The following is a 70000-nucleotide window of genomic DNA, read 5'->3' as shown; positions in this document are numbered from 1 at the left end:
ACAGTCCATAACAATAACAACAACGACGACGACTACGACGACGACAACAACAACAACGACGACGACGACCTCAGTATGCTAATTCTGACAACCAATATCCCGATGTCTTCCTCCCCACTTGATTTCTGCAAGATCTTCAAGACCCAAGGAACTCTTCGAGTGCAATGGGTGTTGACAGAAGGTCCTTACCTACTCAAAACAGAATATAAACGGGTCTCGACCCAAAAATACCCCGTTCCAACAATGGGACCAACGCTTGACTATAAAACGCAATTATTTGGCTATTACTGTAGTAATACCTACACACTACGCGAATATAATGAAAAGTGTAACAAGCTGATTTATTTTCTTCTGTAGAACATATTCCGTAGCTCCATTTATGAAGCCTTATCTCTTATCTCGTGCAACAAAATCTCCAATCGCAGGTTTTAGTGATTAGGGATTTCTGGCTTTACGTAATCCACTTAACCTTGGCTATGTCACTCAACCGTGACCCCCTACGGACCAGAGTTTCGCAGCATTCTTTTATGACAGTAGACTAACTCCCACTCAAAAGAGGTTGGATAGAGTGAGAAACGAGGAGGTGAGGAGGAGTGCAGGGGTTGGGAAGGAGATGGTAGATAAGATTGATGAAAGAGTTTTGGGATGGTTTGGACACATGAAAAAAAATGAGTGAAGAAAAATTAATGATAAAAAAAAGGTGTGGAAGGCAGAGGTGGAAGGAGTGAACATGAGGGGACGACGGAGGATGAGATGGATGAATGGAGTGACAGGAGCGTTGAGCAAGAGGGGAATGTCTGTTGATCAAGGAAGGGAGAAGGCAGGAGATAGGGGTGAGTGGAGAATGGCTGTGTAAAGATGATACTATCATGCAAGGAAGAGAGGGGATAGAGGATGGGGGAAGTTAGGGAGTGGTTATGTGTGACGCAGCCCGAAGGAGACGGAAAGGGGAATCGGAGGGTCGCCGATTAAGTGAAATGACCTTCTTATGAATGTGTTGTGTCTTGCTGCATTGCTTCTGACCCAAAGCAGTGGGCGGGATACAGGGATGACCCGTCATCCATGAGGAGCTAAGATGGGGTAGGGGGAGAGAGTGGTGGATGGGAGTAGAATGGGTAGGAGTGGAAGTATGCCTTTTGACTTTGGCTACCTCCCTGGTAAAGGGGAAAAAAGCCTTTGAAGTATATAGATAGACTTTCAGTTTACATTATCCTCTTTGTTGCTTTCCTTAAATCTCTCATTCGCCATTTTTTTCAGTCCACCTCGTCGGTGCGCTGGTTAATGTCCTTAAAATTGTGGTTCTCTTCAGAGTTTGCCTTGGTTATCGCTAGACAATTTTACTCGTCACAAGGGGAGGCTTTTAGCAGGATAGTGTCTCGGTCTGCCCCATCTTTGGTCCCGAGTCCGTTCCTTGGCTGAATGAAACCGTTTGGCATCTTATTAAAAAATAGTAGTAATAAATGGTGATGATAATAATAACAATAATAGTAATAATGATCATGAATAATAGTAATTATAGTAATAATGATAAAAATGATAATAATGATAACAATAACAATAATAATAGTATAATAATGCTAATAATAGCAATAATAATAATAATAATGATGATGATGATGATAATAATGATAATGATGATGATGATGATAATAATGATGATAATGATGATAATGATGATAATGATAATAATGATAATAATTAATAATGATAATGATAATTAATAATGATAATAGTATGATAATGATAGTATAATAATAATAATGATATAGTAATAATAATGATATAATGATAATGATATAATAATAATAATAATGATAATGATAATAACAGTAATAATAGTAATAATGCTAATAGTATAATAATAGTAATAATAATAATGATATCATAATGATAATAGTATCATAATAATGATAATAATGATAATAATGATAACAGTAATAATGATAATGCTAATAGTATAATGATAATGATGATAATGATAATAGTAGTAATAATAATAATAATTGTAATAATAAAAATGTGTGAACATTGTAACGAGTGTAGATAGGAGGTAAAGGGAACACGGGCTGAGGGAAATACTTTTATTCCTGACTAGTTTCGCCTGAGTGGTTTCTTCTTCAGAGGAATAGTGTTTGAAGTCAAGCTGGTCAATATATATATTGACCAGCTTGACTTCAAACACTATTTCTCTGAAGAAGCCACTCAGGCGAAACTAGTCAGGAATAAAAGTATTTCCCTCAGCCCGTGTTCTCTTTACCTCCTATCCACAATAATAATAATAATAATAATGAAGATGATGATGATAATGATAATAACAATATACCCTTCGACCCGATGATGTTAAGATTTTTTTTTTTTTTTTTTTTTTTGCAAGAGACATATGATTTTATTCAACCGACATTTTAAGACCCGGAACCCAAAAGAGCACTGGGTGAGGTTGAGTCCTTTCTGATATGGCGACGCCTCTTTTCTCTCTCTCTCTCTCTCTCTCCCTTTTCTTCTCTTTTTTTCCCCTCCCTGTTTTCTGTCTTTCTATTTTTTCTATCTTGGAGTATTTTTTTTCTGATTTTTCTTTTTTTTTTCTTTTTTCTTTTCTTTTTTCTTTTCCCCTTTGTTCTTTCATTTTTTATTTTCATTTTTTCTGTTCTTTTTTTTCTCGTCTTTCTGTCTTTTTTCATCATTTTCATTCATACCCTAGAACTTCGCTTTTGCGAGCGGGACATCAGTCTTGCCTCATAGATACAAAGTCTCCAGATGGGTCCTCATTGCCTCATAGTAACTGCCACATACCCTGGCATATACCACAGCGCATAACACAAGGGACCGGCCTTGCCTACACATAAACGCCTCCTGTCGTAGTTTTCTCATGCACGATTCTTATACCAAGCAAACCATCGTAGCATCCGACCTGTTTATGGACCAAAAGGTCTCCTATCGGTATGCTCTTCTTTTGTAAACCTTTGTATCATTGTGGCCCCATCTTGTTCGTCATGAAATGACTTGCTACAGTGACGTCATCGGGTGATGCGCACATCAGCACATTATTTTGTCTTCTGCGCAGGCAGGGCTGATAGTGTTTATTGCCCATTCGAACGCTGTGTTACCTAACCTTGATGTGATAAGATTTTACAGTGTTTCTCATATAGTTGAAGAACCGTCTTTATGATAAATGTCGACTATCATTGGCGATACAGACTCACTAAACCGACCGCTTATTCAAAAAAATATTGATTTTGTTAGGCCGAAATCATATTACATTAAGACGGAATTCCCCAAACCGATGCTGACATTTTTTTTCCAGTGGAATATGATTACATAAATTACATAAAAAGAAATATATATATATATATCCAAATGCGAGCCTCTTAAGTGGAAGGGAGTAGATGGAGAGGAAGAAATTGAAAATGAAGAAAAGTTGTTGGTCTCAGCGACGCGAGTGAAAAAGGTACAGATGAACGAAGAGTAGGTAATATCTTATCTATTTCTTTATCTATTTTGATTACAGTTGTTATCATTATAATTTTCATCATTATAATTACTTTTTTCTTCCTTTTATTTTTACATTATCACACCCAAAATCGACATTGAAAGTATTCCCTTTCCGTTGCCAGCGGGGGACACTTTCAACAGACATCAAAACTATCTCGATTGGTTAATTATTTTCTTCAGTTTCCAGTCTCCTCTTACTTTTCCCAACATTCCCCAAAGCTCATCATAGAACAAAGGTGACGGCTTCAGCTACTGAGCGCCTCCTGGCGTAGGCTCCTCACCTTCTTCAGCTCAAACGTTGTAGCTCAGTCGATTTCGTCCACCTTTTGTCGAACAAAATTTTTTTCTCTCTTAGAACGAAGCCGTCGTGGGGCATTCGGAAATGGCTCTTCTGCCTTCTCGTCCGAGAATCGAAAGTTGGTTGTCCATGGATTTTATTATTATCATTTATTTGTTCATTTATTTATATTGACCTCGTGTCCTTCCTCTGTCTCAAACTATGAGTTCACTTTTGTCACTTATACCCACTTCTTGTGCGTGTGTGTTTGTGTGTGTGTGTGTGTGTGTGTGTGTGTGTGTGTGTGTGTGTGTGTGTGTTTTATACGTTTGAGATTAAGTGTTTAAGAAGTACGTTGATGGTTATGAGAATGGATAGAGTTAGAAATGTCAGGGTGTGTGTGTGTGTGTGTGTGTGTGTGTGTGTGTGTGTGTGTGTGTGTGTGTGTGTGTGTGTGTGTGTGTGCGTGTGTGTGTATGTCTTTATATGTACGTACATACAGTACATGCATAATGAACAAGAGAGAGTGTAGAGTACTCACCCAAGAAACGCCGCGCTAGAGATGTACATGTAAAGTTCCTCGTGTCAAACTTCGGTGACAACTGCCTCAGGGACAATGGAGGACTGGTGGAGGTAACGACCACAACGCTAGAAGAAGAAGATACAAAGGTACTTGAGGAAGGTTGTCATGATGATAAGGCGCTTGGCCAAGGTAAGGGAGGGAGGGAGGGAGGAGGATGGGAGGTGGTGGTGGTGGTGGTGGGGGGGAATATGCTTCTGTTGAAAACAGCTCGTAATCATGTTATGCAAACCTGAGGAAATGCTTGTAGCCGGTGACTGGGACTCTCCTCCTCTTCCTCCTCCTCCTCCTCCTCCACCTCCTCCTTCTCCTCCTCCTCCTCTTCTCCTCCACCGACTCTCCTCCTCCTTCCTCTCTCTTCCTCCTTCCCCTCTCCTCCTCCTCTTCCTCCTCCCCACCTCCCTCCTCCTCCTCACCTCCTCGTCTTCCTCCTCCTCATCCCCTTCCTCCTCCCCACCTCCCCTTCCTCCTCCTCCTCCTCCTCCCCTTCCTCCTCCTCCTCCCCTTCCTCCTCATCCTCCTCCCCTTCCTCCTCCTCCTCCTCTCCTGCTCCTCCTCCTCCTCTCCTGCTCCTTCTCCTCCTCCCCCTCTCCCCCTCTTCCTCTCCTCCTCTTCCTCCTCCACCTCCCTCCTCCTCCTCCTCTCCTCGTCTCCTCCTCCTCCTCCTCCACCTCCCTCCTCCTCTCTTCCTCGTCTCCTCCTCCTCCTCCTCCACCTCCCTCCTCTCTTCGTCCTCCTCCTCCTCTTCCTCTTCCTTCTCCTCCTCCCCTTCCACCTCCCCTCCTCCTCTCCTCCTCCTCCTCCTCTCCTCCTCCTCTTCTTTCCCTTCTCCTCCTCCTCCTCTTCCTCCTCCCAGTCCTGCTTTCCCTCCACTCCTTCTCCTCCTCCCCCTCCCCTCTCTTCCTCCTCCCTCCCCCTCCTCCTCTCCTCCTCGTCCTCCCTCCTTCTCCTCCTCCTCTTCTCCTCGCCCTCCTCCTCCCCCTTTCCTCCTCCTCCCCTTCCTCCTCCTCCTCCTCTCCTGCTTCTGTTCCTCCTATTGGTTGTCCAAAGGTGGAAGAAGATATAATAGTTACAGGAGATCCAGTATCAATGAAGAGAGATATAGGAATGGTATGTACAGTAGCAGGAATGGAAATAGCATGGTGGGACCATTTGTTAGAGATAGAAAGAGTATAAATGGGAAGGTATATGGGGGTGGGCTGTGGGGATGGGAAATGCATGTTAGAGGGGTGGGTTGTGAGAGAAGCAGGAGGAGATAGTCACTGAGGAGAAGAAGAAGAAGGGGAACTCTGACGGGAAGAGAAGGTCTTTTGAGAAGGGGTGGAGTTCAAAACACGACACTCTGCAGCTGTATGGTAACAGGTGCCATGTACGGGGCAATCTTTATCGGGAGGGGTGGCTAGACGAATAGCACAACGGTTTGCATAGTGTCCTGGTTTCTTGCAATAGTAGCAAATGACCGTGTGACGGGAGAAGGATCTGTGTCTAGGACGAGAGATGGATCTGGTGCGAAAAGTTGATTTATGTTGAGAGGAAGATCTGGAAACATGTGCAACAGATAATGCAGGTTTGGGAATAGGGGCTGGCTGGGCAACAATGTCAGTTAGTGTCTTTGGTGACTCCTGAATCTGATGAGACAAAGTTGAGATGGTCATAGTTGGAGTGAATTGAACGGATTTAGTTTTGTTTAAGGTTTCTGGATGCAGAAGAGAAAGAAATCGAAAGTATGCAAAGAGGGAAGCAACATCGTTAAGGGAGATTTTTTCCATCTGCATCAACCCAGCTGGAAGATGCGAGAGTTGATTTTAATCGGGCCTTTAGATCTGATGCCAATTTTTCAGCTTTTTCTTTTCTGACATAAGGGGGGGGAGTTGAGGTGTAAAGCAAGGTCATATAGGGGAGTGAGAACACAAAGGGTGGTGTGTTGGTCAAAGTGAGATTTGATTAAGTCTACATACGCGGAATAACTAGTACATTCTTGAAAAGCACCAGTCTGTAAAATATCGCCAGCGGTCGAGTCCAAATCAACAAAGCTGTGGAGAACAGCATGTTTTTCGTCATCAGACGAGCATTTTCTCCGATTGATTGCTTGTTCCACTTTATTAAGGAATGTATGGGTGGGAATGTTTACGCCCGTGAATTTCGGAACGTCTATCGTGTCGTGTACGATAGTCATGAATTGTGGAACGGTGTTTTGTTGGGTGGAGGAAGAAGCCATCGTGGTAGGTCTCAAAAGCGGTGACAGGGACGGAGAAGAAGAAGGTAGGGGTGGGAGGTCGTTTAATGACACACTGAGTAGATATTGTCTGGGGAGGAAGGAGGTGAAGATGTTGATTCAGTGGATGAAAATAGAGGATTGAGGGAGGGGGTACGAAAAGGGTCGTGAGGAAAGTCTGTCATACGTAAAATTTATACACTGCCAAAAAGTTTTCCACTTACGTTAGAAATAGTAGAAGACGTCTTGAGATGGAGAGGGAACACTGGTGGAATGGAAACACACAGATGTATGGAGGGGAAGTGGTGGAGGGGGAGACGTAGATGATGGATGCGGCGAAGGAGGAAGAGCGTTGATGTCAACGCTCGTTGCTGGAAATCCACTCGAGAACTGGAGTGGATGAGTTGGCGACGCTGCTTGGCCGGAATCCACTTTGAGATGTAGTGGACGAGTGGAAGAAGTGACTCGAAGGAATCGTTTGACAGCTTCCTGTTTGTGAGCTCAACTGCAGTGCTTGACAGTTGGCTTTCGGGGAGTGAGGGGGCGAGCTTGGAGGGTGAGGGGTGAGAGACAGGAAATGCGAGGATGCATTGGTACTGCTGGACTTGACGAACGTGATTGTGGTGCGGTGGTGACCTTAAAGAAGATCTCGTATGCCGTCTTTGCAGGGCTGAGAATTGTAATTGTAATTGAATAGTGGTCACATAGGTCTGCACACTGTTGGAAGACACAGCAGGGACGTCGGCAGAGGCTTGGAATTAATCCACATAGGATACTTGAAACACACTTGTGTCCTCCGTGGGAGGGGTGGTGGGAAAGTTTTCACTTGTCCTTTCGTAATTTTTCGTATTCCACCGCTGATCCACCATTTATTGGTTGTCCAATAAGGTGGAAAGGAAAACGCTGAAGGTATTTTCAAAGTGTTTTCAAAGTGTAATTTCACAGGGAATTTAAAATATAAGTTCTCACTGGCTCTCTCTCACACGTGTACTGAATTCAATGCCCGCTCGTTCGCGCAGTCACGAACGAGCGGGCATTGAATTCGAGGAACGTATTATCAAGGACATAATTAAAAGAAATGTCAAACCTATTAACGAGAGCGATAGGTTAAATCTGGTCATTTTCTAAAACAAAAAAAAAACAAAAAAAAAAGAGAATTAATAACCTGATAATGAAAAATAACACCACTCCTGAACGCCCTCTCCTTCAACGTAGTCATGCCGTATACAAATTTGTATGCCAACATGAGGACTGAGGACCTCATGCGTCGTAAATTGGTATGACTACTACTAAAGTATCAAGAAGGCTTACTCTTCATTTATCTGCAAGCGCCATCAAAAATAATTACAGTAACCACCAACAACTACAACTCACAAGAGAAGACCTCGTAAAGGGTACTTCCATTATTGCCACGGGAAAAGACCATAAAAGACTCGCGATTATCGAAGCGTTGCATATCAAACGCAGCAACCCCTACATGAATAAGCAGCTTCAAGATCTCCAAATTCTCCCTTCTTCTAAAGCCATGATCGCACATTTCCATGTTGATGATGTCTACTCTTCCACCTCACAGCGCGGTGAACAATTGACCACCCCATGGCGTGGGTGATCATTTGTCATTGCTGGGGTTTTTTGTCCTTTTGTCGACCTCTCCTATGTTCGTACTTATTTCATATTATTTGTTTGTTTGTGACCTTTCCTTTGTTCATTTATATAACACTATTTCTGTATATTTACGCATTGGCTATTGTATGTATTATTCTGCCTTGAGAATGAAGTTGTGTAACTTCGAAACGTTGGCACCGAAGTATCTACTACTCAGTGTTGAAATGTCTTTTGCTGATCTTCTACATAGATTGCCTCTTGAAATATGTCGCCTTGTTCGTAGTATTAAACAAGTTCACAAGAAGATTGTGAGTTGGCTTCATACTAATGTATAATATATATAGATATATATATATATATATATACATATATAATATATATATACATGTATATACATATATATGTGTGTGTGTGTGTGTGTGTGTGTGTGTGTGTGTGTGTATGTGTGTGTCTGTGTGTTTGACATAGACGTTTACTGCTTATCAAACGCACTGTTTATCAGTTTGGCTTATCCTGTCCTCTCTCAGTGTCAGTACACATTTTTCCTGTCCACTTTATTTTATTTCTATGAGGATATTTTCTGTGACCAAACTCATGGACGTGTGTGTTCCCTTATTTATGTTATGCTCATGCATACAATCGAACACTGATGTGTTCAGATATAATAGCGTCAACGCTGTATGAATCTCATCCACACCGTGAGCTATTTTCTATATTTTTCTTCTTCTAGATAATACCAGACCGTTTTATTCAGCTGAGGGATGTACACAGGATGTTATGAATAAGTTCAATTGATAAATATCCGTTTTCTTCCTCGTACCCAGCCTACAATTGAATCAAAGAATACGAAAGTTGTATAAGGGGTAGCTATAAGAAACTACATATAAACCCATACGTCCCCCGATGTTTCCATTCAGCTGAATAAAATCGGCTTTTGTCAAAAGAGAATATGATATAAAAAATACAACTCAGATACATAAGAATTAACAACTTTGTGAGCGAATAGTTTGACTTTCTTAAAGAGAGAGCATTGCAATGTTTACATGGCAGCTGTGAGAGTCTCAGATGTGGAGCACTGTTGTTGATATACTATGCCTTGCTGCATTGTTTTTAACCCAGGCAGAGGTCGGAGGGAGACAGGGATGACCCATGACCCACAAGGGGTCAAGATAAAATAGAAAACAAAGGCATGGAATGTATGTAAGATAAATGAAAGATGAGTAAATGATGAATGTATTCATTGATCAGGCCACTACCCCCTTTATAAAGTGAAAACGGCCTTTTGGTAGTTGTACAGTAAGACTCAAATTGCATACGCTAACGATGGCGGTAGGTTGAACATCATCTATGAATCACCTGGTTATCTGTTGTTATCAAATAACGATAAAACATTGTTGATATGATAACACTACGAGGATTCCAACCCATCCTAACTTATTTCTCAAAATCACTCATACATTTAAATTAAATAAATAGTTCATAACTATTCATTTTGTTTTATTATATATACATATGTATATATATGTATATATGTATATATATATTATATATACATATATATATATATATATATATATATATATATATATATATATATGTATATATTACAAAGGATTACAAAGGCGGAGCATACCGACAGGAGACCTTTTGATCCATATCTAGGTCGGATGAAAAAAAAAAAAAAAAAAAAAAAAAAAAAAATACATACATAAAAATACACAAACATATACATAAATATATATATATATATATATATATATATATATATATATATACATACATATATATACATATATATATCATAATAATAAATTAAAACTATAATAATGTAAAAATAACAAATAAAATACATAAATAAATGCATAGGTATAGTTGAATAACAAACAAACAGGTAAATAGTAAATGATTATAAATTGACATATAACTAATAATAAATGAAAATCAGACAGACAAATTATAACAAAACAAAAACAAATAATATAACATAAATTATAATCATTACAGCATCTTACTTAGGTATTTATTATAATCTGTTATTCTTTGTTAGCGTTTATTAGTATCTCTTATTTCATCAAATGGATTGTATTGCCTTAGCATAACGCCCTCCTTCTAGTGAATGACGTGTTGTTGTTTTTTTTTTTTTTTTTTTTTTTTTTTTTAATTCTCCGACGGATATCCGGTTTAGACACAGAACCTCTTGGCTAACCGGAGGATCCCAGAAACCTAAAAAGATAGATAATGAATAAATGAATAAATAGAATAAGATAAAGTAAAGTAGAATGAAAAAAATCTCCTATATGATCCAGAAATAACCATAAACACTTTTCCCCAAAGGTCCATTTTTTACCGGGTGTTTCCAGAATAGTTTGCTCAGCTGGGATACCCAAATGGGGAATAAACCGAGTGATGATTTCGGTTCAGTGAACGTTGCTTGCTGTCGGTCGCCATCAAGTAACTGTTTCCGTTCTGGATTCAAAATTCTAACGGTTTAGAGAAGCAAGGTTTCCTCCACAGCAAAAATGTCCTTCTGTAATGTTCAGAAAGTTATATGTGTGTGTGTGTGTGTGTGTGTGTGTGTGTGTGTGTGTGTGTGTGTGTGTGAGTGTGATTCACTTTGGTCTTTTGGATCACGTGTTGGACTCGTGATCGACAGCTATTTCCCTCCCGGAAGAGAGCTCAGAGCTCGTATGTCCGATCTATGGGTAATGCTATAACCTTACACGCACACACACACCCAACTCCCCGCCCACGAGAGTTGGAGTAACGACTCGAAACACAGCGATACTGAAATGATTTCAGCCCTGGGCAGAATTCAAACCAGGTACCGCCGATACCTCCGTACTGAGATTCTGAGTCTCTACCAACCGCGCCACCGAGTCGTGTGTGTGTGTGTGTGTGTGTGTGTGTGTGTGTGTGTGTGTGTGTGTGTGTGTGTGTGTGTGTGTGTGTGTGTCACAACTTTTACGCAGTTCTACGCCGTCTTTCTTGGTTTTTACCTCCAACCTCCCTCTTCCCATTTTCCAAAAGCTCTCCCGAAGTATTCTGAGAACTGCAGATCAGCATGAGAAGTTTGCCTCGGATAGGATCACCTCCCTCATCGACGCACGCGTCCGTTTCGATAAACAATGACTTGGACTTTTCCCAACATCCATAACCCGTGGTATCTCGGCTTCGACTTCGTTTCACAACTATGGAAGCCCGAGTTCGATACCCAGCCTTCCGGTGACTGCCACAGAGGGAAAAACGATGGTTTTGGCTGCAGCTAGACGTCTCCTGGTGTGTGTTATTCACTTCGCAGGGGGTGAGAGGAAACGACTGACTCAGTTGTTGCGGGGAAAGCGACACGCCAACGGCCCGATCCGATAAGCTGGCTGTCCGGAGAACCCTTCAGTACTGAAACTAAATTTCAAATTTTCCTTTTTTCAGCCAAGACCTGACGATTTTATTCCCATCAAAAGACGAATTAAGGACGCACAAGGGCCGAGGCACCTATTGGCTTCAAAACCAGCTCCCCTTAAACTGAATAAATCCGCTTTGTCTTTGTCAAAAAATGGAAATCGGTAGAACGTGTTTACTGTATTGAGAGGGTAGAGTACTGATAGCCAGCCACGAGTTAAGCCATCGAGACTTTAAATGTCTTATTTTAGAGCCTTTCGTCAGCCTTGGCGAAGGACTTTCGATCAACTGAGTCGAGAAATGTTCCTGTGGTATCTAGAAACATTCATCTGACTTGATTATCTATCAGTTACACTGGTAATGTTCATAAGTATAGTAAATATAGTTAGTGTGTGTGTGTGTGTGTGTGTGTGTGTGTGTGTGTGTGTGCGCGCGTTTGTGTGTACTGATACCCCAGCACAGGGTATTAGCATACCACACTAGGGTATTGGCTGCGTAGTCAGTACTTTTGGACAGTGGTACCTGTATTCCCAAGGGGTACAAAGCCTTAAACCTGGGGGTACGAGGCATGATAGCCAGTGCAATGGTACTGTGTATTTACAACGAGAAAGCATAATGTGCATTCATTGCATCCTACTAATTGACATTTCTAAACTGAAATAAAAAAGTACCTTTGTTCAGTATCTAATCATTTCTCAGCATGGTTTGTATCACTAATATTTTTCATGTGTTTCCATTGTATTTATATTGGATGAGGGTACGAGAGTTTTTTTTTTTTTTTTTTTTTTTTTTTTTTTTTTTTTTTTTTTTTTTTTTTTTTTTTTTTTTTTTTTTTTTTTTTTTTTTTTTTTTTAGATAATCATGAAAAAGGTTAAGAACTACTGCTTTAGGGACTTCAGAGGCACCCCTACAGACCTGAGTAACGTAGCATGTCTTACGTTCGGAGACTGTTCAAGAAATGATGATGGTGGCAAGTCGTATGTATGAAGGGTGAAAGGTTTAAGAAAATTAATATTTTATTTATTTGTTTGTTTATTTGTTTATCTATTTGTTTTCTTGCATATCAATTTATTCATTTTTTTATTTATATGTTTATCTATTTATTATATTTATTTTTAATTTTTGGTCGTATGTGGCAGTGAATGGAGGAGTGGATGTAGAGGTAGATTATACATAAGAATTAATTATCAAATAATTATTGAGTAAAGGAAATGAGTCAATGCCTGGGTAGGATGAAAAGTGTTATGAGAAATAGGTATAACAGAGTAAACGTAAGGAGGAATTTATAAATTTTTCGTGCTTTACGCAGTCGTTATTTTTTATCTATTTACTTTTTTTTTCTTTCTTTTTTTTTTGCGGGGCTTGTACCCACTCAGACCTCAACCAAGTCACTTCAGGTCTGAAGTGAGAAGCGGTCTGGGGTTCGAACAGACGCCAAATTCACCACACAGTTACCAGACGCACGGTCTACCAACCGAGCCACGGCGAGCCCCTACTTGGAATGTAAGGAAATCGGGGAGGAGTTGATAACTTTTTTTAAATTACTTTTTTGTTTTTATTCTTATCTTTATATGTCATTCACTGTATTATTTTGTTTTGTTTTGTTTGTTTATTCATTTTGAGATAATTGAAAGTTGTTATAAGAATGGACAGAGTAAGAATGGAAGAGGTGCAAAGAATGAAAGAAAAAAAGACTTGTAAAGCGAGTTTGGAAAGCAGAGTTGGATGGAGTGAGCTTAAGAGGAAGACCGAGAATGAGATTAAGTAGTGTGAAGGAGGATGGCGGGGTTAGATGGAAGCGAAATATCTGTCGAGCAGGTAAGAGAGAGGGAGAGATATACACGAACACAGAATGATTGTGGATAGATGAAATGACTGACGCTTTTCGATAGGATGAGAATGGAGGGTCACCATACGGTTGAGCTGTGCCTCGCTGCATTGCGGGGGAAAGGTGATGAAATGGGAGGGGCATCACCATAGGCGTTCTTTATGATGTGGGTGTATCTCTTCAGTCGGTCACCCAAATTATAAGGGGAAAATTGTCTTTTGTAAACACTGTGTATATGCATATTTATGTATATATTCGCACACACACACATACACACACACACACACACACACACACACACACACACACACACACACACACACACACACCAGACACACACACACATATATATGTATATATATATATAATTATATATATATATATATATATATATATATATATATATATATAATATATGTGTGTGTGTGTGTATGTATGTATGTATGTATGTATGGTGGTGAGATAAACATCGAGAATCGTTGGAGTTTTTATTCACTGACGTTTCGCTCTTAACAGAATTCAGATTGTGCATACATGGACAGAAAATGAACATATAACCCGCATATTCGATGCCGCGTTCCTTTCCTAACCTACCCCATTCCTCCCTCTCGCCCCTTTCAACTCCCGGAGTGACAACCAACCGAAGATTTTGGACAATTTAATAAAACCATCCCGATGGTCACTGCAGGGCTGGGATGTTATGAATGCTGCCTCGACAATTTTCCTCTTCTTCTTGTCTACCCCTTTTTGCAATACTTCTACCCCGTTCCAATTGGGTAAGTGTCCATATTGTTCCACCGAGCATCCAACGCATTGGTGGTTCACGGTTGGCGAAGTTGTTTCTACCCACTTCCAAATTAATATACTTCCTGACAGTTTAAGACCATTATATTTTTGTCTGATTCGCATTCAGTATGAAAATTTCGTCACTTTTGATGTTGTCAATTCCTTTTATAATCTAAAAGACCAGGATCAAATCACCCCTGAGTCCACGCTTTTTAGGGCATGCTGCTTGTTCTTGCTCCATCGTTTGTGTAAAAACTACCATGGTTACGATCTTTTTTTCAGATTTCCAAATGTCAAATAACCCTTGCATCATAGAGTTAGAAGCTGAATGACGAACTAAGAGAAGTTAAACCTAGAATACGAATGTTAAGCCGGCCACACACGTGCAGTTTAAACTGACAGTTATAACTAAACAGTTGTAACTGTCACTTTAAACTACACGTGTGTGGCCGACCTACTAGTGCCAGGCCGCCCATACACGTGCAGTTTCAACTGACAGTTACAACTGTTCAGTTGTAACTGTCAGTTTAAACTGCACGTGTGTGGCCGGCCTTAGACACATTATTGAGATGTTCTTATGAAAGTCTAGAATATTGTAACCCAAGTCGTTTCTACTCATACGAAGTAGTATAAGCATGTAGCATGCTAGCTTCCAGTGATGTATTGAAAAACAATGTAGTTAACTTTGCATTTGTATTTTGTGATATAAGTTGATTACGGGTTATATTTGATGTTGTATACTTTCATGTTTTGTGCGATATAACATCAACCTCAAAAAATTGTATGACCTATGAAATACAAATAGAGCATGTGAACAACACGATTGTGATAAGGGTTTGCACAACTGTATTCCAAAATGTCGACATGATTGTGTTCACTTTACCTGTTCATTGACACCAAAAAATGACTTTTGATCATTGCAATATTTCTGTATAATACTAATTATAACTAGTATCATACAGCAATACTGCAAAAATTATAGTTATCATAAATATTTGCGATGTAGCCAAGAATGTAGTGATTGAGGCGCCATCGATTTGAAACGAAGATGTGAGTGTCGTCGATCGATTGTATTTTGGAGTCGATGTTGCATCCCAGTCTTTAGTTCGTGTATTATAAGTAAATAATCCATCCATTAATCCAATGATTGGTCCATAGAATAGAATTTGCCTCTAGTAAAACAAGACGTGCTTTTTATTATTATGTATTATTTCAGTGAATGTATTTTTCATATGAATTTTGGTTATGTAAACGTTCTATTTCACAAACAGGTTTGTCGACGTTTCAACGTTTCTAAAGTGATTCGAAATTCTGTAATTGCATCCAAACGTTTAGTGAACCCAATTTTGTATAAAAAAAAATATCATACAGATATTTACTAGTTTGTCATTCAGTCTTGAGGGGGGCTCCACAAGATGTAGTATAAAAATACATAGATATTGATATATTCACTTTATACACAGATTAGGAAAATGGAGATATAATAATTCACAAACATTGACATCTTTCGTAAGTTGAAAATTGTAACCTCTCTACAAGACATTGTGATCCCACAAAAAGCCCTCACCAACAACCGATAATAACCGGGACCCCTTTTTATGTATTTATGGCTTAGCAAATCTTTGCGATTCTTATGTAACAGAAAGCGGGACTTTTGTCAACAGCGCGCCACAACGTACCCCGCCATCTACTTTTCAGCAAGTTTCGATAACGTAATTATATAAGATTACACTAAATTTTATTGAAACGTTCCCAATATAACAATGATAACAATGATAATAATAATAATAATAATAATAATAATAATAATAATAATAATAATAATAATAATAATAATAATAATAATAATAATAATAATAATATTGATGATAATCATAGCAATAATAATAATCGTAATTACAATTATAACAATAATAACAACCCATACACTGCGCCTTACGACCTTAGTCGTTTTATTGTAGCAGCTTCCAGGTGATTTATCCAGCTGAGAGGACAGATTGGTACCCTCCCTCCCTCCCTCCCTCCTTCCCCCTCCCCTTTGTGCTGACGTCACTAGTTCTCGTAACGGCCGGTGTCGTCACTGATCGACGAGAATGAAAACCAGTTTGGAGATAAAAAGTCAAAAGTCAAATAGGAGTCGGGTGGTTAAATCATACTTTGAATATTCCATTTAAAAATTTATATATGAATACTACAGATTTTCACTATAACTTTTAATGGGAATGATTTTTTTTTCCTCCAAATTGAGGCGTAGATGATAGCGTAGTCTCTGCGTCGCTATGGATCGTTGGCCTTGGATCCAGACGCGGAACTACGTTACATGAATATATTTATGTATACATATATATATATATATATATATATAAATATACACATATATATATATATATGTATATATATATATTTATTTATTTATATATATGTATATATATATATAATATTATATATATATATATATACAAATATATGTATATATATACAACTATATGTGTATATGTATATGTATATTTATATATATATATAAATAATTGTGTGTGTGTGTGTGTGTGTGTGTGTGTGTGTGTGTGTGTGTGTGTGTGTGTGTGTGTGTTATTCCCACATGATTAGGTAAGGTTGAATTAGTGTTGTCAGTGAGAGAGACTGGTGATGGTGAGGATGACGATGATATTGATGACGATGATGATGATGATGATGATGATGACGATGATGATGTTTATGTCGACGATGATGAACAGAAGTAGCCAAGGCAGCATCGTCGTCAGTTCCTCCTGTTCCTTCGCCACCCGTCTCCCGGAGATCGACCAAACACTCTTCCAGGTTCCTCGCCACCTGTCTCCCGGAACTCGACCAAACCCTCCTCCAGGTTCCTTCGCCACCTGTCTCCCGGAGATCGACCAAATCCTCCTCTAGGTTCCTTCGCCACCTGTCTCCCGGAGATCGACCAAAACCTCCTCCTCCGCCAGGCTCCTCGCTATCGGTCCGAGTCTCCTCAGGTTCCCCGTGACGTCACACTTGGGTCACGTGCAATGGCCATTACGTCACGAGGGACCTCGATTAAGTTTGGCTGACATTCCCTGGAGAGGGCCCAGAGGCGATAACCAGCGCTTCTGTCCGGATCATCAAAATCTGATGGTTCCCTGGGCCCATACTCCACAAAAAAAAATCCTTTCATATTTATCCTTTTCATAAGTTTGCTGAAAAAAAAAACAAGATAAAAACATAACTACAATTTTGGAAGCAATAATGATGATGGTGAAAAATATTTCTATGGGATGATTCCATAAGTAGCTGAAAACGAGCGCAATTGTAGTTAACTGTATTCCTATGTGATGGTCAGAACCTTACAAGATTACCCTGAAGAAAAATGTCTAGATACAGCAATTTGTGTTTCACCACCAACGTATCTCGTTGTTGTATTGTTAGTTTGTTTTTTCAAGAGAGAGTGAGAGAGAGAGAGAGAGAGAGAGAGAGAGAGAGAGTGAGAGAGAGAGAGAGAGAGAGAGAGAAACAAACAAAAGAAAAACGCAAGTGGGATCGTCTTTCGCGTCTATTCGAGCTGCCCTCCTCCTCACTTTCTCACCCATCTCCCGTCGGCGACCAGCCTCCTCCAGTTCTCTCGGTCAAGGAACGTCTCCGGTGCACGGACGTCGTCGAGCGATGTTCCCCACTCCCTGAGGGCTTCGTCAACGTTTTGGCCCCATCTCTTCCTCGATCTTCCCTGGGGACGTCCTGAGTTGGGCACCCAGTGGTACCACCTCCTCGGCGTCCTATCTTCCTCCATCCTCCCCACATGTCCATACCACCGCAACTGGGTCCTTGCAACGTAATTGAATATGCTTTCCACATCCAGTTCTCTCCTGATGTTCTCATTTCTTTGTCTGTCCCTTCTTGTGACTTCACGGATCATACGCAGGACTCGCATCTCCGCTGCCTACATTCGGGATGTCGTTTTCGTCGTCAACGTCCATACCTCCCAACCGTAAATCAATAAGGACCTGAGGATGGTCTTACAAATTGTCGTTTTGACTTTTACCGGTATGTACTTGTCTTTCAACAGGGGGTACAAGAATTTGACATTTGCCGCGTACTTCTGAATTCTGTCTAGTATTGCTACTTCGTGGGTTCCTTTGTCATCGCACATAACTCTCAAGTATTTGTATGCCGTCGTCTGCTTCAAGGTGTTCCCGTCAACTTCCACCTGAAGGGGTTCGTTTTGTCGGGAGACTACCATTACTTCCGTCTTCTGTAGGTTGAGTTTAAGTCCATGGTCTTGCAGAACTTTGTTCCATAGTTCAACCGTTACCGCAAGCGACTCCGAAGCAGCCTCTATGATTCCAACATCGTCCGCGTAGGCGAACTTATCCGCCTCCCCCGGTCCCTTGGCGGGTTCCATATTCTCCACACTCTTGATGACATGGTCCATCAGGAGTATGAAGAGAAGGGGAGAGATGACTGATCCTTGTCTCACTCCTGATCCAGCGTTGAACCAGACAGTTTTGTCTCCGATGGGTCGTACAGTTGTCTTGTTCGATTCATATAGGCTGCAAATTGCTCTTCTCAGTGTTCGCGGAATCCCATGATCGACGTGTCGAAGTGCCTTCCACAGCTCTTTCCTTGGCACTCGGTCGAAGGCCTTCTCCAGGTCTAAGAAGGCTAGATATCTTGGATAGTTGAATTCCCACGACTTTTCCAGCAGGATCTTCAAGGCAAAACTGAGGTCTGTCGTTCCTCGATTGGGGCGGAAACCATGTTGTGCTTCGTGAAGTGTCTCCTCTACATATGTTCTCAGTCTCCTCTCAAGGATCCTCTCGTATATCTTGCCGGCATGTGGTAGCAGAGAGATTGCTCGGTAGTTGTTGCAATTTGTACGATCTCCTTTTTTATGAACTGGATATATTACTGCAGATCCCCATTCCATGGGTATCTTCTTTGTTTTCCACGCCATGTTGCAAATCCATGTCAGGTAGTAGATGGTATGTTGTCCTCCATATTTGTATATCTCAGCAGGAATCTCGTCAGTCCCGGCCGCCTTGTTGTTTCTCATGTGCTTGAGTGCTATCATAACTTCCTCCTCTGTAATATCTTCGTCTCCAACCTGATTTTCCTCGTCATCATCGTCATCACTTGTGTCGGAGTCCTCCTCGTCGGGTGTGTTCAACAGGCTCTCAAAATACCTGTTCCATCGTCTATTCGAGTTGCCACCAGGCGATTTTATTCAGCCTCCACTACACAGAATAGTTGTTGTTCTTCCTGTGAAAGTAATGTGTGCCCTCCTCCTCCCTGGGTCGTCGTCCTAGGCTCTTCAAGGAGGACGTCTTTAAGACGATGAATGGTGCATCGAACTGGAGAGAAGACTTCAAAATACCTTCAAAATACCTCCCACGACAGTTGCCAACGTACAACTGCAGGGCAGTCGAGTCCCGCCCGCCAGGGGCGCCACCTAGCACTGAGACCACCACCAGGACTCTCTCGGGCGACGGAGAGGTAGCCCCTGGAGCAGCTCGGCGGCTCCAGCAGCCGTTGTTCCTCCCCGTCTACCCTGCCGCGTGGCGTCGCGGGTTCTGGTGCCGGCGCCGTCATTCGACGTTCGAGCCCCGAAAGCCAATCCCGCGCGAAACGCGACGCGGCGCCTGGAGCACGGAGGGCAGAGGCGCCCCCAAGCCTCGACGACTGCAGGAGGCGCTCCCCGTCCGTGTCGCTTGGTGGTCTATTCCGCCCAAGGTGTGCCCCTGGCGGTACTCGAACTTGCCCAAGGAGAGGATTCGGAGGTGGAAGTCTCAGTGGAAAAGAATCTATTATCACACCCGAATATTAAGCTCAAGATAAGCTTTAAGGCGCTCTATGAGATATTTCACGATTATTTTTGCCATTCTATATACAATATGTCACGTATTTCACAACAAATATCTTCCACACCGGCAGGAGGCTCGGGATCCAGCGAGATCCTGAGCTCTGCACAGAACCCGGGGGCCCAGATGAGTACAATTAGTTGTCCACCCGAAGACCAAATGGATATCACACACCACGCAGGGATACTTAAGCATACACACTTGTATGAACACACACACACACATATATATACATATATGTATATATATATACATATATGTATATATATACATATATGTATATATATATATTATTTATATATATATATATATATATGTGTGTGTGTGTGTGTGTGTGTGTGTGTGTGTGTGTGTGTGTGTGTGTGTGTGTGTGTGTGTGTGTGTGTGTGTATGCAGGTTCACTGCATAAGAGTATAATTTTATCTTTTATTTGTGTAATCTCACATGGCAAGGCAACGTTGAAATGACCAGTGCTAAGTGAAAGAGAGAGAGAGAGAGAGAGAGAGAGAGAGAGAGAGAGAGAGAGAGAGAGAGAAGAGAGAGGAAAAGATAGCAACGTGTGGTGAAAGGAAATCTTTGTGCATCGGGGTACACAGGTAACTGCACACACACAGACACACACGCGCGCGCGCATTTATTTGCCTAACAGGCTTAGACGGAATCGAACTTGAGACCACCTAATTAGTGGTGCATGTCTGTGTGTGAGCGTGTATGTGTGTGCATGTATGTGTGTGCGCGCGTCGTGTGAACATATATAAGTTATATGTTCACATATGCCCTGATCTATGGAATGACCGAAAAGAAGAAATAGTTTACCCTAAATCCATGAACTAATTTGAAATTTGACGACATGATCTATAGAGGAAAAGATCGTGAAACAAGCAGGGGGAACAAGCCTTGGAAATATAAGTACTTTGGAAGGCAATCCATTTAGTATACTGTAATTATATAAGCAGTGCAGCAAGACAACTTCTGTCCTATAAGTTACAACTAGGCACACACACACACACACACACACACACACACACACACACACACACACACACATTGTGTAGAAACTAACTATACTGTAATGAAAAAATATTTCAAAGAAACAGAATAGATGGATCTTGATATAAAAGAAACAAAGAATATATGGGAAATAAAGAAAAAGGAGACAAAAATCTTTTACGCAAGGGTGGAAGATATTGGTTTAATAGAAAATGTGCAACAGTGAAAAAACAAAAACAAAAGAGAGATGAATCATAGGAAAAGGAGGGGAAAGACAAGAACTAAAAAGACAAAAGAAGAATACAAGAGAAGCAGAAACAAGAATTACAAAGACAAGAATTAGTAACGAGGAGGAAAGAGAGGATGAAAGGTGTGAACTTAAACAAAAAGAACTTACGTTGTTCTCTTTTAATGAAGAAGAAAAAAGTGTCTTGAAGAACATAAAAATGGATATGTAGTAAGTAAATTAACTTCTAGAGAACTTAGGAGAGAAACAACGTAGGAATCCCATAAGTATAGTTCTGACAGTATATTACAAATAGGTAAACACAAAAATACAAAAAGTAAATAAATACGCGCTCAAAATGAAAAAAAAATAATAATAAATGGATGAATTAATAAATCTGCTCCATTTATCAATTGTATAACACAATACGGTGAAAAAATTATGTTGATCAATTTTTAGTGATTTTATCAGAAAGACGATTTGCTGTTGCATTTTTAAATCAAGGCGCCACCTGCATCGTGCGAGGAAATCTACACATTCACTCTATTTTTTTTTTTTTTTTTACCAATGTAACATTTCTTCGTGACTTGCAAGAAAACGTCACAAAAGGTTATGTAAGATCACCCGACTTTCACTTTCAGTTCAATGTTCTATGGTCTGTTAACCCCTTTAGACCTTTTTTCCATAAGTAATGCAATCGTATGGCAACAATAGACGACGACGCTCGTGAACGGCTTAGTCAGTCGTTCCAATATATGAATTAATAAAAATCAACCAATCAGCCATTGCTTCGAGATTTGTTAATCAGAAAACCCGTAGCCCCACATTAACTGGCAACTGTCATCGGAACCTCTCGTAGATCAAAGAAGAAAATCTGGACTGTCGTCTGTTGTATCAATGTGCAACTGTTTCTCAGCCACAGAAGTAGCAGTATTGGTGGGGTGAATGCCTTGGCTTCGGTAACCGTAGTCAGTTTTGGCTTTCGCTTCATATTTCGAACTTTGGCAGCTTTGTATTTCCAGAGGTTATTTATTGATTGTCGGTCCGATTCCGGGTTTTCCGCTTTAGCATCGAATAGTAATAGCTTCTTAAGGATCTTGTCTTTGTTTTCCGGGTAGGGGTTGCCGGAGCAGACTGAAAGTTGTAGGGAGAGGCGAGATGTCGACGGTGGTCAGCTCTCCACGTGAAATGTAATACAACTGAATTTGAAAGGGAAAGATCTTGTGGCCTTAATCTTATTTTAAATGCTCTGTGTTTTAAGACTTATTACTGTATTTAGTGTCTGTAATATAGAGTATTGAATTGTCGCTGACTCACGAGAAATATATGTAATATCTATCAAGAAAATATATGTAATATCTATCAAGAAAATTGTTAAGATTATCAGTTTCTGTGATAAGATGTCATCGACAAAAAGTGCCTGTTAATTAGTAAGATTCTTATCTCCTCAATCCATCATCTTTAAAGTAAACGAGTAAAATCTTGTGTGGGAATCGACTGAGCAAAAAAATTGTATGATAATGATTTTTAAATAAATAGTTCTATTGTAAGAGGAATAACTAGGAGTACCAAATATACATGTGAACATGCTAGAAAGCGATATAATTTCATTCAAGTACAATATACGTATCAGAAAGAAAGGCAATACAAATTGCAGTCAACTGAATCGACAGTAAAAACTTTACAAGAATCAATGGAGCTCGTTTTTCAACGTATGAATGAATGGCAGCAAGACCCAAATTATAAACTGGATTATAAGACCCTTCAACAAGTAATGTATTATAAACAAAGGAAATGATTCACTCGTTAACCAGCAGGTTGAAAGGAAGTAGAAATAACATATCGATAATGGAACCGACCAATGAAGAAGAAAAAACATAAGCAGCAAGAAAAACATAGATTGTAAGTTCGTTGATATGAAGTAAAACTCATTGTAAAATTTAGGTAGTTAGAAATAAAACGTTCGAGAATGTAAATCACCCAAGAAAAAACTACTGCAGAGGGACTTGAAATTGTAAATAACGTAAATTGAAATTACAAAAAATACGCTTTCCAGGAAAGGATACCTAGCATGCATTTTATCAAATAATATATGCTAGTGTTGTGTGTTCTACCATTGCTATGCTTACATCCATGCGAGTGGAAATTAAATAGTATTTATACGCAACTTCAACCAGTCATAAACTATAAAGTATGACACAAGTTGATAAAAATGGAAACTCAAATGCTGATTTTTCATTTCATAATGTTTAGGTATTTATTTTTATTATTTAGAAATATTTTATATAAAAAGTATGTTTTTTAAGTGTGAATTTGAAAAATGTATAGGTTGTACTAAAAAAAAAAAGATTGTTTACATCAATTATCAACGAGTTAGAGAGGTGCTGCGGGTGAACAGAAGGGTGGCAGTCGAAGTGGACGTTGTTGAAGTATAACGAGATGGCAAGGTGTAATTCGATTGTATTCAGTTATATCAATATTTGAAGGCTGTAAAGGTCTACGGGTGTGAAGCTGTGATCTTGCTTATCAGCTCTGCCCTTGGCAGTTCATAAGCCCATGTATTGCCTCACTCAGTGTGGCTTTAACCCGTTCCACCTCCGCACGTAGCAGTAGTGACCAAAACTGGGCTGGCATAACACAGTATCCTTATTTTGTGAGACGAAAGTTGATTATTTGTATTGCAGTTAGATAAGGTTATATTTAATATGAATATCATTCGGAAATTGCAAGATCCGCAACTTGTTGCAGACTTCCAATATTTTTTTGGTGTGAGACCGTATTACAAAAATAGAAATGACAAGCCAGTATATCACAACAATGATACCTCTAAGCTTGACTCGAAGTACGAGGGAGGCACTACTCTCGAAGAGGAAGATCTCCCAGCTGTGAGACAGCGACATCCAGTACCAAAAGCTCCCTCCAGTGTGTGTCAGCCAGAATTTGAGGTTACAGAATGCGGTAACCAAAATAAGGAATCCTCCCAAAGCAAATGGGCAGATCAAAATAACTTTCTGTCCGTCAAGTCTCATATACGTCAGGGGTCTACAGCAAGTGTTGGCAGCAATGTTAGTACAGGAAGCAGTCAGTCGTGGGCTGATTATTTGCTGGGGGATGGAGCTATTGGAGGTACTGAAGGCAGCATGGATGAAGACAATACGATGTCGGAGTCGGAGTCAGATGAGCTGAGTTACGAGATATTGAACAGGTATAGTTATCCTTTTTGCTGTTCTGGTGACATATGTTGTCATGTATGATTGTCATGTTATCATAATAAGTGACTTTGTTTTCGTCACATTTAATCTTTATAAAACAAAATTCATAGCCTAAAGGTATTTTCTTTATTTCATATTATATATATGAAAGAAAATAACTCTTGGATATGATATATTTATTGAAGAATATTTGATGCTAGTATCTTGTCAATCAATTAGTCCATTGCCGTAGTTTTCTTCTGCTGTAGACTTATGGCTCCTAGATAGCTGGTTAATTCAGCATCTTGAATAACTGGTGTTTTGTCAGTTCAGTTTTTATGACACTGTTTTAGTGATGGATGATAAGTTGGTCATGTGTGTATTAGTGTTACTCTTGTGTATCTTGGTAATGAATTCTTTTCTGGGTTAGCTAAAGCTACAGGTTTCCAGTTAGTATAATTTGAGGTGATCCTACCGATATGTGGACATGAAATATATAGTCTGCTCACAGTATTAATTTTTAGCATAGTATATGAATTTAGCTGCCTCTAGAAATATATATATATGTATATATATATATATATATATATATATATATATATATATATATATATATATTTCATTTAATGAAATGGCAAGCTTGTTGTGACAAAGCTTTTTGTCAATCTTCTCTCTCTTTCATAAGGTGACTTTGCCTTCCATAGGCAGGAATCTGAGTAATTCACCATATGCCATGATATAGAAATAGGCATAGTCGAAAGCCAAAATGCATTTTTGCACCTCCTGGTGCTTCTTCAGTGGGAATTGAAGTAATGAAGATTCTATGATTATCATCAACTTTTATATCCGGAAGGTGGATGGTGATTGGCTGGATTGCTGCGGGTTACGTGTATATATATATATATATATATATATATATATATATATATATATATAAGGTATATAATTTGTGGTGCAAATTGTTCATGTATAGGACCTTCAATGGCAATTCATGTTTTAAACCATACATTGTTTAACCTTTCCTTACCTAACCCAGTGAAACCCCAACCTTATATAATAGAAAAAATACTGGCTGCTGGTTGTAGATTCGAGTCCTTTTCCTTTGGGTTTTATATGATCATGACATCTGAACTCACCAATTGCATTTGGAATGCAACAGGTAAGCAGATTGCATCCAAGATTAATACATCTATTGCATAGGCCACAGAAAGAATTTAGCGCTTGCTACCTTTGAGGTCTACAAGAAATCAAAGGTTAAAGAAAAGGGAAGAGTTTTTTTTTCTGTTGCATGCTGTGGGTTCGCACAACAGTCGCACTGACTGTGGGTACAATATGCCAACCAGATACTTTCCAAATATATCTATGACTTCAAGTGTTATGATTGTATCAAACTCACAGAGAAACGAGTTAAATGTAACAATCAACAGCCATTATTTCATTGGTTAGGATAGGTTATCCATTCAATATTAGAGGGCATACTGAAATAAATCCTCATTTAAAAAAAGGGAGGGAATTGGAGTGTTGGACTTAAATATATAGGTATGGAAATGAAGAAATTTTATAAGGTTCTATGGTCTTTAGATTTGAAAAAAGGATTGTGGCCTTAATGGGATCTTAAACTGAATACTTAAGGAATACAGAGAAGAATTGGCAAACAAGGTTCACAGTCTAATTGTGTATACATTAGAGTAAGGGATAATACTTATGGACTGGAGGAGGGCCACTGTGATAACAACCTGTAAAAAGAGGAAATAAAGAGTAACTTTGAATTGCAGACCAATGTGATAGTTAAATTGGGTGAGAGAACTGTGAAAATGGATTAAATAGCTAGAGAAATCAGATATTTACTGTAATCAGAAAGCTAATATGGGTTCAGGTCATGTCTTAAATCTGGACGATGTGTATTTTGATGTTTAGGATTCTTTGATGAAGTACCACACAAATAATAGTTGTAGATATTTGAGCTCATTGGATTACTAGGAAGCCTCCTGGAATGGGGTTATTTCTTGAGAGACAGATACATGAGAATAATAGTAAAGGGTAAGATGTCAGGGTGGAGGTGAGTAAGCTAATTGGTAGAGTCCCACAAGGATTAGTACTGGTGCCTGTGATATTCTTGATTCACATAAATGACATAATGGAAAGCACATAAATGACATGATGGAAAGGAACAAGTTACACTAGACATGCAAAACTCATGAGGAAAATGGAATATGAATGTTGCAAATTATTGTTTAGGTCCCTGTATTGTGATTATCCAATTGTTTGCAACTTTTAAATATATTTCCAGATTTTGGTATGTGGTGTTCCAGTGTGCAACTGAGATGGGTGGGGAGATCTTTTATGCAGCATTCTTCTGTACCTGGACTTGGAATGTGGACGGTGCAGTATTGCGACGAGTGATCACCATCTGGATGATTACTATGTACTTTGGTAAGGAAATATGAGGTATAGGTGAGGATGAAAGAATGTCTAGGCATACAAATACATGCATTGTAGTTCAGTTGAAATAAAAGAAAGTATAATGTAAATATATTTATTAGGTTTTTCATAGATGTTTTCAGGCCTGATGGACTGACAATTGGTCTCAGGACTGAACCCAGGATCTCTCTGTCAACTTCATTTGTATTTCGTACACTTTTTCACACATGGGGAGCTGCCATCCTGCGACTGCTCTCTTTCCCATTCCACTTTCAGCTGGTGAAATGGAAACAGTCCTACACTAATACAACACTGACAACAGTCCAAAGATTCTTCACAGAGATCTTTGGAAGGCACCTGAAGACTGTTGCCAGCCACTACAGGGCTGCAGGTTTTCCATTTAGTGAAACTCGGGACAAAAATTGATTAACTGATTGATACAGTTGTAACTAACTTAAAACTGATTAAATTCTTCAAATTTATTGTTAAGGATATTCCCATCCAAGTGGTCTTTGATGAGCATCAACATAAAGTAATCCTCTGAGATGGACATCAGATAAGATCATATCCCTGCCACCTTTCTCCAACCCCCCCTCCCCTCCTCAACACCCATCTTTCTACCCATGCAGTCCTGAAAAAATGGCACTTGATTGTCAGACCAGTCTTGAGACATCTATAAATTTTCCTTTCTTCTTGCCCTTCCTTTTCTTCATATCTTTCCCCTTATCTGTCCCCTTCCCTGTGGTCAATGATAGTTACCTGCTTTGGTGGTCTTGTAAAATGGATGGTAGAAACAGTCATCTTGCCGCCCATTTCCAAAACCCGTCAAAGCAGCCCAAAGAGGTTAACATTCATTCTCCAGATTGGGTCCAGGTCAAGTGTGCACAGATGCATCCTCTCTTCTTTCTTTCTATCTCGTGAATATTTATTTTGCTTTACTACATTGTCTCCCTTTGGTTTAGGTCAAGCATTGAAGGACATCCTCAAGGTACCACGCCCTGCATGTCCTCCTGTAGTACGCCTGGATCCCAAGTGGGCTCTTGAATATGGACTGCCTTCAACTCATGCCATGTTTGGTGCCTCAGTGCCCTTCTCGCTTCTTATCCTCACAACCAATAGATATCAGGTGAGTTGACCTAAGTTTTCTTGGAGATGACATTGTAAGGTTTCTCTCAGAGGCCCTGCTGTGGATATGTTGCATCTTACTGCATTGCTTCTGGCCCAGGCAGTGAGGGGGGTGTATGTTAGTTCCTCGTGTACAAGGTTCAGTTAATCAATCCATTGCTCCTGGTCTGTCATGCAGAAGATATGTGTCCTTCAGATAACTAGTAACAACCTCTGGGTGAGTCCAAAAGTCACTTAGAGAAGAGATTTTGTGTTGTTTTGTGGGGATCTAATCTAAGGGATGGTATAGTGACAGAGGACCGGAGGTTTGCCAGTATAGTTCCGATTTCCAAAGGAAAGGGGGACAAATGTGAGTGTAGTAGTGTCAGAGGGATCAGTTTATTCAGTGTAGTTGGGAAGATTTTAATTGAGAGGATAAGGAACAGTGTATGTTTAGGGAGGTAGGGGTTGTATGGATCAGATTTTTGTGGTAAGGCAGATATGTGTGAAAGCTTTAGGAAAAGGTAAGAATTTTGGGGGGCCTTTATGGATTTGGAAAAGGATTATGACAGGGTAGACAGGAAGGCACTGTGGGAGGTTTTGCAAATATATGAGATTGGGGGAAAGCTGTTAAGGGCAGTCAAGAGTTTTTACAAGAGTAGTAGAGACTGTGTTTTAGAATATGAAAAGGAGAGAGCGAGTGGTTTGAGGTAAAGGTGGGACTGTCACAGGGCTGTGTCATGTCGCCATGGCTGTTCAATGTGTACGTGGATGGGGTGGTGCTGGAGGTAAAGGCGAGAGTAATGGCCAGGGGACTGGAGATTAAAGGAGTGAAAGAGAATAAGTAATACAGCTGTGACTTTATATTTTATAATGCAACATCAGGCATCCAATGCTGCACGTGAAAATTTGACTCGTATCGAAGATGTTATAGGTAAATGTGAGTAAAAGTAAGGTGATGAGATGAACAAAGGGAGAGGATGGCTACAAGTTGGAACTATGTCTGAAAGGAGAGAGCTTGAAGGAAGTGGATAGCTTTAAGTATTTGGGGTCACATGTGGCAGGAAAGGGAGGAGTGGCAATGGATGTAAATTGTAGACTGAGAGAAGCAATTAACTGCCTTTGTGGATTAAAAAGTGTCAGGAGAAATAGGCATTTGGGAATGGATACAAAGAGAAGACTATATGAAGAGGTGATTGTGCCAATGGCACTGTATGGGGCAGAAACATAGAATTTAAGAGAGTCAGAGAGGAACAGTTTGAATGTGTTTTGAGATGAAATGTGTGAGAAGTATGGTAGGGATTACAATGTTAGAGTGAGAAATGAGGAGGAGAACTGAGATGGAAAAGGAGATGACAGATAGAGCTGATGAAAGAGTATTGGGATATGAGTGAAGAAAGATTAGTAAAAGAGGTGTAGAAGGCACTTTTGTTATACTGCGATTGTCCCTCTGTTATGCTGTCTCCCTACCCCTTGTTACTGTCCAGTACCATTTCTCTGATTGCTTATTTATTTTTTTGCCTACCCTGTGGTGGGGGAGAAGAATGCTGCCACCAAGTCTTCTCACTTGAGTCGTACGAAGCGACAAAAAACGGGATGGGGATAGGACTAGGAATCCTACTACCTGTAGACCCAAAGGGGACATTCCTAAAAAAAAAGTTAAATCGTAAGAGAATTAACATTACTACTGTTATTATTTGCTTCCTTTTCTCTTTCTCTCGCTCTACATTAGATGTAAAAGGTTAAATATTTATATTTTTTCTTTCTTTTCAGCTCCCATGGCTCATCTGCTTAGCTGGAGCCATAACATGGTGTTTATTAGTGTGTGGCTCACGTATTTACCTGGGGATGCACTCGGTATTGGTAAGAATAGGCTGGAGCAAGCCATTGATTTTATACATCATGAAGGATATAATAGTTTCCTTTTTCTATACTATAGCTTTCTTGAACTGACTAGAAAAAATGTCTTAGTGACTTATCCTGCTGTAATAAATTGTATTTAGATATATGCAGTCTGGAATGTAGTCTATTATATACAAGGTGGAGATGAATAGAGTAAACTTGAGGGGAATAGTGAAATTGAAGTAGATGGATGGGGGTGAAAGGGGTATTGGGTGTAAGAGGAGTGTCTGTCATGCAGGGAGGGGAGATGGCAAGGGATGTGTATGATTGGAGAATGGTTGTTAATGAAGGAGAAATTCGTGTGGCCTGAAGCGATTTCTTTTGAGTGAGGGGGTGAAGGTCACTTGGTAACGAAGTGGTGGGGGTGTTACAACTTTGTAACACTTCACCTCATAGTATTCAACATATTATGGAAGACACAGTCATGCACACCAACAACACAATTTGTAATCGATAAGGGATTTGTGGGAAGACCCCATTTTAGGTATGGCATTCATCAGGGAGATAGTGTTGCTTGCCCAGATAGTCAAGGAAACAACAACATAATTTTTGGGTCACATAATTTCTTACGCATTTACAGCCAGTCTCCACTCACTTCAGTCATTTGCAGTCTCTCTTCCTTTCTCAACTGATATCTCTGGCCTCCAGTGCCCCCTTTACCCAGTCCATTTACTTCGTTCTTCGTGTGCCTTTCAAGTTCATTTCATCTGCTTTTGCTTTCCACACTCTTATGCTAGTCTTTTGTCTCTCTCTTTCCATATTTCTAAACCACCTCAGTACCCTGATCTACTTTGTCCAACAGCTCTTTTGCCATATCTGTTCTCTGCCTCATCTCCACATTCCTCACTTGAAATGGTCTTCCCATCTTTTCCATAGCCTCCTCTTCCATTGACAACTGTCCATCTGCTCTCTTTACTCTCTTCTTTGGTCAGTTCACCTCTGCACCATTTTCACTTTGTCCCGAAACATCTTTTTATTCATCTCAAAGTTGTCAGTCACCTACCTCCCCCACCTCACATCCACAGTTCTCTTGGCCTCCCTCACCTTGCATTTTGCCTCCACCTTCTCTATATTTCTCATATGCATCCTTACTTTGTTGCAACCATTCCTCATATGCAAGCCCCTTTTCTGGCACCATACCGATTTTGCACACTTAGTGTAACACTATTTATTTTATTTATTTATTTATTTATTTATTTATTATCATTATGTCTGTTTAGGAAGGACGGGAGAGGACAGAAGACAGGGGTGAATGGAGAATGGTTGTTAATGGATGATGTTGGGATAGCATGAGGTGGAATGGGCGGGTGGATGGGGGGTGAGGTAGTATGTGTGAGCAAAATTTGACGCAGCCCGAAGGGATTTCTCCCCGTCCTCTCATTTTATGCAATGGGGGGACGGAGAAGGGGGGTCGCCGATCTAATGAAGCGGCCTTGCTGTGGATGTGCTGTGTCTTGCGACACTGCTTCTGACCCAGGGCAGTGGACAAAGTGCAGGGATGACCCGTGATTCAGGAGGTGCTAAGATGAGAGGGAGGGTGGAGGGGTGTGGAGTGTATTCAGGGATGGAATGGGTGGGAATGATTTTATGCCTTTTTCTTTTTGGCTACCCCCCCTTGTAAGGGGGAAAAAGCCTTGGTGTATGTATGTATGTATGTATTATGACCCGTCATCCAGGAAGTGCCAAGATGAGAGGGAGGGAAGAGGGTGGAGGGGAGTGGAATGTAATAGGAATGGAATGGGTGGGTGTGGTTTTTATGCCTTTGTGTTTTGGTTACCTCCCTTGTAAGGGGGAAAAAGGCCTTTGGTATATGTATGTATGTATTTTTTATTTTATTTATTTATTTATTATTTTTTTTTTTTTTTATGGTTTGGACATAAGGAAACAATGAGTGAAGAAAGATTAGTAAAAGTAATGAGGAAAGCAGAGGTAGATGGAATGAACATGAGTGAGCAACCAAGGATGAGATGGATGGACGGAGTGAAAGGGGCATTAGTAAGAAGCTGATGTCTGTTGTAGAAGGGAGAGAGAATACAGAAGATAGGGGTGAGTGGAGAAGGGCTGTGTATGGATGATACTGTGATGCATGGAAGGGAGTGGGTGGGGGATAGGGAGTGATTATATGTGAATGGTATTTGGTGACCTTAACCACTTCAATACGGGACTTAAATCTCGCGGGCAGCAGCCAATGCCAGCCGTACGACGTAACGAAATAATATTCGCATCATAAAATATAGTCGCCGCTTATATCGATCGTTCTCTCTTTCACCCGCGAATTTTGAAAACCACAGAGAATGGGATTAAGGGCGCATTTGGGAGAATGTAAAAACACAGGGGCGACTACAATAAATATAATCAAGACGCCGATATGGCAGCGTCGCGAATCCACTTGCTCCTCATGACGCCTACGTAGGCGGCACTGTATGGAAGGGGTTAATGCTAGGGTGGGAAATGGTCCAATCGACGGAGTGGTTGGGAAATGTGGAGTTCCAGGAAAGAATCGTAGTGGAGAGTTGATGGTGGAAATGTGTCTAGAAAGAGAGTTGATGATAACAAATACAGTGTTTCGGAAGAAAGTCAAGCATAAGTACACATGGGAGAGGGTGGTGGAGGGAAGGGTGGTAGATAGAGCGCTAATGGATTATGTAGTGGTAAATAGGATTATGATAGGAAGAGTTAAGGATGTACATGTGCTAAGGGGAGAGGGTGGGGGAATATCAGATCATTTTTTGGTGGAAGGTAAGCTGAGAGTGGAGGATAGATGGAGAAGGAGGAAAGGGACAAAAGGTAGGGAGGTTCTTAGAGTGAACTCCTTGAATGAAAAGGAAAAGGAGAAGGAGTACGAAAAGAAGCTGAAGGAGGAGTGGGAGGGAGTAAAGGATAGAGCAGAGATGGGTGTGGAGGAGGAATGGGGATGGTTCAAGGAGGGAGTCTTAAAGTGTGCAAGGATGGTGTGTGGAACAAGAAGGACAGGGGGAAATAGAAGAAAGGGTAGTGAATGGTGGGATGAGGAAACAAAGAAGGTTGTAGAAGAGAAGAAGCGAGCATTCACGGATTGGTTACAAAAGAGGACAGGGGAGTCATATGAGACGTACAAAGAAAAGAAAAGAGAAGTAAAGCAAAAGGTAAAGGAGGCAAAGAGGAGAGCAGATGTGAAATGGGGTAGGAGTATGACAGAAAATTTTGAAAGTAATAAAAAGATGTTTTGGAAAGAAATTAAGAGAGGAAGAGGAGGCGAATCAAGTAGGGAAGAAAAGGTAAAAGGTACAGATAGAGAGATGATAATGGAAGAGATGGCAGTGAGGGGAAGATGGGCAGAATATTTTAGGAAGTTGCTGAATGTGAAGGAGGATAGGGAAGGAAAGATAGCTGCAGTGGGAAATGCGAAGAAAATGTGAGTGAGGAGAATGGAGGAGAAATAAGGAAGGATGAGGTGAAGGCAGTTGTAAAGATGATGAAAGCAGGTAAGGCACCTGGTCTGGATGGATGCCATGCAGAATGTCTGAAAAAGGGAGGTTCAGTGATGGTGGACTGGTTGGTGAGGTTATTAAATGTTTGCTGGAGAGAGGGTAGAGTACCGGAGGACTGGAGAAGTGCCTGTATAGTTCCTCTTTACAAGGGAAAAGGGGACAAGTGTGAATGTAGTAATTTCAGAGGGATTAGCCTGTTAAGTGTAGTAGGGAAGGCTTATGGGAGGATCTTAATTGAGAGGATTAGGAGAGGAACAGAAGGAGTAATTGGTGAGGAACAGTGTGGATTTAGGACGGGTAGAGGTTGTGTAGATCAGATCTTTGTGGTAAGACAGATATGTGAGAAAGCTATAGGAAAGGGGAAGGATGTTTTTTGGGCTTTTATGGATCTGGAAAAGGCTTATGATAGGGTAGACAGAAAGGCACTGTGGGAGGTTATGCAGATTTATGGGATAGGAGGAAAGCTTTTGGGAGCTGTCAAGAGTTTTTATGAGAGTAGTAGAGCATGTGTTAGGATTAGAAATGGAGAGAGTGAGTGGTTTGAAGTAAAGGTGGGACTTCGTCAAGGATGCGTTATGTCGCCCTGGCTGTTCAACTTATACATGGATGGGGTGGTGCGAGAGGTGAATGCTAGGGTAGTGAGTCAGGGATTGGAGATGGTTAAAGAAAATGGAGAAAAGTGGGAGGTGAGCCAGCTGTTGTTTGCGGACGACACTGCGCTTGTGGCAGGGTCAGAGGAGGGATTGAGGAAGCTGGTGGCAGAGTTTGGGAGAGTATGTGATAGAAGAAAGCTAAAGATAAATGTGGGTAAAAGTAAGGTGATGAGATGTACAAGGGGTGAAAGTGGCAGTAGACTGGAAGTGAACATTAAGGGAGAGCGACTGGAGGAAGTGGATAGTTTTAGATACTTGGGTGCAAGTGTAGCAGGAAAAGGTGGAGTGAAGGTGGAGGTAGAATGTAGATTGAGAGAAGCGTGTAAATGCCTTGGTGGTTTAAAGAGTGTAATGAGGAATAGACATTTGGGAATGGATGATAATAGGAGACTATGAAGGAGTGATTGTGCCAACAGCACTGTATGGGGCAGAAACGTGGAACATAAGAGAAGAAGAGAGAAGGAGTTTGAATGTGTTTGAGATGAGGTGTCTGAGAAGTATGGTGGGGTTTTTAGGCTAGAGTGAGAAATGAGGAGGTGAGGAGGAGAACAGGGGTGAAAAAGAATTTGGGAGATAGGGTTGATGAAAGAATATTAGGATGGTTTGGACACATGGAAAGAATGAGTGAAGAAAGACTAGTAAAAGAGGTATGGAAGGCAGATGTGGAGGGAGTGAACATGAGGGGACTTCCTAGGATGAGGTGGATGGATGGGGTGAAGGGGGCTTTGGGGAAGAGGGGAATGTCTGTTGAGGAAGGAAGGGAGAGGACGGAAGACAGAGGTGAGTGGAGATTGGTTGTATATGGATGATGTTGTGACTGCATGAGGAGGAATGGGCGGGGGGTTGGGGGTGGGGTAGTATGTGTGAGTAAATTTTGACGCAGCCCGAAGGGATTTCTCCCCGTCCTCGCCTTATATGCAAAGGGGGACGGAGAGGGGGGGTCGCCGATTAAATGAAGCGGCCTTGCTGTGGATGTGCTGTGGCTTGTGACACTGCTTTTGACCCAGGGCGGTGGGCAGGGTGCAGGGATGACCCGTCATCCAGGAGGTGCTCAGATGAGAGGAAGGGTGGGAGGGGTGTGGAGTGTATTTAAGGATGAAATGGGTGGGAGTGTTTTTATGCCTTTCCCTTTTTGGCTACCTCCCTTGGAAGGGGGAAAAGGCTTTGGTATATGTATATATGTATGTATGTATGGTATTTGGTGCAGCCCAAAACGATCTTCATGTTTCTACGCGAGGGGACGGAGAAGGGGATTACCGATTAAATGAAGCAGCCTTGCTGTGGATGTGCTGTGTCTTGCTGCATTGCTTCTGACCCAGGGTGGTGGGTGAGATCCAGGGATAACTCATCATGAATGATGAAAGAGGTGTGGGAGATAGAGGGAGTGAACTTGAGGGGACAGCTGAGGATGAGATGGATGGATGAGGTGGAGGTGGCATTGCAAAAGAGGGGAAAGTCTGTTGAGCAAAGAAGGGAGAAGGCAGGAGATAGGGATGAGTGGAGAGTGACTATATATAGATGATATTGTTATGCAAAGAAGGGAGGGATAAGAATAGGGGCACCAATGTGTGAATGATACTTTGACGCAGCTTGAAAGGTTTTCTCGCTATGTTCTCTTTTTCTGCACGAGAGGACGGAGAAGGTTTGGGGAGGGAGGGTTCACCAATTAAGTGAAGCAGCCTTGCTGTGGATGTACTGTGTCTAGCTACATTGCTTCTGACACAGGGCAGTGGGTGAGATACAGGGATGACCTGTCATCCATGAGGAGCTAAGATGAGATGGGGTAAAGGGTGGTGGATGGGAGTAGGTACCTGCCTTTGATATGGCTACCTCCCTTATAAGGTGGAAATACATACATATACCAAAGACTTTTTCCCCCTACACAGAAGGTAGCCAAAATGAAAAAGGCATAGAAACCACTCCCACCCATTCCATTTCCTATATATTCCACTCCCCTCCACCCTCCTCCCTCCCTCTTATCTTAAAGAAATACATACATACATATACCAAGGCTTTTTCCCCCTTCCAAGGGAGGTAGCCACAAAAGGAAAGGCACAAAAACACTCCCACCCATTTCATCCCTAAATACACTCCACACCCCTCCCACCCTTCCTCTCATCTGAGCACCTCCTGGATGACGGGTCATCCCTGAACCCTGCCCACCGCCCTGGGTCAGAAGCAGTGTCGCAAGACACAGTACATCCACAGCAAGGCCGCTTCATTTAATCGGCGACCCCCCCTCTCCGTCCCCCTTTGCATATAAGGAGAGGACGGGGAGAAATCCCTTCGGGCTGCGTCAAAATTTACTCACACATACTACCCCACCCCCCACCCCCCCGCCTATTCCTCCTCATGCAGTCACAACATCATCCATATACAACCATTCTCCACTCACCTCTGTCTTCCGTCCTCTCCCTTCCTTCCTCAACAGACATTCCCCTCTTCCCCAAAGCCCCCTTCACCCCATCCATCCACCTCATCCTAGGACGTCCCCTCATGTTCACTCCCTCCACATCTGCCTTCCATACCTCTTTTACTAGTCTTTCTTCACTCATTCTTTCCATGTGTCCAAACCATCCTAATATTCTTTCATCAACCCTATCTCCCAAATCCTTTTTCACCCCTGTTCTCCTCCTCACCTCCTCATTTCTCACTCTATCTAGCCTAGTAACCCCCACCATACTTCTCAGACACCTCATCTCAAACACATTCAAACTCCTTCTCTCTTCTTCTCTTATGTTCCACGTTTCTGCCCCATACAGTGCTGTTGGCACAATCACTCCTTCATACAGTCTCCTCTTCGCATCCATTCCCAAATGTCTATTTCTCATTACACTCTTTAAACCACCAAGGCATTTACTCGCTTCTCTCAATCTACATTCTACCTCCACCTTCACTCCACCTTTTCCTGCTACACTTGCACCCAAGTATCTAAAACTATCCACTTCCTCCAGTCGCTCTCCCTTAATGTTCACTTCCAGTCTACTGCCACTTTCACCCCTTGTACATCTCATCACCTTACTTTTACCCACATTTATCTTTAGCTTTCTTCTATCACATACTCTCCCAAACTCTGCCACCAGCTTCCTCAATCCCTCCTCTGACCCTGCCACAAGCGCAGTGTCGTCCGCAAACAACAGCTGGCTCACCTCCCACTTTTCTCCATTTTCTTTAACCATCTCCAATCCCTGACTCACTACCCTAGCATTTACCTCTCGCACCACCCCATCCATGTATAAGTTGAACAGCCAGGGCGACATAACGCATCCTTGACGAAGTCCCACCTTTACTTCAAACCACTCACTCTCTCCATTTCCAATCCTAACACATGCTCCACTACTCACATAAAAACTCTTGACAGCTCCCAAAAGCTTTCCTCCTATCCCATAAATCTGCATAACCTCCCACAGTGCCTTTCTGTCTACCCTATCATAGGCCTTTTCCAGATCCATAAAAGCCCAAAAAACATCCTTCCCCTTTCCTATAGCTTTCTCACATATCTGTCTTACCACAAAGATCTGATCTACACAACCTCTACCCGTCCTAAATCCACACTGTTCCTCACCAATTACTCCTTCTGTTCCTCTCCTAATCCTCTCAATTAAGATTCTCCCATAAGCCTTCCCTACTACACTCAACAGGCTAATCCCTCTGAAATTACTACATTCACACTTGTCCCCTTTTCCCTTGTAAAGAGGAACTATACAGGCACTACTCCAGTCCTCCGGTACTTTACCCTCTCTCCAGCAAACATTAAATAATCTCACCAACCAGTCCACCATCACTGAACCTCCCTTTTTCAGACATTCTGCATGACATCCATCCAGACCAGGTGCCTTACCTGCTTTCATCATCTTTACAACTGCCTTCACCTCATCCTTCCTTATTTCTCCTCCGTTCTCCTCACTCATCACTCTCATTTTCTTCGTATTTCCCACTGCAGCTATCTTTCCTTCCCTATCCTCCTTCACATTTAGCAACTCCCTAAAATATTCTGCCCATCTTCCCCTCACTGCCATCTCTTCCATTATCAACTCTCCATCTGTACCTTTTACCTTTTCTTCCCTACTTGATTCGCCTCCTCTTCCTCTCTTAATTTCTTTCCAAAACATCTTTTTATTACTTTCAAAATTTTCTGTCATACTCCTACCCCATTTCACATCTGCTCTCCTCTTTGCCTCCTTTACCTTTTGCTTTACTTCTCTTTTCTTTTCTTTGTACGTCTCATATGACTCCCCTGTCCTCTTTTGTAACCAATCTGTGAATGCTCGCTTCCTCTCTTCTACAACCTTCTTTGTTTCCTCATCCCACCATTCACTACCCTTTCTTCTATTTCCCCCTGTCCTTCTTGTTCCACACACCATCCTTGCACACTTTAAGACTCCCTCCTTGAACCATCCCCATTCCTCCTCCACACCCATCTCTGCTCTATCCTTTACTCCCTCCCACTCCTCCTTCAGCTTCTTTTCGTACTCCTTCTCCTTTTCCTTTTCATTCAAGGAGTTCACTCTAAGAACCTCCCTACCTTTTGTCCCTTTCCTCCTTCTCCATCTTTCCTCCACTCTCAACTTACCTTCCACCAAAAAATGATCTGATATTCCCCCACCTTCTCCCCTTAGCACATGTACATCCTTAACTCTTCCTATCATAATCCTATTTACCACTACATAATCCATTAGCGCTCTATCTACCACCCTTCCCTCCACCACCCTCTCCCATGTGTACTTATGCTTGACTTTCTTCCGAAACACTGTATTTGCTATCATCAACTCTCTTTCTAGACACATTTCCACCATCAACTCTCCACTACGATTCTTTCCTGGAACTCCACACTTCCCAACCACTCCATCGATTGGACCATTTCCCACTCTAGCATTAAGGTCTCCCAGTACTATTACATTGACATTTCTTCCTAAACCCTCTATGCACTCATTTAAATCTATCCAAAAGGCCTCCCTTTCTTCCATGCTCTTCTCACTGCCTGGCCCATATGCACTTACAAAGACCCACATCTCCTTTCCCAGTTTCACCTTCATCCACATTATCCTTGAGGAAACCTCCTTCCACTCCACTACCCCTTTACCTATCTCCTCACTTACAAGAATAGCCACCCCTTCCCTCCCGCGCCCTCTCTTCACTCCTGATAACCTCCCACTTACACTCCCAAACATACACTCACCCTTCCCTTTCAACTTAGTTTCACTCAAAGCCAACACATCCAACTTTCTTCTCACAAACATACTACCTATCTCTTCCCTTTTACTCTCATCTGTACCACATCCACGCACATTAAAAGACCCAAACCTTAGGGTGCTGGCCCGAGGCCCGCCAGCACCCCTTATGCCTTCACTTTTGTCTTTAGGATGTGTGCCCCGTGGGGCTACAGGGAGAAGGATGCCTAGTCCCTCTCCCCGTCCCTTTCTTCTCGCCTCTTACGATCCAAGTGGGAAAACTTGGTGGCAGTATTCTTTTCCCCCACCACAGGAAGTAAAGGGGGAAATAACTATGGGTATTTGGCTACCTCCCTTATAAGGTGGAAATAACTGGGTATTTGGCTACCTCCCTTATAAGGTGGAAATAACTCTGGATATTTGGCTACCTCCCTTATAATGTGGAAATAACTCTGGATATTTGGCTACCTCCCTTATAAGGTGGAAATAACTCTGGGTATTTGGCTACCTCCCTTATATTCAGTCTGCTCCATACAGTACTCTGGATACAATCCTCATCTTGAGTCTGTTGCTAAATACCTATTTTTCATAATCCTATTCATTCCACCCAAACATTTACATGTTTCCCTTACTCTATAATTTGCCTCTACCTCCACTTCCATCAGCCTCTCACCCTTCACATTCAATCTGCCACCATCATCATTCCTTGTATATCTCATCACTACTTTTGCCCACATTTGCTTTATCCTTTGTTCTCTCACACACCCAAATGCAGTCAGAAACTGATTCAGTCTCTTAGTTTCAGAGTTTGAATTACCTGACTTTGTTATCTTGTGTTTTTATATGTTTATTGAGGACAGAGAGGAAACGGAAACATGAGAGGATCTTTGAGTTTTATTACCAACATTTCAACACTTTTTGGTCAAAACATTGGTAATAAAACTCAAAGCTCTTCTTGTGTTTCCATTACCTCTCCTTAAAATTTGTTACAGTGAAATATAATTAATCATCACATATATATACCAAGGGCTTTTCCCCCCATACAAGGGAGGTAGCCAAAGTTTAAAGGTATAATTCCACTCCCACCTATTTCATCCTCACCCATTTGACCCCCATTCTCCACCCCTCCTTCCCTACCTCCCATCTTGGCTCCTCCTTGATGATGGGTTATCCCTGCATCTCACCCATTACCCTGGGTCAGAAGCAATGCAGCAAGACCATTTCATTTAATCAGCGACCCCCCTCTCCATCCCCTTATGCAATGACATTGAAAACAGGGAGAAATCCCTTCAGGTTGTGTCAAAATATCATTCACACATAACTCTCTAAACCCCCCACTCCCTTCCATGCATTGAAGTAGTATCCATACACAGCCATTCTCCATTCACCCCTATCTTCTGCCCTCTCCCCTCCTCAACAGACAACCCCTTTTGCTCAATGCCTCTTTGACCCCATCCATATATGTAATGTTTAGTAATTGTTGTGCATTGCAGACAACGGTAAACTTCATGTGATTATTATCTTTGTTGTGAAATGAGGGAGTGGAAACGGGTGCTTGTCTTGACTGGCTGTCTCCCTTATAAGGGGAAAGAAGGCCTTGGGATATAGATAGAAAACAAGTGGGGGGGGGGGGTTGCCATGTAAATGAAGCAGCTGGCCCTGCTGTGGATGTGCTATGTCTGCATTGCTTCTGATCCAGGCATTGGGCAGGAGACAGGGATGACCCTTCATCCATGAGGAGGGAAACAAATGGGTGATGCAAGCCTTGGCTGGCTACCTCCCTTATATGGGGGGAAAGAGTCCCTTGGCACATAGATAGATACTTTAAATGTATGTAAATAGCTGGTTGGGTGTATGTGTGCAAGTATAGGTCAATATACAATTCATTCTCTTACTTGCAGGACATTGTTACTGGTTTGATCTTAACGGCCATCATTTTGGCCGTAACACTCCCTTGGGTAGATACTATTGACCAGCTGGCCCTTACTCATCCGTGGTCCCCAGTTATCTGCATTATTCTAACAATTGCAATGGTGGTTTGTTATCCTGCAACAGATCGCTGGACACCAGCCAGGCAAGTGAATCATAAGAAAAGTCTTACAATTTTTCTGAAGTTTTCCATATGTTGAAGTATTTATAAAGCTTTCAAAATGTGAGGTCCAAACTTATGTACATATTATTTATTTATGATGGGTTTATTTTTATGCAACATTATATTGATATAATAATAAATTTCTTTCTCTTTGCCCAATAGAGGTGACACAGCTGTGATTGTAGGTGTTGGCTGCGGCTCCCTTCTTGGTGCCTGGGTTAATTACCAGCTGGGTGTTATTCGAGAACCAAGCCTCCCTCCCCCATACACAGTGCTATGGCCCACATTCAACATGATGGGTCTCAGTTTGCTCAGGACGATCCTTGGTCTGGTGGTACTAGTGGCCATCAGAGCTATTTTCAAGTCGTTATCATTTGCCACAGTCTGCACACTCCTCAAGGTAAGGAACCTGATTTTAGAATATAATTAAGGCAGTGAGAGAGTGTATGATTTATGATATAAGAAAGGGAAATAACCAAAAGACAGGAAGCATCCATAGTACTGATGTGTAAGACAAACTCAAATCTAAATTCCATAGAGGCATTGGCCTCTCAAGCAGTCGAGGTGGGAGTGTGGTAGGCAAAGTGTTGGGAATTGAGAAAGGTCAAGGGAGGGAAGAAGTGACTGATGTGAGTGATGAGATGTATTTACAAATGGGTGAATGGGAGGAGCTTTCATTAAGGATAATGTAGGTAAAAATTAGAATAGGTTGGGTGTGAATGTAAATGGCCCTAGTAGTGAGGAAGTGAAGAGATGAAAGGAGACTTTTAGAATTATTTAAACGAGTGTTTCAAGAGTAAGGGATGAGCAAGTGGATAGGGTAATATGAAAGTATGGTATGCCAAGAAGAAACAAGCTAAGACAACATATTGGAGATGTATATTGAAAGAAAACTGATGATGTATGTTGAAAGTGTACTGATGATAGTGAATAGTGGTTAGCAGGAGGATAGTTGAGAGAGCATTAATGGAACACGTAGTGTCATCCAAGAGGGTGACTGGAAGAGATCTGGATATGAATCTGTTAAAGGGAGAGAGTGGTGCAATGTCTGATCATCATTTGGTGGGAGGTTGAGAGTTGATGTACATATACACCAAAGGCCCCTTTTTGCATGTAAGGGTCCTGGCTGAGTCAAACCACACACACACATAGTGGCCCTCTTATCTTAACCTCTTAAATACGAGTCGATTATTCATGTGCGAACATTAGACTGCCTAATGTGCAATGATTTAATGATGTATCACATTTTGTGTGCATGCACACACACTTTCTTTCAGGAAAAGACACACACATACACTTCAACATAAAAAATGTAGTGTAATGGAGTTTGGAAAAAAGTGAAAATAGGATATCAGGGCAATATAAAATTAGTATAAAGGAATTTAAAAAAGTTAGCTTGGAAAAGAACCTAGGAGTGATTATTAACAAAGACATGTCATCAGACAAGCATATTAACACAATAGTCGGAGGAACCTTCAATTTACTAAGATCAATAAAAGTGGCCTTTGACTACTTGGATGAGATAATGGTAAAGAAAATATTAATCACACTGATAAGACCAAGATTGGAGTATGCTGTAACACTATGGACACCTAGCACAAAAAAAGAATATAAAGAAATTAGAAATAATCCAAAGAGCGGCGACAAAGATGGCACCAATACTTTCTAAATTGACATATGAACAAAGATTGTCCAAACTGGAACTACCAACTCTGGAACAAAGAAGAGAAAGAGGAGATCTATTGGCCATATACAGAATTATGAAAGGGATGAAAGTCCTTGACAGAGAAGATTTATTAAAGTGGGATAAAAGAAAAACAAGAGGACATGAAAAGAAACTTAAAAAGGATAGTTATAGAAGAGATCTGAAAAAGAATAGTTTCCCACACAGAGTGGTAGATGTCTGGAACAAATTGGATAAGGCAACAGTGTGTGCTAAAACTATACAAGATTTTAAGAACAAACTAGATGCTGAAAGATACAAAGTCAGGTCACTACGAGTATAGCTCCCTTCCCATATAATACAACTAGGTAAATACAAACACACAAAGATATAGATTAAGTTGGAACCATACATGAATTTGAGTCTAGGTATGTTAGAGAATAGGAGACAGAACCCAATGACTTGCTCCTTTCCTGTATACTACAATTAGGTAAATACACGCACTTTGAAAGATTGAAGAGAAAGAAGTGATCTGAGTACAGTATTCAGGTCACTAAAGGGGATGCATTGACAGAAGAGATCTGATTAAAGACGGGAGGGCTTTAAGAGGTCATGAGAGGAAATTAAGGAAGACCACATGTTAAAAGGATACGAGGAAATACATTTTTCTATATTGATGCATAAATATGTGGATTAGCTTAGAAGGTGATATACCCCAAATTCAAATAATACATGAGTTCAAGTCCAAATATGATAGTTGGAAATCAAGGATATAGATTAAGTTGGAACTGTACATGAATTTGAGTCTAGGTACATTAGAAAATTAGAGAATAGATGGGACCCAATGAACGTTGCCCCTTTCCTATATACTATAATTAGGTAAATACACACACACACTTATAAAGCTATACCTACAATATTTTCCTTTTGATCATCTCTTTCACCTGTTCAGGGACTTTCTTTCTACATAAAAAAAAGAATTATTTCACAAAATGAGGGTGGGGCATGATCAAGCATATCCATATAATAAATTATTTCTCTCTCTCTTTCTCTCTCTCTCTCTCTCTCTCTCTCTCTCTCTCTCTCTCTCTCTCTCTCTCTCTCTCTCTCTCTCTCTCTCTCTCTCTCTCTCTCTCCATGAAAAAAATGTGAAAAAAGAAGTAATACACACATGTCCACCACAAGCTGCCCAATGTACAATAACCAACACAAAAAGAGGGTGGGGCATGATCTAGCTTATTTACATGATTGGTGGGAACAGGAATGGTGAGTGGAGCAAAAGAACCTCAAGGACACCATAAGGAATCTCCAGGGGGAGCCAACACAGAATATGGGATCACTTAGCTACAGCTACAAGTTGAATATAATCAGGATGCCGACATCAGCATCCTTGTTTACCCGCTCACACCTGAGGACGCTGAAGTCAGTGTCCTCGTAGGCTAAGGGTTAACACTTCATGGATGAAGAGTGATCCCAGTCTCCTGCTGAGCTGCTTAGGTCAGAGGCAATGCAGCAAGACACAACACTTCCAGAGCAGGGCTTGACAGCCAGAGCTGGTTTACCCCCTCCCCCCCACTCTTCACCAACTCAAAGATTGTACAGAGCAGATGAGAACATCCTCTCAGACTGTGTCATCCATTCGTCTCCTCACAATCTTTCTCAAATCACTTCTGTCTTGTGCACTCTCAATCCTGCTTTACGGATATTCATCATGCCTAGGTTTTATGATGACTGTAATACTTATATGAAAGTGATGAGGAGCAAAATATTTGTGATAAGTGTTGGTTTGAGACAAAGTTTGGAATGCCACCATAGCTGTTTCACCTATTTGTGAATGGAATGATGATTGAGGTGAATACAAGTGTTATCAGTAGGATTATAAACAGGCCAATGTATGTAGATAACATTGTTCTACAAGCCGGGACAAAGGAGGGCTTCAAGAGTGAAGTTGTGCATGCACTGCAGTCAGTTCAGCCCTGCACGAGGGTATCACACAATCAATACTTTAGTGATTGTTTAGAGTGCCCCTGCAAACCACCCAATTTTTCTGTGTTCCTCTCAAATATACTCATACATACATATACCAACAGTTTTTCCCACCTTACATGAGAGGTAGCCAAAGTCAAAGGCATAAATCCACTCCCACCCATTTCATCCTCACATACTCCACTTCCTCTTTTCTTGGCTCCTCCTGGATGATGGGACATCCCTACATCTCACCCTCTGCCCTGGGTCAGAAGCAATGTAGCAAGACACATAAAGGAATGATACTTTTGTACTATTGCTTTTCCCCTTAACCTGTCCTTTACCAGTTCTAAAAATGTACCTCCTCCTGATCCCTTTTCATTGGTTGCGAGGGGATATTGCCATAGTTTTTGCATGCATGTCGAAGAAGCCATTGAAAAGGGATGGAATAAAGGGACTAATGATCCTCCTGTATTTTTCTCCCATAAAATTTGAGGTAAAAGTGGGTCTAGGAGGAAGACTTCAACCAGATACCTAGTAATTGGGTCATTAAATGTGTATGAATATATTCCAGATAAAAGGAAAGGGGAAGAATTTAGTATTGAGGTGAAATTTCAGTTGAAAGGAAGCTATAAGTTTGAGTTTGGAAGTATGGTGGGTAGTGTGTTAGGAGTGATGGGGGTGAAGGAGGGAGGGAACAACAATGCTAATGATAAGATAGTTCAGTGTGTGGTGAAGTGAAGGAAAGCATTTCTGAGGATATTTCAATTCAATTGGTGTCTCAAGTTTCATACATACGTACATATACCAAGGCTTTTTCCCCCTTCCAAGGGAGGTAGCCAAAAAGGGAAAGGCATAAAAACACTCCCACCCATTTCATCCTTAAATACACTCCACACCCCTCCCACCCTCCCTCTCATCTGAGCACCTCCTGGATGACGGGTCATCCCTGCACCCTGCCCACCGCCCTGGGTCAGAAGCAGTGTCGCAAGACACAGCACATCCACAGCAAGTCCGCTTCATTTAATCGGCGACCCCCCCTCTCCGTCCCCCCTTGCATATAAGGAGAGGACGGGGAGAAATCCCTTCGGGCTGCGTCAAAATTTACTCACACATACTACCCCACCCCCCCGCCCATTCCTCCTCATGCAATCACAACATCATCCATATACAACCATTCTCCACTCACCTCTGTCTTCCGTCCTCTCCCTTCCTTCCTCAACAGACATTCCCCTCTTCCCCAAAGCCCCCTTCACCCCATCCATCCACCTCATCCTAGGACGTCCCCTCATGTTCACTCCCTCCACATCTGCCTTCCATACCTCTTTTACTAGTCTTTCTTCACTCATTCTTTCCATGTGTCCAAACCATCCTAATATTCTTTCATCAACCCTATCTCCCAAATCCTTTTTCACCCCTGTTCTCCTCCTCACCTCCTCATTTCTCACTCTATCCAGCCTAGTAACCCCCACCATACTTCTCAGACACCATACTTTTCAGACACCATACTTCTCAGACTCAAGTTTCACTAATTGGAAAATCTCTCAGGGAAGAAACTTTGGATTATAATATAACTTTGGGACTTTTCCACATCACTGGTAGGAAGAGGAGAGCTGTTGCTGATTTTTCAGCTCCCCAAGTGTGGAAAGACGTGAGAAATAAATCTGAAGAAAATAGAGAGAAATCTTGGGCCCAGTCCAGAGATTGAGTGTCATGCACCTCCTGATAGAAGTGGCGGGGTTGATGAATTAAAAAAATGGTCAGTTTTGCTGTCCATCTTGCAGGACCGCCACATGCAGGTAACCTGCTCTTTGAGGATAATGTAGGCAAAGGTGAAACTGAGGTGGATCTTATGGGCTTTTGTGAATACATACAGTCCAGTTAGTGGGAAGAAAGAAGATGACAGGGAGGCTTTTTGGATTGATTTAAATGAGTGTGTAGAGAGTTTTGTAATAGAATGTAAATGTAGTGGTGTGGAGGATCTTATTGCTAGAGTAGGAGATGAGCCAATAAATAGAGTAGTAAGGAGGTACAGTGTATCAGGTAAGAACTATAGTGGAAAGATATGTATAGAAAGGGAGTGTTTAAAAAGAAGATGGAGGAAGTGGATAGCTTTAGGTATTTAAAGTTGCATGTGGCAGGAAAGGTGGAAGCGGAAGTAAATTGTAGACTAAGAGAAGCAAGTAAATGCCTTGGGAGATTAAAAAGTGTCATGAGAAACAGGTGTTTGGGAATGGATGCAAAGAGGATACTATACGAAGGGGTGATTGTGCTGATAGCACTGTATGGCATAGAAACATGAAATTTAAGAGAGGCAGAGAAGAAAATGTTGATGCTAGATCTGTGGGCTACTGTGAGGCCACATTTCAGTCAGTGAAACTTGAGATAAGAAGTTTTGATGATGCAACACAAAACAGTTTACTAGTGGCTGTTGTAATTGACTATATGAGAAACCCTATTTGTTTTTCTTGTAAAGCTTTCACTTCAAGTAAGAATGATAATTGTGTACTTTATTAGACAGTTTTGAATTTACAGATATCTCATCTAACAAGATAATTCCAATTTCTCTATCTTTTGCAGGTGAATGCAAATGATTATCACAGCAAAACAAGTAAAGTCTCTGCACATCATCGTATTGTGGTAGAGTTGACGTACAAATTCATCACCTATATTGCTATAGGCTTCACAGTATCGTACACAGCCCCGCTCACCTTTCGCCTCATTGGTATTGAGAGACCGACTTTCTATACAGAATTGTAGACTGAGCATTTCTTTACATTAGACTATATATATACACAAGCAGTTGATATTATAATGTTGTGTTATTGGATTTGGAAAAATTATGAATTATATGTTGTGTTAGAGACTGTTTAAGGTCCATAAATACTATTACCTTATGGTTTATACTGACCACATCTTGTTATAGAGAAGAGCATAGTTTTATTTTTGAACTCATACAGAAAGGTATTGTTCATTGTTTATAGTCTAGTTTTGACAAAGAATTCCTGTGGTTGTAGTTAACTCCCTTTCATGTTTTAAAAAGTCAATCAAAAGTAGCTTCCTAGATCAAACCTTCAGCACATTCTTGCACAGCCAGTTTATATCCAGCATTTTACACACAATTGCAAGATAATCTGTAAAAATTAAACACTTGTATAAGTAGATGGGGAACAGTTCCTTAACAATAGCATTCAGCCTCCTCAAGGTTGAGTTTATGATGAGCTTTTCTTTATGCACCATTTTCTAAGAACATTGATATTCTAATATGATTGAATTTATTCTGTAGTTAGTAGTCAATGTATGGAAAATCAGAAAGTACTGGAGTAGAGGATCTACAGTAATTATTCATGCATATGGCTGCTCATTGAAATCTGTCAGTATAAAAAGTCAGATATTATGAAGGATGTAATTATTGTAATGTGTACTAACTACACCCCACCATATGTTAATATAAATATATATATATATACTCCCACAAATATGTGTGTGTGTGTGGATGCATGTATGTGTATATATACTGTATGTACAGAGGATACACACACACACACACACACGACTTGTGGTGCAGTGGTAGAGTTCTTGGCTGCAACTACGGCGGTCTGGGTTCGAATCCAGCCCAGGGTTGAAATAATTTCATTATCGCTGTGCTGCTTGTCGTTACTCCAACTCTCTTCCGGGAGGGAAATAGCTGTTGAACAAGTCCAACACATGATTCAAAACCATGGTGAATCACACACACACCAGAAGCCCTTTTTCCAGTGACCACAAGGTGGTATTGTCAAAGCACACTTCCACATCATATCATGAATAGATAAAAATTTTCCCATACAATCACTCCTCTACTCTCAGAATGAATCAAGGGCTGCCTTGTCCCCCCCACCAAACTGCTTGGGCCAGAAGCATTGCAGTTAGGCATAGCTCTTCTGCAGCAGGATCTGACAGCCAGAGCTGGTTTACCCCCACTGCTTCACTGTATGATGACCCCCTCCTTCCTCGTCCATTAGAATAAGATTAATCTTTAAAAAAGAAGAAGAAAAAAAGAGTAAGCCACGAGAACATCATGGTTTGTTGTTTGTCAGCGAGACATTTGTAGATAATAGTGCTTTTTAAAGTCTCCAAGACAACTTCAATCATATATTGTGTATTTGAATATGAGTACATTTTATTCGCACAAGGTTTTAAATATTATTTTGAAATGTTGTTTTTGCATTCATAAGGAAACATTATCTTATACATAGTCCATTGGATGTAATACCTCCTCCCAAATTTCTAGCTCTTCCCTGTGCAGTGCCTCATTGTCTTGCTGCTTACATTAAATCTTTGGGCATTTTTTCCAATTGTAGGTATTCCTCCTCGGGATTTTGGATAGGGTATTGAAACAAGAGTATATTATAGTCTCTATAGTCCTCTACCATTGAAATGCATGAAAAATATTGAAAAGTTAAATAGATATCCTATTACATCCCCATATATTGTTGTGTATAAAGAACCGAGTATAAACTCACTTCTAGGCACATTATGTAGACAGTAGAAAAAAGCATGTCATCATAAGAACCATATAACTATGCAACCAAAGAGCCATTTAAACTGGAACTGCAGCATATCCAACAATTAAGAAAGCAAAGACAATCTACAAACAACACATTTAAAGCTTCAAGAATAATAGATGGCTGCATTGAAACAATACCTATTGAGCATCAATACTCAAAAACCAAAATAATTTGCAATAAGCAGCACATGAGAATGATAGATGAACAGTTTTATGCAAGAATCCTTGAATTCACTCACAGCATCACCACACATAGTCCACCAAATGGAACATAAAAACAACTCCAGCAGTATTCTCCTGAAATATCTACAATAACTTACCCCTAGGACATCACAGTATTTCCATACAAAAACATGCACTACTTATATCACAAAAATAGTCTCTTAATGGAATGTCAAAATCAGTACTTCACCAAACCCCTAGAAATCAAATCAGCAGAGAAATCTGTAGGACAAGCAAGAAACGCACAGGAACACCTGTGTTCAATTCATCATCCTACAGTTGAATAATACCAACACAGAATTTGTATAACAGCAAACACCTGCAGCCTCCATAGAGAAAATACTTCACTGTCCCAGTCCTGCACTTTCCAAACAGCAACATCTCTGACAGGTTGAACTTGATGTGGCTGGTTTCCTGGTTGCTTTAAGTATCCTCCCCATGCTACCCCCTCTTGAGGCATTCAAGAACCAAGGTTCTACTTTCCTAGTTGTATTTTGCAGGAAGGGGAGCTATGCTCGTGGTGTCCCGCCTTTGTATCTCGCAGTGTCTAGTTTGCTTTTAAACTCATGAATTGTTTTTGTGCATACTATTTCTTTATCCAGTTTGTTCCAAGTGTCCAATACTCTATATGGAAAACTGTTTTTCTTCAGTTCTCTTCTGTAGCTATGTTTTTTTATTTTCTTTCCATGTCCTCTTGTGTTTCTCTTGTCCCAGTTTAGTAAGTCCTCTCTATCGAGTATCTCTGTGCCTTTCATGATTCTGTAGATGGTCAGTAGGTCACCTCTCTCTCCTCTTTGCTCCAGCGTTGGTAACTCCAGTTTAGCCAATCTCTCCTCTTATGATAGGTTTGCAAGTAATCACAGAGCAGGCAAGAGTATCCTTCAAGCTGAGCGTACCTTTGTCCATTCACAACTACTCTATCCATTTATATCTTTAGCATTCTCTTCCTTGATTAACAGACTTTCATTGCCCCCTTTGCACCACCCATCCACTACATTCTTAGTTGTCTTCTCACGCTCACTTCATCCACTTTTGCTTGTACTAGTCTTTTTTTTTTTTCCTCTCCAAACTACCTCACACATCTATGATATACTCTATTCAATTATTATTTTTCCACCCTCACCACCATTTCTCACTATCCATCTTCATAATGCCTATCATACATATCAAACACTTCTTCTCAATAAAATTTAGCACCCATGCGTTAATGCACACATGGATGTGCATACACACAAACACACACACTAGAAGTGTTTTAGTGTGTTAATGACTGTATGGTCAACCACCTTTGTATACACCAAAAACTGTACAGGATAAACCCCGTTTTACTGCTGCTTTTAATCCAGTGCTAACAAAGGAACCTCACCACACCCAGAGAAATGTAGGTGTTGAGTGCATACCTATTACCATGGGTATGTGCATGCTCTCATGTGTCAGTCATGATTTTTTGGTACATACGTGATCTGTAGGTAGTATAAGGATGAGGTTTCTAAGAGGCTATAATGATAATTGTTGTCAAGAGTTTCACTGACTGGAAACCCAAAGCCCAACAGTGCCTGGCAATGGTCCTTGAGCCTTCCATAGATCTCTGGGAAGAAATTTTGGGTTATATTAGTATGGGACTATTTTTGTGTCACTGGCTGAATGGTAGTAGGAGGGGGACAGTAGCCAGTTCTCCATGTATGGTTGAAAAAAAAAATAAGATTGAAATTTATAGAGATCTAGAGGCCCAGTCCAGAGGCTAGAGTGTCAGGGACTGCATCTCAGTGGAGGTGGTAGGGTTGATCAATTTGCTCCCTCTAAAAGGCTGTAAAATGAAATCAACGTCCTCTTCAGAAATTTTGTTCTATGCATTAAAACTGAGAAGTATCTGAAATGTATAAGTAATTATTGCTACATATGTGTACAGCAAGATTTATTTTCCAAATTTAATGTATCTAATTGCATGGCATGGTACGTAAATTGCCAATGGTGCCGTTTCAGTGTAAGGGAGCCAAAAGGCTCAGCTTGTTCACAGGGATCTGTATTGTTGCTAGTCTTCAGCATTTTAGGATGAGAAGGCCCTTTTCTTTGTTATTGGCCACATTCTATTCATATTTTAGTAATCAAATGGGCTGTGTATCCTATTGATCTTGACAAGAATCCAGTTAAGATAAGTTACTTTGTGTTCTGTTTATATTGTGATCATTGGTGCCAGGATTTACTCAAAGTTGGCTGCTGCCATCTTAGGTGATGCTTATATGTAATTTCTTTACTTTTCCTCACAGATTAGTTCCTTAATTAAAGTTAGTAATGTTCGGAAATTGATATGTATAACAAGAAAGTTAAGCTGCCTTGCACTTGTGATTTTAGTATGTAGAGATATAGATGCATGAAAAGATATGTGAGAAGCTTTGCATGTTCTTTTGTACTCATGCACTGTATGCTAAGATTCTCACAAATAGTAAATTCATGTAACAAGATATTACATTGGAGGAACTAAGGAGAGGAAACTGTGATGGCATTTATGTAAAAATTGGAACTGTATATGTAAGATATGTCCATTCTAAATTGTTGAAATTGAGAATTGTTGCAGAAAATTATCTTTTTTCCCATACTGACCTTCATGTGTGTAGTTGGTCAATTACTTATTAGGTTCCGTCAGCACAAGTACAGTTTTCTTCCTACAGCAAAACTTGAAATGCTCCAACCTCCTTTTGAATTTAGTTTTGCTAGGAGACTCGCCCTCTCTGTCTGGGTTTCTCTCTCTCTCCTCTATCTCTCTTTCTCTCTCTCTCTCTCTCTCTCTCTCTCTCTCTCTCTCAGTTAAGGTCTTGACATGTTCTTATTAAAAAAGAATTATAAATCACTGAAACTGGACTGTTAGCACTCCATCAATGCTCCAAAATCAAGGCCAAATTCCAAGTAGACAAGTAATCAAAAGTACTGTACTCAGTGTATTGTAATCTAAACTCTTCAGTTCTCTTCCTTCTGGTGACTTGCAATGGATTGATTTTAGTGCAGAGGAAAAATTCAAACTTGTGAAATGTCAGTCATCAGCTTTAAAATTAAAGGAGTTACTGTACTTGGATATTCATAGATGATTGACTTTTGTTTATATAAAAACTCCCCCAAGTATATTTGTCACAAAAATTGTGGATGAAACTGAATCTTGAACACCATATTTGTGCTAAGTCAAGATTTGTTCACATACTTGTTTCTTTGAATATATTATTTTTTTTTTCTTTGTACTAAATAAAAATTTATGTTACTAGTCTGTTTCATTCAGCATGCAAGTGATAAAACTCAAGGTGAAGTAAGATAGGAATGGGCTGAATTTCCAGAAAAGTATTGGTTTCTTTATTTACCCCGTCTGGGGTATTGGCTGCTTGTTATTGTGGCAAAGTAGCATGCAGTCGATACTTTAGGGTCTATATGGGGCGCCCCTACGGACCAGAGCCACACATCATTTTGTTCATAGAGAAATGATGACACTTTTATACTACGACTGTCCCTCCGTTATGCTGTCCCCCAACCCCTTGTTGCTGTCCTGTACCATTTCTCTGAGTATTCTTTTTCTGTGGAAAAGGGACAAAAGGTAGGGAGGTACTTAGAGTGAACTCTTTAAATGAAGAGGAAAAGGAGAAGGAGTACAAGAAGAAGCTGAAGGAGGAGTGGGAGGGAGTGAAGGATAGAGTAGAGGAAGGTGTGGAGGAGGAATGGGGATGGTTCAAAGAGGGAGTCACAAAGTGTGCAAAGATGGTGTGTGGGACAAGAAGGACAGGAGGAAATAGAAGGAAGGGTAGTGAATGGTGGGATGAGGAAATGAAGAAGGTTGTAGAAGAGAAGAAGCGAGCTTACACAGATTGGTTACAAAATAGGACGAGGAAGTCATATGAGACGTACAAAGAAAAGAAAAGAGAAGTAAAGAAAAAGGTAAAGGAGGCAAAGAGGAGAGCAGATGTAAAATGGGGTAAGAGTATGACAGAAAATTTTGAAAGTAATAAAAAGATGTTTTGGAAAGAAATTAAGAGAGGAAGAGGAGGCGAATCAAGTAGAGAAGAAAAGGTAAAAGGTGCAGATGGAGAGATGATAATGGAGGAGAAGGCAGTAAGGGGAAGATGGGCAGAATATTTTAGGAAGTTGCTTAATGTGAAGGAGGATAGGGAGGGAAAGATAGCTGCAGTGGGAAATGCTAAGAAAATGAGAGTGATGAGTGAGGAAAATGGAGGAGAAGTAAGGAAGGATGAAGTGAAGGCAGCAGCAGTTAAGATGATGAAAGCAGGTAAGGCACCTGGTCTGGATGGATGCCATGCAGAATGTCTTAAAAAAGGAGGTACAGTGATGGTGGTCTGGTTGGTGAGGTTATTTAATGTTTGCTGGAGAGAGGGTAGAGTGCCGGAGGACTGGAGGAGTGCTTGTATAGTTCCACTTTACAAGGGAAAGGGGGACAAGTGTGAATGTAGTAGTTTCAGAGGGATTAGCTTGTTAAGTGTAGTTGGGAAGGCTTATGGGAGGATCTTGATTGAGAGGATTAGGAGAGGAACAGAAGGAGTAATTGGTGAGGAACAGTGTGGGTTTAGGACAGGTAGAGGTTGTGTAGATCAGATTTTTGTGGTAAGACAGATATGTGAGAAAGCTATAGGAAAGGGGAAGGATGTTTTTTGGGCCTTTATGGATCTGGAAAAGGCTTACGACAGGGTAGACAGAAAGGCACTGTGGGAGGTTATGCGGATATACGGGATAGGAGGAAAGCTTCTGGGAGCTCTCAAGAGTTTTTATGAGAGTAGTAGAGCTTGTGTCAGGATTAGAAATGGGGAGAGTGAGTGGTTTGAGGTAAAGGGGGGACTTCGGCAAGGATGCGTTATGTCACCCTGGCTGTTCAACTTATACATGGATGGGGTAGTGTGAGAGGTAAATGCAAGGGTAGTGAGTCAGGGATTGGAGATGGTTAAAGAAAATGAAGAAAAGTGGGAGGTGAGCCAGCTGTTGTTTACGGACGACACTGTGCTTGTGGCAGGATCGGAGGAGGGATTGAGGAAGTTGGTGACAGAGTTTGGGAGAGTGTGTGATAGAAGAAAGCTAAAGATAAATGTGGGTAAAAGTAAGGTGATGAGATGTACAAGGGGTGAAAATGGCAATAATCTGGAAGTGAGCATTAAGGGAGAGCAACTGGAGGAAGTGGATAGTTTTAGATACTTGGGTGCAAATGTGGCAGGAAAAGGTGGAGGTAGAATGTAGATTGAGAGAAGCGAGTAAATGCCTTGGTGGATTAAAAAGTGTAATGAGGAATAGACATTTGGGAATGGATGCTAAAAGGAGACTGTATGAAGGAGTGATTGTGCCAACAGCACTGTATGGAGCAGAAACATGGAACATAAGAGGAAGAGAGAAGGAGCTTGAATGTGTTTGAGATGAAGTGTCTGAGAAGTATGATGGGGGTTACTAGGCTAGATAGAGTGAGAAATGAGGAGGTGAGGAGGAGAACAGGGGTGGAAAGGGAGTTGGGAGATAGGATTGATGAAAGAGTATTAGGATGGTTTGGACACATGGAAAGAATGAGTGAAGAAAGACTAGTAAAGGAGGTATGGAAGGCAGATGTGGAGGGAGTGAACATGAGGGGACGTCCTAGGATGAGATGGATGGATGGGGTGAAGGGGGCTGTGGGGAAGAGGGGAATGTCTGTTGAGGAAGGACGGGAGAGGACAGAAGACAGGGGTGAATGGAGAATGGTTGTATATGGAAGATGTTGTGATGCATGAGGTGGAATGGAGGGTGAGGTAGTGTGTGTGAGCAAAATTTTGACGCAGCCCGAAGGGATTTCTCCCCGTTCTCTCCTTTATATGGGGGGACGGAGAGGGGGGGGTCGCTGATTTAATGAAGCAGCCTTGCTGTGGATGTGCTGTGTCTTGCGACACTGCTTCTGACCCAGGGCAGTGGACAGGGTGCAGGGATGACCCGTCATCTAGGAGGTGCTAAGATGGGAGGGAGTGTGGAGTGTTTTCAGGGATGGAATGGGTGGGAATGATTTTATGCCTTTTCGGCTACCTCCCTAGTAAAGGGGAAAAAGCCTTGGTATATGTATGTACTAGGATGCTCACTGGCCAAGCAAGTTAGGGCATCATTACTTGCAGAGGAGGTCAAGATGATGATGATTCAAACCATGACTTGACCTCCCTTCTGTTTACCTTGTGCCTCTCGTACGATTCCCTTGCCCTAATTTGTAGCCAATCTATGAAAGACTGCTTCCTCTCTTCTACACCCTTCTTTGCTTCCTCATCCCACCACTAACTACCCTTTCTTCTATTTCCTTCTGCCCTCCTTGTTCCACATACCATCTTTGCACACCTTATTACTCCCTCCTTGAATCATCCCCATTCCTCCATACCTAGTTGTTGTTGTCGTTCCCTAGACTGTCTGTCCGAGCAGTCCCGTCTCCCCAAGGAATGCCATAGCCGAAATTGGGTTTTCCCACAAATCCTTTATAGAGCGTATGTTGTGTTGTTTGCGTGCATGATTGTGTATAATGCAGTCTTCCATTATGTGTTGTATGGTATGGGGTGAAGTGTTACATCCTGGGCAGCTGTTCACAACGCGGTCATCCAGCCTCTTCTGGTAGCTTAGAAGTGCTGGGTGGTGACCGCACCGCAGTCTGGCCAAGTGGACTCTGTCCTTTCGTGGGAGAGAGGATTCAGAAGGGTGGATATCAGGGGGTCTGGCATTCAGCAGTGTGTTAATGGAGCGGTGAGTGATATGATTATGAATATGTTTCCGGAGGCTGGTATTTGGTGGTTGTGGAGGAAGAGAAGAGAGTATCTGTGCATGATAAAGGTCTTTGGGTGTTGTTTTAATGTTTCTTGGTGTGTGTGGGTGTTCTGCTATGTAGTGTAGCAGGTGTGATGTGTTTGTGGTGGCTGCGGCAAGTGTTTGTGTGCCTCTCATGTCGAGGTGGTCCTTGACTTTGAGGACTTTTGTTTCATGGTGTAAATGGTCTGTAGGTGTTGTATTTGTGCAGCCTGTAATTGTTTTTAGGGCTTTGTTTTGTATGATTTGAAGGGTGTTGTGGTGTGTCTCACTGAGATTAGGAGCCCATGCAGGACTCGCATAATTCAACACTGAGCGTATGCATTGTTTGTATATTGTTATATTAGTTTCTTTGTTTTGTCCAAATGTTGTTCCAGTGATTGACTTAAGTGCGTTAAGTCTGGGTGTGCATTTGTTTTTTATGTTTGTGATGTGTTGTTTGAAAGACATGGATGTATCGTATGTTACACCAAGTTTCGGTGTGTTTGTGTGTGGTATTAGAGTGTTGTTGATGTAGAGATGAGGTATGTATTTGTGTTCTTTTGTCCAGTTGGTGAGAAGTGTTGCTGTAGATTTGTTGGAGCTATTTTGAGTCTGTTTGTGATGAACCATGTGTTGAGTGTGTCAAGGTATGGCTGGATTATTTCTGCAGCTTTGTCTGTGTTACGATGTGTGCATGTGATTGTTATGTCCTCTGCGTAGGAAGAGATTTGTATTTCTGAGGTGTCTGGTGTGGGTCCTGGAGCTGCAGCGTCTACGTCGTGGGACCACCCCCCAACCCCAAGAGTTGGGGGCCAAACGACAGCAACCACCCCTGGCCATCAGCTCTACGCAGATGGCACCGATCCCCAAGAGGAGCTACGCCTACCTTGGGGAGTACCACAATCCTTTGTCCATACCTAGTTCTACTCTATCCTTCACTCCTTCCCACTCCTCTCTCAGCTTCTTCTTATACTCCTCCTTTTCTTTCTCATTTAAGCAGTTCACTCTAAGTACCTTCCTACCTTCTGCCCTTTTCCCCTTTCTCCACTCTCAATTTATCTTCCACCAGAAAATGATCTGATATTCCCCCACACTCTCCCCTTAGAACATGTACATCCTTAACTCTTCCTACCATACTCCTGGTCACCATTAACGCTATCTGCCACCCTTCCATCCACCACCCTCTCCCATGCGTACTTATGCTTGACTTTCTTACTAAACACTGTATTTACTATCATCAACTCTCAAGACACATCACCATCAATTCTCCACTACGATTTTTACCTGGAACTCCATACTTTCCGATCACTCCGTCTATTGGTTCGTTTCCTACCCTAGCATTAAGGTCTCCCAATACAAGTACATTGACATTTCTATGCACTCATTTAAATATACCCAAAAAGACTCCCTTTCCTCTATGCTCTTCTCACTACCAGGCCCATACGCACTTACAAAACCCACATCTCCCTCCCAGCTTCATCTTCATCCACATCAACTTAGAAGAAACCTCCTTCCACTCCACTACACGCTTACCTATCTCTTCACTTACTAGTATAGCCACCCCTTCTCTCCCTTGTCCTCTCTTCACTCCTGAGAACCTACCAACTACATTTCCAAACTCACACTCACCCCTCTAATTTAATTTCACTCAAAGCCAACACATCCATCTTTCTTCTCACAAACATACTGCCCATCTCTTCCCTTTTGCTCTCATCTGTACCACATCCACACACATTAAAAGACCCAAACCTTAAGGTACTTGTTGGAAAACTCCTAGACCCTCTTATGCCTCTCTCTCTCTCTCTCTCTCTCTCTCTCTCTCTCTCTCTCTTTTTTTAAAGATGTCCATTACCACCTACTACTAATCTTATCTTAAAACAAACAATAGTTAGGTTTGGTTAGGTAATGTTAGATTTGGTTTGGTTAGGTTTTGTTAAACTAGGTATTGGCTGCATGTTATTGTGGCAAAGTAGTATGCAGTTGATACTTTAGGGTCTATATGGGGCACCCCTACGGACCAGAGCCGCACATCATTTTGTCTGTAATAGAGGAAAACTGTTCATAGAGAAATTATGACACTTTTATTATTCTACAACTGTCCCTCTGTTATGCTGTCCCCCAACCCCTTGTTACTGTCCTGTACCATTCCATCTGAATATTCATTTCCTCTTTTCACCTACAAAGTGGTGGGTGATAGAATGCTGCCACCAAAAGGAATGTGGCTACAGGTAGCAGAATTTCTAGTCCTAACGCCCATCCTGTTTTTTGTCGCCTTTGACGTCTCAAGTGGGAAGACTTGGTGGCAGCATTCTATCACCCACCACTTTGTAGGTGAAAAGAGGAAATGAATATTCAGAGGAATGGTACAGGACAGTAACAAGGGGTTGGGGGACAGCATAACAGAGGGACAGTTGTAGAATAATAAAAGTGTCATAATTTCTCTATGAACAGTTTTCCTCTATTACAGACAAAATGATGTGCGGCTCTGGTCCGTAGGGGTGCCCCATATAGACCCTAAAGTATCAACTGCATACTACTTTGCCACAATAACATGCAGCCAATACCTAGTTTAACAAAACCTAACCAAACCAAATCTAACATTACCTAACCAAACCTAACTATTGTTTGTTTTAAGATAAGATTAGTAGTAGGTGGTAATGGACATCTTTATTCTTATGTTCTTATTCTAAAAAAATGTTATATATTTTTCTCATTCCGTGCATATTTCATGAAATGTTTGAGACAGTTCATGAAAGGATCAACAATTATCATCATTGTGTTTGAGCACGTAAGATTTGGGTAATCTGCCTTCATTAATCTTTGTACAATACACAAAAACCTCAGTGACAGGTTATGTAATGAAAGCTAGATATTGTGAGAAAACCCTTTTATTAATTGTGCCTTACTGTTTACGACATGGCCAATGGCATTATGGAATAAATATAATTTTCAATAAAATAATCATCCTAGTTCTGCTTTATATAACAGAAACCAGAAGGCTAATAAAAAAAAAATTGGCATTCATTTGCTGCGTTCCACAACAGATACATATAAATTCACAAAACAATAACATTTACATAACATTGAGTCTATGTACAATTATGGACAATTTCTTTTTTTTTTTTTTTTTTTTTGTACAAGGCCTTAAAAATCTATGCTATACAATGAGATATTCCGAGGTAGATGCACTGTGGACCAACCTTGCCGCACATTAAGCTCTCTCCATATTTCCTGTTAGGGGGTAGCAATTCATTTACTAGTCCCTACAAATCCTAGGCCATTAACATACTAGGATCATACTGTAGCACACATTTACCATAATCCTTTAATTGCACAAATTATTTCCAACGTCCTTGCATTTTTGTGTGTGCAACATCTGCGCATATATATATATATATATATACATATACATATATATATATATATATATATATATATATATATATATATATATATATATATATGAGAGTGTGATAGGTGGGTAAGGGTAAACAAAGATGGGCTTAAGAATACATTTATTGTCCTCACGTTTCGATCTCTATGGCCTTCTTCAGAAGACTCGCTATACATCATGATCACAAAATTGATTGAAAAGAGATTGAGCGAACATAAAAATGACATGAGAGCACAGAGGACATCCAATTCCCTCGTTCGCCACCTCGAACAGTGTAACAACCTACCTGATTGGAACAAAGTCGAGATTTTACATAAGGGATTACAAAAGAAAATGAGAAAGACGGTGGAAGCTGCACATATAAACATCCAAGTAAACAACAACGATAGAGAAGGGTTTATATGCCTTTCCAAAGCAGCTAGTCTCTTAGTAATTAACGCTCTGGAAAAAACCTGTAGGCATAAATTTTGTGATCATAATATATTGTAGCGAGTCCTCCGAAGAAGTTCATAGAGACCGAAACGTTAGGACAATAAATGTATTTTTAAGCCCATCTTCGTTTATCCTTCCCCACCTATCACTCTCTTATTTGTCTCAAACAATTTCTAAATATATATATATATTATATATATATATTATATATATATATATACACACACACACACATATATATAAATTGGAAGGGTTCTGGAATGCTGCAAAGATATATATATATATATATATAAAAAGTTCTATTATAGAGCGACGTTATAGGAAGTTTCCACAATGTAGGAAGAATGGAAATGACTGAAGCAAGAGGAGGAACCTTTCAATACCAAAATCCCCTCAAGAATGGGTCTTGACCCTCTCCTGGCAATTCCTGCCCATATCAGCCTCTCAAAGGACAGTGGCTGTACTCCCCAGCCAAGTCAGAAGAGCACGCACCTGGGCCTGTTTATCCTCTTCTACAGCCTCTCAACCACCATCAACCTCCTCCTCCTCCTCCTCTTCCCTCTTGCTGGGGTTTCGTTAGTCCTCTGCAGCTCTCCCATTCCCAAAATCAAAGCGCAAGAGTCTGCATCGTTTGCTTTCGTGCTTTCTGTCACTCTTGGGGAAACGAGAGACCACATAGTAGAGTTCTTGCAACAAGTGCTGCACCAAAGTTCACCATTATATAAAAAACTGCGAGTTTCTGATATCGCCTGATACTGCGGGTAGAACCGAAAACGATTTCACAAAATCACCATTCTTGGCACTGCCGGTCGTTCTGCCGAGGAAAACTGAATTGCTGTTATTGTATGCACTAGGTAAAGGCTTGTTCTTTCTACTTATCACTGCCAACACTAGACTTTGGGATTAGGAAGGAGGAGGTTGGAATCTTTTCTCCCCCAAAAGTGGGGAAATACTAGCATGGAAGATATGGTGATGGATAAGAATTATATCTTTTTTACAGTTGTATGCATTGTCTGCAGTTTTGTGGTAGTACGGATGAGGTAGCGAGACGCGTGCGAATACCGGTCTTCCCGCCTCTTTTCAGATGACGATGGGCGGCGTCTCCGTCTGGTAATGGTGATAGTGGTGGTGTATGTGTTCGTGGACATGGTGAGTGTGGGCGCATGGTGTCGGGGCGTCGTTTAACGATCCACGTTCGAGCCACGTGACGACCTGGGCCATCGCCCGCGCGTGTTCCGCTTCTCGATGGCGGTGTTTGAGGTGGTGGGGTGACACCTGAGTTCGAGAGACTCGATGTCGGCCTCGAGGCGAAGACCACTGCCCGGGGTCCGCGCCGTCGTAGGACTTGGACCGATGGTGGTGATGGTGGTGGCTGTTGTTGTTATTGTTGTTGTTGTTGTTGGTTGTGGTGTTGCTGGGGTTGTTATTGTTGTGGGGGCTTTGGTATAGGCGGGTCTGGGTCGACGGCGCGTGGTGGCCGCGCCGGGGAGAGGAAGGAGACTCGTTGTTGTTGTTGTTGTTGTTATTGTTTTTGTGCTGCTGTTGTTGTTGCTGCTGCTGCTCCTGCTGTTGTTGCTGCTGTTGTTCCCCTGCAGGCAAAAGGGGCTCGAAGCTTTTGTCCAGCGGTGGGCTACGAAAAAGATGAGGTGCCTCACGGCTGAGATCGTGAGATCGAGACCGATGATGGCCCCTTCGGTTGGAGGAGGACCCATGGTTGTAGCTGTGGGTGTGGTAGTGACTGTGGTTGTTGTTATTGTTCGGGTTATTAGTGTTCCCCCCACTGGTCGCTGCCTGCCGGCAGTTCGGGAGAGGCGGTGAGGACCAGCAGCTGTTGTGTCCTCCGGAATCGCAGAACCGGGGGGAGAGTTCCGGGTCCAAGAGCCTCGACTTGGCGTCCGGACCCGGAGGGTTGTTCCCGGTCACGGCGGCGGTCGAGGCCGACGCGCAGTAGTTCCGGTCGCAGACGCAGCCCTGGTGCCGGGACCGGCGCCACTTGGAGTCCTCGTGCCTGTCGCTCTGGCGGCGACGTAAAGGAGTGTAGTACAAGTTGTTCTTCTCCATGTTGGCCTGGATGATCTGCAGAAGCTCCTGCCGCTGAAGCGAGTTGGATCTCCGCCTGCCCTTGCGCCTATGGTGGTGGTGATGGTGGTGGTGGTGGTTGTGGCGACCCAGGGAAGACGAGGGCGAGCACTGGTCGATGTTGGCGCAGCCCCTCCCTGGAGGGGCGTCGGTGGTCGCCACGGTAGCTCCCGGAACCTCCCGGACGGCCGCCCCGTCGCCGGCCACGTCCCCGGCCTCTTTCGTCATCCCGTAGATGGCCATGTGCGGGTTCTTGCACGGCTGCGGAGGCACGCCGCCTCCGCCGCCGCCACCCTCCTTCCGCGCTGCCGCAGCCGCCGCCGCAGCCGCAGCTGCTGCCGCCGTTGCGGCCGCGCAGGGAGAGACCGTCAGTCGGACCTTGATGGTTCGAGAGCCAGAAGGAGGAAGCCGCATGCTGGAGCCCACGGCCTCGTAGATGGTCCTCACCAGCCCGGCAATGTCCTGCGGAGGAAGGGGAGTGTTAGTGAGTTATCTGCGATTGTACTTCCCAGATCATAATAAAGCGCGTGAACGCCTCAATGAATTATTACATATCCACATTCTAAGACGAGAGAGAGGAGGAAAATATATATATATATTTCCTGAAAATGTACATCATTGTTGCGTCCCTTTTGTGGTCAGTACTTTCCACACATGTACTACAGGTGCTTTAACATGTGCATCTGTACGTGAAGTGGTGTAAGGATGAACAGGTGCCCAATATATGCATATATGTGTATCTTCGTACAGTCACGAGCAAAAATCTCTACCCAGAGTTTTTCATGATACAAAATTCAAATTCTTTGCCTGACAACTTTATTTATTCAAGAAAATGACCTAACTCTAAGCTACTTAGTACATAGGAAAATAAACCACGTACTCAAAAAAAAATTATCGACGTTGTGAGAACAGTATTGTGGGTACTTAAAAGAGTTGTTCATCACTAGCATAGACTGTATCATTTCCCCATGGGATAGACCTAACCTGTAGCGAACCACTCCATACCTTCACTTGTGTCAGAAAAAATAATACATATAAGACTTTAAGCAATCATAGTACAGTACCATTATAGTACCTGCACTAACATAATAGTACTGACAAATTATTGCAGCTGTAATAATACTAGTGCAGCCATATTAATCCTTCACCACATTTTCTAAACCCATAAAAGCCTCAAAAATCATCCTTTTGACAAAAAACTTCTGAAATGTGTGTTAATCTACCACAAAATCTTTATCCCTGCATCATCTACTTTTCCATTTACCCCCTCTGTTCCTCTCCTACTCCTCTCAATTAACACCCTCCCCTATGCCTTTCCAATCACAATCAACCTCAACAACTAAATTCTCCTTTGTACCCTTTTGCCCCGTAAAGCAGAACTATACAGGCACTCCTCCAGTCCTCTGGCACATTCACCTCCTTTGGTCATACATTAACAAGTTCATTATAATGTTCCTCCCTTTGTCAGGCACTCCGCATAACACCTATCCAACCCAGGTGCCTTACCAACTTTCATCACTTTCAATGCCATTTTCCTCTCCTATTGTAGTCATTTTCGTAACTCCTCCCACTGCCATATCCAATGCCTCCCCGACCTCCATATTCCACAACCCTAAAATACTCTACCCATCTTCTCCTTAACGATTTCTCTTCCATTACCATCTCTACCTGACACAACCCTCTCACTCTCTTCCAAAACATCTTCATATTCTTTACAGAATTTTCAACTCTTTGCCTCCCTCGCCTTACATTCTGCTTCGCCTCTTTTCTAGTATCTCTTATAGGGTTCCCTAGTCCCATCTAAGTAATCCACATTTGTACGTTTTTTTTACTGCCACCTTAACTTCTTCGTCCCTTCCTTCCCATTCATCCTCGTCCCAAATTTACAAAACATACACTCTCATTATCACCATCTCTCAGACCAGCTCTACTGCTCATGCAAGAACTTTTGACTGCCCTTAACAGCTTTCACCCTATCCCATATACTTACAATACAATGCTCCCCGTCCCTCCCATCCTCCTCGTCCCACGTACCACATTTACACACGTAGTTACTTCCTCCTTAAAACACAGCCATTCTTCTTTTGTTCCTACCTCCCCTCTCTTCCTCACCACCTCCCACGCATCTTTCAGCTTCAGGTATTTTTTTTTCCATTATATTTATTAACTCTCACCACCCTCACCCAATTGTGTGTGTGTATGTGTGTATTCACCTCGGATCTGCTGCAGTTTCTGTCGAGACAGCCAGACACCACCCTACGGCAGTGAGCTCAGAGCTCATTATTTGCCAATCTCTGGGTAGGTCTGAGACACCACACACCGGGACAGCAAGGTCACAACTCCTTGACTAACGTCCCGTACCTACTCGCTGCTAGGTGAACAGGGGTTACACGTGAAAGGAGACAAACCCAACTTATCTCCGCCCGGCCGGGGAATCGAACCCCGGTTCTCTGACTTGTGAGGCCAGTGCTTTACCAATCCGCCACCGAGCCGTGTGTGTGTGTGTGTGTGTGTGTGTGCATATACATTCAACTCTAACCTCGACTCTCTCAACCGGGTGCCCACAGAGAAAAGATTCTGAGGCACTTACGTCCTTGGTGACTTTGCCGTGGCCGTCGAAGTCGTAGAGGGTGAAGGAAAACTCCTGTCGCTCAGACTCGCCTGCTGCTGCCACACTCACGTTGCAGGACACCTCCTGTGGACAAGGAAAAATAATTAGCATTATCGTCCTTCTTTTGACCCCGACCGGGACTCGTCCCAGGCGGTAGTAACTGTCCTTTTCCTCTGTCAACTCAACACCCACTCGTTCATCTTCGCGCCACCCTTTAAGGAAAGGTTGAGGGGGGGGGGTTGACCTTTAGCGCTACCCAACGACTCTGGCACCTTCAGAAAACGTTGCCGCTCTTTGAAACGAGCGGGCGTGGCGGAGATATTCACTATTGTTGAACTGGCGCCAAAATTATTCCTCCAACCCAGGACAGAATTCCCGTCTTCTTTGTAAACCTCTGCGACAAGTATTAAGACTCGGGAAAGAGAGGGGGAACGAAAGGATGGGGAATGTGGGAGAAGAGCGAAGGTGGGGGGGGGGGAGGCGAGTGGAAGGAACGGCAGAGGAAGGGGAGTTTTTTTCTTCAAACCAATAATAGCCTCCCTCATTCCTCGACGCATCACCTCAGGAAGGAAGGAACTGCACAGCGTCATTCCACTCAACCCACACCCAAATTAAATCATATAGCATTTGCCACAATCAGCTATACAATGTGGCACGGCAACGAGGAAAGTGCGGAGAGCTACCGAGGAGGGTTGGTTGCTGTCACCGTCCCTTTCCATAATCGAATAGTGCCCTCCCCTCGTCCTCCTCCTCCTCCTCCTCCTCCATCTTCACGTGATTACTGTAGAAACGATCAGGAAGGATTACTTCGCCGAGTTCTTGGAATGTGTGTAGGCCTACTTGCACAGAACCTCGTTGTCGCATGACACGTGTATAGACCAATGCTCAGTGGTTTGTGTTACCTGTAACCTTATATTGAACACACGCATGAACACCCCCTCTCTCCATGCTTACGACACATGTACACTAAATGTTACCTTGTTGGTCTTGTACATGACGAAGAGGTCTTATAACACACATAGCAGTGGTCCCCCTTCCCCTACACGTCCCCTACTCGCTCCCCCTTCTCCCTTGCCCTACCCCATGTAGCCGCAAAAATCGCACTGCCTATACAGTAATTTCCCTTCCCGTGGGGGCCCCATGATTACCCACTACGACAGTGAGTTGCCCTGTCATTATCTACAACCGACCTGTCCGGCCTTGTAATTACTCCCCCGGCCACATTAATCTCGCGATTGACCACAACTAAACCGGCCGGCGCTCTTCGATGGGAACTGCCATGACTCACCGGTCGTCTCTCCTTTTTTCCTTCCCCCGACCCCTTCCTGGCGGGAACCACACCTAAACTCTGGCTAACAGAGAACTTCGCCCGATACTGATCACTAGAGAAGGCGTCCACACCTGTCGCTAATTTGTGACGAACAAAAGTAAGTTCCAGTCCCACTGGATCCTTCTTCCTGTTTTGTCAAGTGTGGACACGCCCAAGTTCATGTGCGGCTTTACCTACTAGCTACGTCAACGCCTCTTTAATAATACTTTATTTCAAATTAAATTCATTGATCTACAACTCAGAACGGAGAATGAAAGACATGCATTTTCACATAAAATATTTAGAGAGATGAAGGTAATTTTAACAGCAGCCGCAGAGTAACGAACGAGAGGAAAAAGACAACACGAATTGGTTCGATAAAGAATGTGAAACAGCGGGAAAAGAACAGGAAAGGGCCTCCCTAAGAAATCAAACTATCATTTCTTGAACACGCACACACATTTATGTTCTAGTATTTATATTTAAGAAGGAAATAGGCAAGAATTGGTTTACAAATAGGGTGGTCGATGAATGGAATAAACTTAGTAACCACGTAGTAAGCGCTGATACTATCAGTTGTTTTAAAAAACGATTAGACAACTTTATGGATGGGGATGACAGGTGGTGATGGATACGGAGCTGCCTAGTGTAGGCCTTATGGTCTTTTGCAGTCTCCTTTATTTCTTATGTTCTAGTATTATACCGGGACAATCACATCAGCTCCTGTGAAAGGTACCTTATGAACCGGGAAGGCTTCTGAACAAAATTCATGGACGAATCGAAGTCTTCGGGGAAAAAACACCAAAGTCCACTAGGAAGGGTTTGAGTACTCGAACACCATCAACCACCCCCACCCCCGTTCACCAAGTCCCCCCAGCCCACCCCCACCCCTTAACGCAAACACAAATAACAGTATTAGGAGCAACAACCCACAGAGCTTCCGCTTAGTCTATAGAACTCCCAATCATAACCAACAACTGTTTTAAATGTCCCTCCTGCCTTCCCTCCACCCATTCCTCCCTCCCCCTCCCACACTGCAACATACCCTGCAATATAATACACCTCATTGCACGAGGCAAATCATGCATGCTGGCACGTATTATAGCCAGTTAACCTCTTTCAACGATGTAACATGTTATAGAGCTTTGTTCCTGCAATAAATGGGCCGTTTTATGCAACTAGGGGGGCAGAGATGGAGTTGGGGGGGAGGTTCTGTCCTCCTGCTGAGGGGGGGGAGGGGTCCCGACCACTCTGGGCACTTTTCAGCACAGAGTCCGCCCCATAAATAAAGGTAAAAAAAGATGTCACTATTATGAAGGTGTTAAAATGAGACGCATTGGAGATTCGCAACTGCGCGCAGTCAAGCGCGCACGACGCAATGAACGCACATTTGCACACGCGCGCGCGCACACATGGCCTGTGATCTCAGCAGTCCAGAGATCGATCCTTGCGCAGGATCACAAGCCGTCACTGTCTCCTTTGAGATACACTGGAGCCGTCGGTCATGAGTTCAGCACGTGACCCAGGACCACACACACACTAACACTACGGCGGTCCGGGTTCGAATCCTGCCCAGGGCTGAAATAATTTCAGTATCGCTGCGCGTATAAGGTCACAGTATTACCCATAGATCGGTCATACGAGCTCTGAGCTCTCTTCCGTGAGGGAAATAGCTGTCGATCACGAGTCCAACACGTGATCCAAAGACCAAGGTGAATCATACAAGACGCCAACTTGTCACAAACATGTTCAAGTTTGAAGTGTGGACACACATGTGACGCTAGTCATATGTTGGACACTTGCGTGGAACACAAACACCTCAACAGTCACATACCCTACTGATTTATCTCTTAATTAATTTATTTATTACCTATTTTCTTATTCACGTATGTTTGCCATTAGTACTATTCGCCTGTTGGGTGGGGAGACAAAATTAATCCCCTCCACTCCCCACAACTTTGTTTCTAGTTTTCTTCCTCCCCAATTTCACCAGAATAAAATCATCTATAGTTAACCAGACTCAAGCTAACTCCTCCTTCTCTTCTTTAACGTGAATAAAATCGCCTGGCGGCAGCAAGACGATTTAAAAGATATCACCCGTCGGTGTAGAATTTGCATTCCTGTGTAAAACTGCAATAAAGCTCATTCAAGGTTTAACTGACTGACAGATGGTTAAAAAGATCACACACACTAAGGTCATGTCCAGGGTGGGGGGAGGGAAGGGAGGGGGGAAGGGGAAAACGGGGGGGGGGGTCAACTCGTATATCTTCAAATTAAATTACAGGGCACCCAAATCAAACATTATAAGAATTAAAGATCCCGTGTATACACAACAATTTAGGGCATCGTCTGGGCTGCTGGACAAAGGAATATCTGTATTAAGGCGAGGGGGAATAGGGACTATTATCCTATGCGATCGAAGGCCGCTGTCTGTAATTACATTAACAGACGGAATCCAAGGCCTTCCAGATTATCTCTCCTTGTTCCTGATACGTCACAGACATTTTTCTCTTCCACTGGGAGGCTCTGGAACTTTCTTCCCCCCTACACGCCGGAACCAAGTAACAAAATTATGGAGTTTATCTGGCAAAATAAACTAATTAAATAGATAAAAAATGAATTAATAAATAGATAATAATAACCGACAGCCGAGATCGGTTCCCAACAGGCCCACGGGTCGTTTTCTTTTTTTCGATCCTGACCCCCTCCCGTCCATGAAAAACGGGGGTAAGGGTCTGTCCAGCCGGTAGCTTGCGCCGGGGCCTGTCCGGTTGTCTGGCCGGCCATCCGGCGGCGGCGGCGGGGAGCAAGTCCCGTGCCTTCTAATTAACACTCACCGCCCCCTTCCAGCGCAACACACTCTCCAATCAGGCAAGCGGGGAACCCACATATGCTTTATATGTAATCAGGACTCCTCCCCCTCTCCCCTACTCCCTCAACCACCCACTCCTCCCGGTTACAGCTTATCCGGTATTTCCCGGACACTGGACTCTCCGGTAAGTACTGTTTTGTATCCGGTACTCTCGTGGGGGTTATTTTGGTATGATTAGATTTTCATCCGGTAACTGTATTCTGTCCGGTATTGTCCAACCACGTCTGAACCGGTATTTTCTGGTCCTCCCTAGCTCCCGGTACTTTCCCCGCATACCGGTATACGTTTCCGCGTTCTGTGGCAAGAGAGAGGGAGGCGGTGGGGGTGGGGTGGGGAAGTTTTCCCCTCTACTCTGAATTTCATGCCTAGCCCCGGTTCCGGTTCTAATTACAACCGGCTAACCGTCGAGTTGCCAACCGGTCGCGTTTGCAAATTATTCTGACCCCCCCCCTCAAAAAAAAAAAAAAATCCCCATTTCATTATCTAGGCATCCTTCTCCCCCATGATTCACCCACAATGCGTTTGAACCCTGGTAGTCCATCCCCCCATCTCCCCCCCCACCCTGGCAAGCTCATAATTTATTCCCTGCACCACCCAAATTAACTCCCCCACCCACTCACCCAACCAACCACCACCTCCAGCGCCAGCAACTCATCCGCCATTATATATCAGGATTGGGGGAAAATCTAAACCTTTGAAGTCTGCAGGGATTCCCTCGCCCGGATGAAATCGCATGGCGAAAACTAATGTAATAATAATAATAATAATAATAATTACAATAACAATTATTATTATAATTGTATGGCTGGTAGGCGGCGGGAACAGTCACCACTATTCAGATCATGCTTGGAGAGAGAGAGAGAGGGAGGGAGTGCCAACCCCCTGGGGCTGCAC

At 42.0% G+C, this 70000-nt stretch overlaps 3 protein-coding genes across 5 annotated transcripts in view; 1 reads left to right on the top strand and 2 right to left on the bottom strand.

The window, feature by feature from the left end:
* Positions 1 to 7039, bottom strand: part of LOC143032733 (mitochondrial amidoxime-reducing component 1-like) — a 16693-nt gene extending 9654 nt beyond the window's left edge. Inside the window, exons 1-2 of one of the 2 annotated variants that reach the window (XM_076197675.1) lie at positions 6786 to 7039; positions 4308 to 4414 (exon numbers count right to left, since the gene is read on the bottom strand). In XM_076197675.1, coding sequence (XP_076053790.1) covers positions 4308 to 4336 — 29 coding nt within the window. In that variant the 5' untranslated portion in view covers positions 4337 to 4414; positions 6786 to 7039. Of the gene's footprint in view, positions 1 to 4307; positions 4415 to 6785 lie in introns of those variants that run through there. The other variant, XM_076197674.1, reaches the window with a different exon arrangement.
* Positions 7040 to 23603: 16564 nt separating this feature from the next.
* LOC143032732 (sphingosine-1-phosphate phosphatase 2-like) lies at positions 23604 to 52894 on the top strand. The gene is made up of 7 exons (XM_076197673.1): positions 23604 to 24446; positions 26723 to 26865; positions 27816 to 27979; positions 29731 to 29820; positions 41055 to 41227; positions 41408 to 41645; positions 47454 to 52894. The coding sequence occupies exons 1-7, from the start codon at positions 23947 to 23949 to the stop codon at positions 47631 to 47633; spliced, it is 1488 nt and encodes a 495-aa protein (XP_076053788.1). The 5' UTR covers positions 23604 to 23946; the 3' UTR covers positions 47634 to 52894.
* Positions 52895 to 59281: 6387 nt separating this feature from the next.
* LOC143032731 (uncharacterized) overlaps positions 59282 to 70000 on the bottom strand; it is a 125873-nt gene continuing 115154 nt past the window's right edge. For both annotated transcript variants that reach the window (XM_076197671.1, XM_076197672.1), the window contains exons 3-4: positions 64905 to 65009; positions 59282 to 62776 (exon numbers count right to left, since the gene is read on the bottom strand). In XM_076197671.1, coding sequence (XP_076053786.1) covers positions 61316 to 62776; positions 64905 to 65009 — 1566 coding nt within the window. In that variant the 3' untranslated portion in view covers positions 59282 to 61315. The remainder of the gene's footprint in view (positions 62777 to 64904; positions 65010 to 70000) is intronic.

This window comes from Oratosquilla oratoria, chromosome 14, assembly GCF_046742065.1.
Source record: "Oratosquilla oratoria isolate Oo_2021 chromosome 14, ASM4674206v1, whole genome shotgun sequence".
In the NCBI taxonomy this organism is placed as follows: Eukaryota; Metazoa; Arthropoda; class Malacostraca; order Stomatopoda; family Squillidae; genus Oratosquilla; species Oratosquilla oratoria.
This window is presented reverse-complemented; position numbering and strand designations above follow the sequence as displayed.

Coding starts and splice junctions, on each gene's coding strand:
- LOC143032732 (XM_076197673.1), top strand. CDS start 23,947: ATGAATATCATTCGGAAATTGCAAGATCCGCAACTTGTTGCAGACTTC. Junction 27,980..29,730: donor TCACAACCAATAGATATCAG/GTGAGTTGACCT, acceptor CTTTCTTTTCAG/CTCCCATGGCTCATCTGCTT. Junction 41,646..47,453: donor CAGTCTGCACACTCCTCAAG/GTAAGGAACCTG, acceptor TATCTTTTGCAG/GTGAATGCAAATGATTATCA.